The 72089-nt window shown below is 36.6% G+C and overlaps 1 protein-coding gene across 3 annotated transcripts; it reads left to right on the top strand.

The window, feature by feature from the left end:
- The first annotated feature begins 60238 nt into the window (after positions 1-60238).
- On the top strand, positions 60239-64694 carry LOC110791952 (probable protein S-acyltransferase 3). 3 transcript variants are annotated; one of them, XM_021996724.2, is made up of 6 exons: positions 60239-60739; positions 61673-61852; positions 61945-62244; positions 62909-63130; positions 63253-63716; positions 64311-64694. In XM_021996724.2, exons 1-5 carry the CDS (start codon positions 60602-60604, stop codon positions 63688-63690), a joined length of 1278 nt encoding a protein of 425 aa, XP_021852416.1. In that variant the 5' UTR covers positions 60239-60601; the 3' UTR covers positions 63691-63716; positions 64311-64694. The 3 variants fall into 3 exon arrangements, with proteins under 3 accessions (XP_021852416.1, XP_056691113.1, XP_056691115.1); XM_056835135.1 differs by lacking the exon at positions 60239-60739 and adding an exon at positions 60995-61277; XM_056835137.1 differs by lacking the exon at positions 60239-60739 and adding an exon at positions 61286-61547.
- Positions 64695-72089: the final 7395 nt, after the last annotated feature.

Here is a 72089-nt window from a genome sequence, read left to right as displayed (position 1 = left end):
TGTAGGATTCTAATTTCAATTAATTCGTATCCTACTAGGATTACGATTCCTTTTCCATAACTCTATAAATAAAGGCCTAGGGGTCATTATTTATACACAAGTTTTAAGTATTCAAAACTAAGATTTTTAAGCAGAAAAATCAGCCAATATTCTTGCCTACCTAACCGAAAATATTAGAACCTTAAGGGCGATTCTAGTTGGTCAATCTTAAGGCGGATCCGGACGTGCTGTGGACTATCTACGGAGGGACGACACTTGGAGTCCTAAAGACTTGTTCTTGTTCGGTTCGGGCGCAGCTAGGGAAGGCACGCAACAAAGAGTATGCATCTAAATTATGCTATATGATTATGTGTAAATAATATGTTGTCCTGGGTTAATGGTTGTTTCCGCATGATCTATGTAATGTCATATGTATCATAACCTAACACTTATTATTTGTCGTTGCCCTCTGGGCTAGTTTTGGAACTAGAAGAGTGTTTCCATGTTCCAAGTTTTACTAAAAACATCATTTCTGTTTCTTGCTTAGATGCTAAGGGATTTTCCTTTTTAATAAAAGACAATAGTTGTTCATTTTATTTTAAAGAGATGTTTTATGGATCTGCTAGATTAGTGAATGAACTTTATTTATTAGATCACGACAAACAAGTTTATAACATAAATACCAAAAAAAGGCCAAAAATGATGATTCAGATCTCACCTGTCTGTGGCATTGTCGATTAGGCCATATTAACTTGAAATGCATGGAAAGACTTCAAAAGGAAGGAATTCTAGAACCATTTGACTTAGAGGATTATGGTAAGTGCGAATCATGTTTACTTGGCAAAATGACAAAGCAACCTTTCTCTAAAGTTGGAGAAAGAGCAACTGAACTATTGGGTTTAATCCATACAGATGTATGTGGACCAATGAGTATAAATGCTAGGGGTGGTTTCAGCTACTTTATCACTTTCACTGATGACTTCAGTAGATATGGTTATGTCTACCTAATGAAGCATAAGTCTGAATAATTTGACAAATTCAAGGAATTTCAGAGTGAAGTAGAGAATCAATTAGGCAAGAAGATTAAGGCACTGCGGTCTGATAGAGGCGGTGAATATCTGAGCTATGAATTCGATGACCATCTGAAAGAATTTGGAATTCTATCAGAATTGACTCCTCCTGGAACACCACAATGGAACGGTGTGTCGGAACGGAGGAACAGAACCTTGCTAGACATGGTTAGATCAATGATGGGTCAGGCCGAACTTCCAATAGAATTTTGGGGACATGCACTAAATACAGCCGCACTCACCATAAATAGAGCTCCATCTAAAGCTGTTGAAAAGACTCCATATGAGTTATGGTTTGGAAAGCCTCCAAAAGTGTTTTCTTAAGATTTGGGGATGTGAAGTATACGTCAAACGATTAATTTCAGACAAACTTCATCCAAAATCTGACAAATGTATCCTTGTGGGCTATCCAAAGGAAACAAAGGGGTATTAGTTCTACAATACATCTGAGAACAAGGTGTTTTTTGCTCGAGATGGTATCTTTTTGGAAAAGAATCACATTTCCAAAATAACAAGTGGGAGAAAAGTAGACCTCGAAGAAATTCGAGTCGAACAACAAACTCTAGAGAATGCTCAAGATGACATTCAGGATGAAACTCAAAGATCTTTAGAAGTTTCTAGTGAGAATCATGGACAATCTAGAGATGTAACCCCGCGTAGATCGCAGAGATATAGATCTCAACCGGAAAGGTACTTAGGTATTTTGACGAACGAGAGCTATGATGTTCTATTACTTGAAAGTGATGAACATGCAACTTACAAACAAGCTATGACGAGCCCTAGCTCCAAGCAATGGCAAGAAGCCATGCAATCTAAATTAGAATCCATGTCTGAAAACCAAGTTTGGGATTTGGTCGATTTGCCAGATGGCTACCAAGCCATTGGAAGCAAATGGGTTTTCAAATTGAAAAAGGACAAGGATGGGAAACTACAACTTTTCAAAGCTAGATTGGTTGCAAAAGGTTACAGGCAAGTCCACAGTGTGGATTACGATGAAACCTTTTCACCAGTTGCAATGCTAAAGTCTATTCGGATAATGTTAGCAATCGCTGCATATTACGATTACGAAATATGGCAGATGGATGTCAAAACCGCTTTCTTAAACGGCGTTTTAACAGAAAATGTGTTTATGACACAACCTGAGGGTTTTGAGGATCCAAAGAATGCTAAAAAGGTATGCAAGCTAAAGAAATCAATCTACGGATTGAAGCAGGCATCCAGGAGCTGGAATATACGTTTTGATGAAGCAGTCAGTAACTTTGGTTTCATCAAGAACGCAGACGAATCTTGTGTATACAAGAAGGTCAGTGGGAGAAAAATTGCTTTTCTAGTATTATATGTCGACGACATATTACCTATCGGAAATGACATTCCTATGTTGAACTCTGTCAAGATTTGGCTTGGGAAATGTTTTTCGATGAAGGATCTAGGAGAAGCACAGTACATATTGGGCATCAAGATTTACAGAGATGGATCTAAAAGGATGATTGGACTTAGTCAAAGCACTTATCTCAATAAGGTGCTTGATAGGTTCAAGATGGCAGACTCCAAGCGAGGCTACCTACTCATGTCTCATGGAATGACTCTAGGCAAGACTCAGTGCCCAAAAACACTTGATGAGCGTAGACGAATGAATGGGATTCCATATGCATCATTGATTGGTTCAATAATGTATGCTATGATATGTACACGCCCGGATGTTGCGTATGCACTCAGTGCTACGAGCAGATACCAGTCAGACCTAGGAGAGGCACATTGGACTGCTGCCAAGAATATTCTGAAGTACCTGAAAAGGCACAAAGATGACTTCCTGGTCTATGGTGGAGATGATGAATTAATTGTTAAAGGCTATACGGACGCAAGTTTCCAAACCGACAAAGATGATTTCAGATCACAGTCTGGGTTTGTCTTCTGCCTCAATGGAGGAGCAGTAAGCTGGAAAAGTGCTAAGCAAAGCACCATTGCGGATTCTACAATTGAAGCGGAGTACATTGATGCACATGAAGCAGCAAAGGAAGCTATATGGCTAAGGAAGTTCATAGGTGAACTTGGTGTAGTCCCCTCAATTAAAGGACCAATAGCCCTGTATTGTGATAATAACGGAGCTATTGCACAGGCAAAGGAGCCTAGACACCACCAAAGAGTCAAGCATGTACTTCGTAGATTTCACCTTCTACGAGAGTTCGTTGAAAGAAAAGAAGTCGAGATAAGCAAGATTGGAACTCGCATTGACTAAACCTCTGCCGCAGGCGAAGCACAACTCGCACACTGCAGCTATGAGAATCTAACATATTGGAGAATGGCTTTGATGTCCTTGTTTAATGTTTTAAAGTTTTAGAGTTTAATTCTTTGTAAAACATTATTGGTTAATTATTCACAATAAATGAATAGAATTCATTTTCCATTTAATTTGTGGTTTATTAAATGATGAGTCCCTTCAATTTGACGAAATATTCAAGATAGACTGTTAGGACCAGTCCTGTGACTAAGAAATGTCTATCAAGTGAACTTGAATGTCAAAAGTTGAAAATGGTCCCTGGTCGGATATTTCTATAAAATTGGACGCATAGAAAACGTTAGACGACTAGAATGCAAGATGACTAGTAGTTCTGTTTCTTGAACTATGGTGACCGGCAATGTCATAATCATTTGCATAGATACTTACTTTGGGAAGACTAGTATCGGACAGACCTATCAAACTTTACTGTAAGAGATGAAAATCTGTCATAAGTAAATTTCATTAAAATTATTAAACACTAAATCCTCAATACCTGAGTGATTTGAGATTACTTGTTTGAGAACTGCATACTTTGACGTTGACCAACCGTTGCACCGTAAAAGGAGGCTATAAAGGCAACGCTCAGGTAATCACCTATCAAACAAAGTCTAGTCTCATGATCGCAAGATTGGGATTGTCCTCCCATAAATCAGGATGAGATGCTTAAAGTTGTACAAGGCCACTCGGAGAGCTAGAAACTGTAAAATGCATGGTCGTGCTCGGATGAATCATAGGCTATGATTATCTGTTTATTTGATCAGTTGAACTATGAAACCGAGAAACACCTCTGGACGTAATAAGGATGACAACTCTTACCTTATGTTCAAGAGCAAGCATCGAGCGACAAAGGAATTAGGAAATGCACACTTGTCCCTAAGAACAAGTGGGAGACTGAAGGAAATAATGCCCTTGGTCCAAGTATGCATATAATGTTAAGTCTAATAAATGCGGTTCAGTATTAATTAACAAGTTAATAATTCAGTGAGATAAAGTGAGCTGAATGCCTAGCTAGAGGCCGCTTCAGTTCAAGTGGAATTAATGATATTAATCCACAGCTTACTCTTGACTGAACCCGTAGGGTCACACAAATAGTACGTAAACGGATCAAGTATTTAATGGCATTAAATACTCCATCTATGGATATTCGGAACCGACGGATCTTGGTTTCAGTGGGAGCTGAGATCGTCAAAGGCAAGCAAGTGAATACTCCGGAAACGATGATATTGCCGGAAACGGAAATATGGATTGTATCGGAAATATAAATATTATCCAAGTCGTAGATGTTGCCGGAAACGGAAACATGGTACGTTTCGGAAAATATTATCGGAAATGGAAATATTGCCGGAATCGGAAATATTGCCGGAAACGGAAATATTGTCAGAATCGGAAATATTATCGGAATCGGAAAATAATTCCGGAAACGGAAATATTAAATATTTGTTCGAAACGGAAATCAATTCCGAAATCGGAAATATTAAATATTGTTCGTATCGGAAATGAATTCCGGAATCGGGAATTTAATCGAAAAGTGTATAGCATCGGACGAGGCTTGCTAGACGAAGGCCCAGCACGAGGCCAGGCCAACGCCAAGCAAGCCGCACGCCAAGTGCTCGACCAGGCCCAGCGCAAGGCCAGGCCCAGCCAAGCAATGGCGGGCGCGCACGAAGCCCATGGGCTGCGAGGCCGCATGCGATGTGCGCTCGGCGTGGGCCGCAAGGCCTACGTGCGGGCTTGCATGCGTGTGCGTGTGCTCGTGTTCGTAACGAATCCTAATCCTATCGGAATTCGTGCATTGATTAAATCCTAATCCTAAAAGATTAAATTTATTATTTAGAGTTCTAATAGGATTCTAATTAATAAATCCATATCCTAGTAGGATTATAATTCCTTTCCATAAACTATATAAATAGGTGCCTAGGGTCACATATTTAGATCGAGAATTGAAGTATTCAAAGGTAAGATTTTGGAACAAAATCAGCCAAACACTTGTAGCCTATTAGCCGAAATTCTTAGAACCTTAAGGGCGATTCTAGTTGGTCAAGTTTAAGGCGGATCCGGACGTGCTGTGGACTATCTACGGAGGGACGACACTTGGAGTCCTAAAGACTTGTTCTTGTTCGGTTCGGGCGCAGCTAGGGAGGGCACGCTACAATGTGTATGCATCTGAATTATGCTAAATGATTATGTGTAAATAATATGTTTCCTGGCTTTATGGTTTTTCCGCATGATTTATGTTTATTCATATGTATCATAACCTAACAAATACTCCATAGCTAGAATATAATCATACAAAAAAGGTAACAATATCAAATGTGATACTAACCATTTATGGAGTATGCAACAAACCATGAAATAAAATCATACGAAGTAGAAATTAAAAAGTCAAAGAATCAAATGTGATAGCGCCATTATTTAACACATTTACACCAATAACTAGATTAGGTCCCGTGCACGTACGGTTATTTGAAAATTATTAATTGACCATCTTTTTTAACTGAAATATTTATCCCTTAAATCTATTGCGTAATTAATAAATCTCGAACATACTCATTTTATCATGTAATATACAATTTTCGCTCTATTACGTACTATATATTTTATATGTTTAATATGATGATTTGACCAAATTAAATATTTGATATGCTTAATATGAACAAATTATTGAGTAAGAATGTTTTTTATTATTGATATGACTATATGACTAAATATTACCAAAATTGTCTAATAATGTCATACTTAATAATCCTATAATTTTTTCTGTTTATAAACATTTATACAAAAGGAGAGAAAATAAATATAGAATAAAGTAAATATTTTTTTTAGGAAAGGGTTTTTGGAGGGAAAAAATCGCACCAGAAATTGACATGTGTCATTCCTGGTGTCTCTTTTAGTATATAGTAAAGTAATAGATTTCTGTAATTGAATGTAAGAAAGCATGAGACCCTAACTTTTTAGTAGTGAAAAGATAGAGGTAATAACATAATCGTGGGGTCTTCTATGGAATAGAAGGTAATATAATAGATTTCTAAAACAAACATAGCCCATACTCAAATCAGGTTTTTTTATCCGTTTTTATTTTTATTTGTTATTTTGCTACAATTTACGTTACAAATAATACTCCATAGCTAGAATATAATCATACAAAAAAGGTAACAATATCAAATGTGATACTAACCATTTATGGAGTATGCAACAAACCATGGAATAAAATCATACGAAGTAGAAATTAAAAAGTCAAAGAATCAAATGTGATAGCGCCATTATTTAACACATTTACACCAATAACTAGATTAGGTCCCGTGCATGTACGATTATTTGAAAATTATTAATTGACCATCTTTTTTAACTGAAATATTTATCTCTTAAATTTATTGCGTAATTAATAAATCTCGAACATACTCATTTTATCATGTAATATACAATTTTCGCTCTATTACGTACTATATATTTTATATGTTTAATATGATGATTTGACCAAATTAAATATTTGATATGCTTAATATGAACAAATTATTGAGTAAGAATGTTTTTTTATTATTGATATGACTATATGACTAAATATTACCAAAATTGTCTAATAATGTCATACTTAATAATCCTATAATTTTTTTTATTTATAAACATTTATACAAAATGAGAGAAAATAAATATAGAATAAAGTAAATATTTTTTTAGGAAATGGTTTTTGTCGGGAAAAAATCGCCCTAGGAATTGACACGTGTCATTCCTGGTGTCTCTTTTAATATATAGTAATAGATGTCTGGATTTAGTGATTAAATTAGTATAGTACCCGTGCTATACACGGTTATAATCTAAATATTAAATTTGCATGACATCTAACTATATTTATAAACAATTATCATCTAAATATAACTAATAGTTCTGTTACGTTACTGCCCCCACCGCATCTTATTTTTAAAAAAAAAATAAAAAAAATTAAGAGTACTTAGATAAATATATTTTCTTCTCCTTTCATCACTCGTGTCAAACATAAAAGTATTCTTATCCTTCCTTTACTTTGATAGTCATACCCACATAATCTCAACATCTACATCATTATCCGATCACTTACACTTACTCTTATTTACTTTATTCAGCTAGATATGACTTCGAGTCAGGGTGGGGCTTGTATGGAGGATGGTCCCTCCACACCCGTATCTGCCTGAAATTCTCATCTTCATCCCAAGCCTCCACAATAGGTACGCTACTCATTATCATCTCACTCCCCATCTGATAAAACTTATTACCTCTCCATCACACCCCACCTCAAATTAACCTAGCCCTAAAACTCCTTTTTTTGGTAGGAGAGTTTTGAAGTTTAAAACTTTATTCTGGAGTATTACACAATACGGTTGCCTGAGTAAAGTAATCGTATAAATAAACAAAAATTATAATATGTAGGTTAGTAGTGAGAAACGAATATTGATGTGTTCATAATTAATTAGATGAAGGATAAACGATGGCAGACATGTCCTGTCTAAAATCCGTCATAGTCATCTTGTCACCAGGGGTGGAAATATCGAATAGGGTTAACTCCGTCCCCACCACTTTCCTCCATCCTCGCCCACTTTGGAGCGGAGGGAGGGGGTGTTGTCTCCCAAAAAATTATGTCCCATTGAGTCATTGACAATATGATATCCATACTTTTGGTCAAAATCTACCGTACTATTCAACTAACTTTTGAATATATTGACATAAATTTATTATAATATTGATTTTATTATTAAACATGATATTGATTAAAAAAAAATGTTAAATGTGACTCTAGATGGGGCGAGTGTTCCCAAGTCCAATAAATCCAAATCCTCCACATCACCAAGGTGGGCATATGCTATTATTATACACCGCCCGCCAACACCAATCATCTGTATTTAACTTTGTTGTTAGCCCAATCTAAAATTCAAATTAACTTCCCCCCCCCCCTCACCAAGGTGCTATGCACGATTTATATATTAAAACATTAATTTTGCAAGCACATTTATGTATAAGTGATATTGCAATCTTTTACATGGTGTGTGTAACACAGCCCAACCCATGCCCTCCTTACCATGGTACGTGAAACAAATATTATCTTGATTCCACCAACTTATTATGGATTACTATTTTTCATTATCATTGTTATGTAATGTAAATCTTTGCTTAGTTAAGTTTTCGTTGAAATTAAGAATTTTTGTATACTAATATGTTCCCTTTTAAAAAAAAGCACATAAAAGAAAATTTATAACAATACATTGTTTTAAGTATGAAATAATTAATCAGATCTTGAATCATACTGAAAAACTATTTTTTAGTAACATGCATAACTATATGCATGCGTTGAGAATCTTGTCTTGCATATAAAACATTTTTCAATGGGCTATGAATTTTGTTTTTATAACTATAAATCTATAATTATATCTATTATAGAAGTCAACTCTTAAAATGAAGTAAAAAATAATAATTTTTATTGAATAAAGTTATTACAATTTTCAAGTTTGGCATTTAGTAAGGAAGAAAATTTTAAATCTAAAACATATTAATAATAACTTGCTCTCAATAATCAATTACCATGTTATATATTTAATAAATTACACATAAAAATATGTCGTCTTCTCTTCTTGAATTTAAAGCCCAGAGTTACATCATACAAATAAAATATACTAAGATAATATTATGATAGATAGTCTAAGATATTAGTCTTGAGATATTGGGTATGAGATATTAGGCGTTAAGTATCAACCATGGTATTGTATTCCATATTATTGTTAGGGCACATGGAGTATTTTAACATGAAAATAATTTTTACAATATCTTTTTGCTAAATTTTAATTAGTGTGTAATTCGTATTCTTAGTAATAAAGTCCAAGATATTATTTTATTTTAAGTTTTTAAATTTAATTTTTTATACTTCCTCCGTTCCGGAAATATCGCACCATTTTTTTTACACCATTCACACTACAACTTTGGCCATTTTTTGTGATTTGTACGTAAACGAAATTTTAGTCATGTGGGGTCATATTAGATTCGTATCGATATATATTTTCTAAATATTAATTTTTTATAATTTTTCCTTGGACACCATTCGAGATATTAAGAGTCAAAGTAATGTTTAGAGGAGCAAAAGTCAATCATGGTGTGATATTTCCGGAACGGAGAAAGTATTAAAACAGAGGTCAATCAATGAATGACATTTGTCATCACGATATTGGTTTACTCTTTCTGAGTATAGTACATAGATAGATTAATAGACTGAGTACGTTAGATCACATAATGGGTTCGAATCCCATCCCCGATAATAATTTGTATTGCCTTTGTGGCTTGTTCGCTAGAAGAAAAAAGAAGAATTAATTCAACACATTTATTACAATAAAATTAAAGGACAAATTTTGAATTTGCTCTTGCCTATATTTATAAACTAAAACATTTATAAATCTCGTATCCAGAACTTGTGAAAGAGAGATGATCTAAACGACCTCACGGTTAAATTCTAAAAAGTTTTCTTACGATCAAGAAATTAAATTGTTCAATTCGTTTGCTTCATCAAAAGTATCCATGGCTAAGGGAACTTTTCTTGTGTTCTTCATGTTGTCACTCTTCATGCTCCAACACGGTAATTATTACTCCCCCATATTTTAATTTGGTTGTTCAATTTTACAAAAGGTAATCCTCGGTCAATTGTAGATACACAAAATGTGGAAGATATGATAAAGTGTGATATGCGGATTTATGTGCTAAATTATTAATTGATAAATTAAATCCATAGAATGATAGAAGGCAACACATTTGCATTGTGATAAGAAAAGTATGAGGAATTGCATAAGAGGTGTTATCCCAAATAAAAAGTTAATTATACAAGGAAAAAAAAAAAGAGTAAAATCAACGAAAAAAACGACAACATCATTATTCTTGATAATTGGCCACTTACAATTAAAGTACGTAGTATATCATTATTGCTTCTTTTATTTTGATAATTGTATATCATGATTGCTTAATTTCCTATTTATATCAGAATTTATTTATCTTTCCCCAGTAAATATATAAGCATTTCCCTAATCTCACACAATACCATATTAAGAAATAATATTTAGTGGGATCAAAATAAATTTGATGATTTTATGGTGTAAAATGGTTAATTATGGAAAAACCCTTGAAAATCTAAAATTCTAACAAAATTTACAAATCCAAGTGTGACCACTTTACTAAGAAGTTCCGCCATTGATCTCACATATTTTCATGGCCGGAAAAATATTTCAGGTGGGGTATTCGCACGTGATCGAGGACCATGTTCTGACTATCCGATTGTTGTCGAAAATTGCACTGATAAGTTGTGTGGTGAAGCTTGCATCAAAGCAAGAAGGAAGTATGATAATGGTGGTTGCATGAACAAAAACTCTTGTTGTTGTCATTTTTGGCGATAGTATTACAAATTGGTGGAATTGGATATTTGAGTTGGTATAACAATATCACATCATTAATAAAAGAAATCGCTTTTCTCATTCTTTTCTCGATTTGTTCCTTTTAGGACTATTAAATAATTTATCTGTTAGTTGTCCTATTTAATATGAAACCATTTTATTAAGAACTGTTTTTTTAGTTGTCTTATTTCTACATGACTCCATTTGATTAAGAACACAAAGAGAAATTCACTACAAAAAATCACCAAGTTAACCGTTTAACATTTGTATATACTACTAATAGCTTGAGTTATAGAAAAGCTACTTATTATATACTACCTCCGTTTCAGAAAGTTCTTTACGAGTTGGAACATGTGTCCAAAGTATAAAAACTTTGACCTTAAATTCTCACCATTATATACATCAAAACGTTACATTTAAGATCATGTTAGATTGGTCTCGTAATGTATTTTCATAATATCAAATTTTTATAATTTTTTCACATACGAAATTGGATATATTAGTAGTTAAATATTGCATTGGAGTTCGTGCAAATAGTAACTGTAAAAATCTTTTTGGAACGGAGGTAGTATAATAGTATATGATGTAATTATTTAATCCAACACTTCCCCTAATCCAACACTTCCCCTAGTCCTAGTATAAGTTATTTTTTTCATACCTTATACTCCAGTTTTTTTTTTTTAATTCAACACTATTATTGCTTTATTAATATGCATATTACGGTTAATTACAATGTTACATTTGTATCCTTTACAACAACACTCCAATCACGATTTAGGAGCTTTATTTCAAATCCGCAACACAAATTCTTATATACAAATGGTGTTACAACGGAGTAAGAGTTAACTCAACATGATTAAAATTTACCCTAATATTTGTAAAAGTTATCTATTTTTTAGTGATATTTTTTATTTTCATTTCAATAAAAATTATTCCTTACAAATCACTAATAATGTATAAAGTTGATAAAAAACCTAATATGAAAAACTTGGTAAAAGTTACAAAAAGTTGCGAAATGTTATCCAGATGTACAATAAATTTGTGTGTAGGGATGACAATATAATTTGATATCCATATACCCGATCTATACGCAATTATTAAACAGATAGATATCCGAGCAAAACGGATGAGATGCGGGTTGTCACGGTCAAAGTGTTTTGACAACGTATCGTGCGGCGCGCTCTTGCCTATAAGACGACAAGGACGCAAGTCTTGTACGAAATTAAAAGTGTATTTCAAGGCTCTAGGGGCACGAGCAGGGTGCTTGATTCAGAATAGACACTCTTACCTATTGGCGACAAGAGCTAGTGTAGATGCCCGATCGGGGCGCTTGTGTGCGCACATCAGGCACAAGTGGGACCAATGACAAGAATGTATCTGTTTTGGAAAGACTTTGTTAAGTCTTGAAAAGATTAAAAATATGCGACAACATAAAGGCTAACAACAACGCAAGTGATTAAATAAAGGCAAGTGATGATGAGGGGTAGTGGTACATACACCTCATAGAGGTTTATTTTGAATTAACTTTAAACTTCCAGTGAAAGGTGGATTGACAAAAATATAATAATTCTATCTAAAGCCTAGAAGACTATTAGAAAGATTATAGAAAGCAATAGATAAGAAAAATACGAGTGGAGGAAGGTTGGTTTTAACATCCTCCCCCACTTAAGATGTCGACGACCTTGTCAACTTAAAAGAATTACAATAGATAAAAATGAAAAGCTCTTATCCTAAATTGTGTAGTCTCTTTTGCGTCGTTCGTTGATGGCGGTTGTTGGATTCTTCTTAAATCTTATTGTGTCTAGGTTGTTGGTTGAGCTTATGGGGGGAGTCTTGTGTAGTGTTACTTTTGGAGTTGATGTATCTTGTGAATCCACTGAGTCAAATATGCTCTTGGACCAAGTTTGCATTTAAGCAAAGTCTAATAAATGAGTTTCAGTATTACTTAAACAAGTTAATTATTCAGTGAGATCAAGTGATCTGGATGCCTATCTAGAGGCCGCTTCAGTTCAAGTGGAATTAATATTATTAATGTCATAGCTTACTCTTGACTGAACCCATACGGTCACACAAATAGTATGTGAACAGATTAAATATTTAGGTGAATATTATATTCAATAAATATTCTAATAATGGATATTCGAAAATGATGGATGTTAGTTTTAGTGGGAGCTAAACAAATCATCAAAAGGCAAATACGAGAATATTTGTCCAAAGCGAATATATTGGCGGAAGCGAAAATATGGGTTTAGTATTAAATGATGAAGTCCAAGTGATTCAAAATCATTCAAATGGGATATCAAGGATGGATTCCTAGATAAAGAAACTCCCATAAGTGAACTTGAATATTGTATCACAAAAGGATCCCTAATCTATGTCATTGAATGGTTGGACGAACAATGACTAATGAAGATTAGATTGCAAGTTGATTTATAGTTTAGTTTCTTGAACCAGATGGGACATGGATGTCAGAAATTATTTGCATAGATACTTATTGGAATTCGTATCGGATTGACCATGAGAACACTTTAAGAAATTAAAGTCATGTCATAAGTCGTTCTCATTAATGGTGATTGGAACCTATTCCTCAAAACCTAGGTAGTTATGGCTGCTTGTTTGAGAATTAATTCACTTTGATGCTCGCTAAACGTCGCACCGTAAAAGGTGAAGGAAATAATGCCCTTGGTCCAAGTATGCATTCTATGTTAAGTCTAATAAGTGCGGTTCAGTATTAATTAACAAGTTAATAATTCAGTGAGATCAAGTGAGCTGAATGCCTAGCTAGAGGCCGCTTCAGTTCAAGTGGAATTAATGATATTAATCAACAGCTTACTCTTGACTGAACCCGTAGGGTCACACAAATATTACGTAAACGGATGAAGTATTTAATGGCATTAAATACTCTATCTATGGATATTCGGAATCGACGGATCTTGGTTTCAGTGGGAGCTGAGATCGTCACAAGCAAGAAATGAATACTCCGGAAACGATGATATTGCCGGAAACGGAAATATGGATCGTATCGGAAATATAAATATTATCCAAGTCGTAGATGTTCCCGGAAACGGAAACATGGTACGTATCGGAAAATATTATCGGAAATGGAAATATTGCCGGAATCGGAAATATTGCCGGAAACGGAAATATTTTTAGAATCGGAAATATTATCGGAATCGGAAAATAATTCCGGTAACGGAAATATTAAATATTTGTTCGAAACGGAAATTAATTCCGGAATCGGAAATATTAAATATTGTTCGTATCGGAAATGAATTCCGGAACCGGGAATTTAATCGGAAGCGTATCGTACGAATAAGCATCGGACGAGGCCTGCCGGACGAGGGCCCAGCACGAAGCCAGGCCATCGCCCAGCAAGCAAAGCGCGCCACACGAACAGCCAAGGCCACGCCAGGCCCGGCGCAAGGCCAGGTCCAGCAGGCCGTGGCAGCGCGCGCAGCGCGCGCAGCAATGGGCTGCGAGCTGTGCTGCTGCTCGCATGGGCTTGCGGCTCGCGTGGGCTGTGCGCGGGCATGGCCTGCACGCTCGTGGGTCATGCTCGTGTAGAGTTTGTGTTCACATACGAAACCTAAATTGTATAGGATTTGTTTAATGATTAAATTCCTAATCTTAAAAGGATAAAATTAATTAGTTAGAGTCCTACTAGGATTCTAGTTTAACTAATTAGTATCCTAATAGGATTCCAGTTCCTTTTCCATACCTTTATAAATAAGGGCCTAGGGTCATTATTTGCAGGTACGATTGAAGTATTCAAAGGGTAAATCAGCCATACACTTGCAAACACATAGCCGAAATTCCTAGTAACCTTAAGGGCGATTCTAGTTGGTCTAACTTGAGGCGGATCCGGACGTACTGTGGACTATCTACGGAGGGACGACATTTGGAGTCCTAAAGACTTGTTCTTGTTCGGTTCGGGCGCAGCTAGGGAATGCACGCTACAACATGTATGCATCAATTCTATGCTAAATGATTATGTGTAAATAATATGCTTTCCTGCTTTATGGTTTTTTCCGCATGATTTATGAATTGTCATATGTATCATAACTTAACAGTGGTATCACGAGCCTCTTATTATTTTCATAATCTAAATTGCATAAACATGGTTAAATATTACAAATTTGCATGAATTAAAAGGGGTGATTAATTTTCGTAATTGTTAATTAATTGCAAAATTGCGTTTATTTAATTATACGTACGCAGTTTTTCGGCAGTTTCTTCGTTACTCATCCAAATCGAGTGATTTTTGTATCGATTCCGCATGTAAAAGGCATTCTAAAATTTTGACAAAAACATTTTTTTTCGGCCGAACCCAGAATTCTCAAATTCGAAGCTTAACTATGACTTTTCGGAGGTTTTAGTTTTTCGAATGCAAAATTTCGTAAATTTAAGATGTTAAATTAAATATTTGCTATTCTTGTTGATAAATCTTGTATTTTTGATTGACCTACTGTATATGTTTAACAAGTTTGAATGCCTAGCCTTGTTAATTATGCAATTTAATTTGTAATTATGATTAATTTGTTGAAAATTGAAAGAATTTAGAATTAATTTGATTTTCATAATTAGTTATAATTTAATTAGATACCTATGATTAAAAACCACCATAAAAATTGTAAATTTATGTTAAATTTTAAATTTTTAAGACCTAGACTTGAATCCATGTTAATCGGAAATCAATAAATTAATAAATTTTCGATTTTTCGCCCTAAAATTATGAAATTAATATGATTTATTAATTTGTCATTAATTTTGAAAATAAAATTTTAATTTTTATGCGATTCGCTCATATAACTTGCACGCACAAAGCAATGGACGCTACGTGTTATCCTTAAGGGGTGTTGTATAGTGCGGGCATGCGACGACGAGCAAGGGAGCTCGTCGCCCATGCGGTACGAATGCAGCGAGCAAGGGCATGGTGCACGAGCACAAGGCAGCAGCCCTGCCTTGTGTCGTGGGCTGTGTGCAATGGGCGCGTGGGCAAGGGCGAAAGCAAGGCACGAGCAGTCGCGTGTGGGCAGCAAGCGAGCAGCTCCACGGCGCGCACTGCCTCGCGCAAGCGTGCGGAGCCTCGCGCGCAGCGAGCGCAAGCTCGCGTGCCACGAGCTCTACGCCCAGCGTCGATCGCTCGCGCGCAGCGAGCGCCAGCTCGCATGCCGCTGCCTCGTGCGATGAGCGCAAGCTCGCGTGCGAGAAAGGCAGGCGCGCAGCGAGCGATGGCTCGCATGAATCGAGCGCTGGGGCGCGCAGCGAGCGATGGCTCGCGTGCATCGAGCGCTGGTGTGCGCAGCGAGCACTAGCTCGCGTGTTCGATTAATGCCTTGCGATGGTGAGCAGCAGCGATGCGACGCAGCGCATGGGCTGCGCGCACATGGTCAGCGATGGTTGTGTGCGTGTGGCCCATGGCTATGCGTTGCGTGGGGTTGTTGCGTTACGATTAGATCGTTTTAAAATTTTAATTTGAAATTTTCAGTTTACGTAATTTGAATTAATTTTAAAATTAATAATTTAAATTAGTTTTTTGGATTTTAATTTTGAATATTGTAATTATAATAAATTTTATTTATTCTAATTATTTTAGTAAAATTAAAATCATGAATTAATTTAAATACGACTGAAATTAAATTAAATTTATGGATTCAATTATAAATTTATATGAGCTTGAAATTTTAATTAAATTTGTATGTTTCTGGTTAGACTAGAAATACATTTTTATGTTTAAAATTAGTAAAGCATATGAATTTATTGGTTTAAGTGGGAGCCCTTTTAGTCATAAACTCTTGATTAGGTCTACAAATCCTTAAGGTTAAAACAACTTGATTAGAATTAATAAGGACTGAATAATTTGTAGATTATTGGTGCCCTTGATTAATTGCTGCAAATGTTTATGTGATGCATAATGTGTTTTACTAACCAGCTATGTGGGCCATTCATGATAATGAATGGGTGAATGGTATATATTTTATATGTACTGTTATGCAGGTTATGAAGTGACTAGTATGGCCCAAATAGGATAGAAAATATGGTCTGCGTACCATTAATTTGAATGTAATTGGTCTAAAGTACCAAAATTGTTTTTCAATTCAAATATGGTCTGCGTACCATCAAATAGTTGTAATTAGTTTAATTATAGCTTATCCTATTTGAAGAAAATGGTGCCTCCCACGGAGATTTTCGAGACGGACTTTGAAGTTGAAGCTTCAAGATGAAGTCGGGCCATACTAGATCACATTTATCTTATGCATGCTTTAAGTTATTTATTGCTTTAAATATGTCTTAATTATGCATGAGATTGCGGCTTGATTATGTTGCATGATTAAGGATTTTAGTTCACTTAAAATCTAACCAACATAGTAAGAGCCTTAAGTTCCAAACTTAAAAATTGAGTTAAAAGGTGCCATGCCAAAATATACACTTGCTTGGATATCCTTTACATCAATCTAGTAATAGTTTTCGCTCAGCGAGGTGTTACTTATTGGTCCTAAAGGGGCAAGGTACACAAATAATTGTGAGTACATGTTAGTTTTGGTGAAACTCAAGGATATAAGTAAGGAGTCCTTTTATGTCGTGGCAAAATCGATAGGTTTTCCTAATAAGTTCTTAGACGTGCCTATCAACCAAGAATAGTTTCTAGACTATTAGCAAAAGGCTTTTGCTTACCTAAAATGTTTTAGAATTGAGTCGACAAACTGTGCTTAATTCTTCGATGGTTTTAGGATCTTGGAATCATTTTATTCACACCTGCCGGAACAATAAATTCGAATAAAATGCTAATAACTTGTTGAAATTGCATGATTGCTTTAATTTTCAAGTTATTACTCATGATAAATGTTTAGACTTTGCATGCTTCAATGAATGTTTTAATTATTGTTTATAATTAAATATCTTGCACTGCGGTAAATCCTTTTAGAAAGGTAACAGTAAATTTCCTCGATTGGTAATGAATCCAAGAACGATTCACGGAAATGAGAGAAAGTGAGCAATTTAAAATGTACGTTTCTTATATCGACTTTTATGGTTGTTTTCGAGTATCAAAGTCGAATGGCAAACCGATTGGTGCTTGTGAATTCAAAATACAATGTAGTTTTGAGATCATAAAGCATTGAGTTTAAACGCTCAGCTTTACCAATGGTTAAGAACCTAAAATCTTTTTCCCATTTAATTCTCGAATGAGTCTAGTTCCTAGACATTCGAATAGATCGATGCTTAGAGAACTTTAGAAGCTTCTGGTAAGATCATCTAGTTGAAACTTAATATTCAACATAAAATGGTAAGAACCTTGTTGGAGTGACATTGGACATGTCTAACAAAGTATAAAAGTCAACACTAGATAATTCAATTCTTGAGACTATAAGAAAGGGTACAAGAAATAGGAAAACAAAGGAACAAATGAAAGGAATTTACAATTCCGTTTCTACCTATAAGTTTATGTTTAAAGAGAAGCGACCTAGCAATCAAACTTCCTTGGTATCATATACCGCTTGAGGTTCTTACTTCGGTAATAACTCAAACAATGGAAGCTAGGATACACTAATGACCTACAAGTGGGAAATGAAGCATGGCAATGCTACATTAGTTGTAGGGTCATCTAGTTTGTTTTAAGTCCTTTCAAAGGCTGGAACTTAATGGCTAATTTGTTCCATAATCAGCATACCTAAATTTCTGTTTTCAAACACAGAAAGACTCACATTCAAGAAAAACAAAAACAATGTTTGTTTGTTTATTTGAATGAAATGGTCAATTACGGGTTGAGTCAATATGCTTGATTAAAACAAACAACTCTTTAAAGAACTTTACTAGGTTCAAATCAACCCCTTGATTTGAGTTCCACTAATCTTTGGCATTGTTGCTTAGACCATATCAACAAGTTAACATTCAAAAGCTCTATTTTGATGGACTTTTGAAAGTTGATTGATTTCTAGATCAATTTAAGACAACTAGTATTACTTGTTGAAAGTAACAAAAGATATGAACTATTGTTAGAACGCCTAGACAATAGAGTTCAAAGCTAAAAAAAGATTTTATGACTTTATTATTTCACATGGATTTGAATGAATATAGGTTTATTTACTCAATTGTGATATAAGTTGAATCTGTTTGGCTAGTTCAAAGATTCAGAAGTATAAAATCCACTTGGCAAGAAATCATAAAGATCTAGGTTAGATCATGTTGATGATTACTTGAGACCAAATATGATCATCAATGATTGTGTGTTGTAATTTCATGATCTAACTCCATGAGATATGGCATATCTAAGTGGAATGATCGAAGTCAATTAGTACTTGATTCGATTAATGATGAATCATAAAGACTTTTTCCTATAATTTCTAAAACAAAATGCTCAACTACCACCAAACTAAACCAAATTCGTAAAAGCTATTGAAAAGTAATTTCAGAATATCTTTTCATAAATATATATCTAAAGAGTTGCTAAACTCAGTGGGAGCTTAGTGTTTGTTATTCAACAAACTAAGGCCCATGTCTAGATATATGTTTCATTGTGATTTATTCAAATGAGACACAAGGGTATTGTTTCTACCACGAATTTTTGAGAACATAATGTTTGTTTGCTCGAAATAATGTCCTTTTGGAGATTCGTTTTCAAAATGACAAGTGGGAGAAAATAGACCTCGAAAGTCTTCGAGGAAAACAACAAACATAAACGGACATTCCTGAGGCTTTTCGAAGTGCTTCAGAAAATCCGAACTTATTCTTTAAGGACTTTAGAAGTGGCTTTTAAAGAATAGACATCTCTTAGAAGACTTTACAAGAGCTTCAAGGAGAACAGAATATTCAAAGGACTTTCAAGTGGCTATTGATATTCTATTGTTTGATGTTCTATACCCAAGTAGGCATAGAGTTCAAATCACTAAAACTATGCAATTCTTCTATTAGATAGTGAAGAAACCTACAACTTGCAGTCAAACTATTATCATGTAGATTAATGAGTTTGTGACCTGTAAGAAAGCTATGACGAAACCCAGATTCCCTAAAATGGTTAGAAGCCATATATAGACTCAAATGTTTTAAATGGTTAGAGGCCATAAAACATACTCAATGTTTTGATGACAAAATTGAAATTTTGTTGATTTGCAAGAATAGTTTCACACCTATTGGTTGCAAGTTTGTTTTAAAGGATAAAAACCATCAAACATTGAATTGTGTTCACACACAAAGCTAGATTAGTTGCTAAAAGTTACAAGCAAATTCACGGTGTGGATTGTGTTGAAACCTCATGCATAATCGTAATGCTCAAGTCTATATTCAAGCAATGATTGCATATTGGTACATATAGCAATTGGATGACAAAACGTATTCCTCAATCAAATGTTGGAAGAAAACTATGTACATAGCATGTCATAGGATTTGTGGATCCAAATAATGCTTGAAATGAATGCTAGCTTATGAAATCTAAGTACAGATTTAAGCAAGCAATTGGGAATTGGAACTGTATTTTAAGTGAAGCTAATAAGCATTTTCGTTTCATAAAATATAAATGATTCTTATAGATATATAAGAAATTTAGTGATAGTACATAAAACTTAATTGGTCCTATGTGTATCACACACATATCTCTCTATTGTGAAATAACATTCAAATGCTAATGACTTAGATTTGAAATTATTCATCAATGACGGACCATGGCGAAACTTAGTACATACTGGGTATTAAGATCTGGTTACAAAGATCTTATAATATTGTTTTAGATTAAGTAATGGAATTTACTAAATCAAACACAAAAGACTCCATTGGAGATATTCGACCCATATGAATAAATCTAAGTAAAGGATGTTTGAACTATGTATAAGCATTTACTAAGTTAAACATCAAAGAGTCTAAATGAGATTCTTAAACCTATATTATATGTCAAAGAATTTAGCTGGATTCAGTATCTGCTGAAATTGAATGAGCTAAAGTTACATGAATAGAATTCAATTGGGAATTATTCTGCAAAAGGATTTATCATGTATGATATAATCTGAGTATCGCCAAAACGTATCGTATTGCTTTAGGCATAACGAACATATACCAATCTCTATTGATCTAAGTGAAGATCAACTAGATTGAGATCAAGAATACTTATGGTACTTGTAAAGGTACATAGGAATAGTTCTTGATTCAAGGAAATAAAGATATGCTAAAAATTGATGCTACACGCATAAACACTGGTAAAGGATCAAGCAAGATCCTTTTGGAGTTAACCATTGGCAAGGACGAGCTATAGAGCATCGTGTTTTGAAATGGCAACATGGATTGGAGACCATGAGTTGTTGCGTGGGAAATTAAATATTAATTTCTATGTTCTAAGATATAGTTGGATAGTCTTCCACATATATGTGAACTGCCTGGATAAGGAAATCCAAACAAAGCATCACTAGCAACCTATATAGTTGAAGTATAAGTACTCATTGCCTAAGAAGCAATAAAACAGAGTTGTTTATATTAATGAGTTCTTCATTGAACTTGGGAAGATCACATGTCTGTTGACTTAATGGTTCTTCATTGCAAAATGCGTAGAACCACTAATGTAGCAAGAAAGACTGGATCACAAAATAAACATACTCAAAAGATCTTATCATCTATCTCGAAGAACATTCGATGAAAAGGATATTAAGATTGGCAAAGCATGATAACTAAACCTATGCAACAAGTGAGAAGCAACACTCACATTGTAGCACTGGAAATCAAGCATAGCTTTGAATTCCATGAACTGTTTTAAAGATGGGTTTGAGGCCCATGGTTGTAAAACATTGGGGTTGAACATTTATCATATATGAAATGTATTTTCATATTCCATTTAATCTTGGTTTAGTATTAAATGATGAGTCCCTTCAATTTGACGAAATATTCAAGATAGACTGTCAGGACCAGTCCTGTGACTAAGAAATGTCTATCAAGTGAACTTGAATGTCAAAGGTTGAGAATGGTCCCTGGTCGGAGTTTTCTATAAAATTGGACGCATAGAAAACGTTAGACGACTAGAATGCAAGATGACTAGTAGTTCTGTTTCTTGAACTATGTGGACATGGCAATGTCATAATCATTTGCATAGGTACTTACATTGGGAAGACTAGTATCGGACAGACCTATGAAACTTTACTGTAAGAGATGAAAATATGTCATAAGTAAATTTCATTAAAATTATTAGACACTAAATCCTCAATACCTGAGTGATTTGAGATTACTTGTTTGAGAACTGGTTGCTTTGACGTTGACCAACCGTCGCACCGTAAAAGGAGGCTATAAAGGCAACGCTCAGGTAATCACCTATCAAATGAAGTCTAATCTCAAGATCGCAAGATTGGGATTGTCCTCCCATAAATCGGGATGAGATGCTTAAAAGTTGTACAAGGCCACTCGGAGAGCTAGAAACTGTGAAATGCATGGCCGTGCTCGGATGAATCATAGGCTATGATTATCTGTTTATTTGATCAGTTGAACTCTGAAACCGAGAAACACCTCTGGACATAATAAGGATGACAACTCTTACCTTATGTTCAAGAGCAAGCATCGAGCGACAAAGGAATTAGGAAATGCACACTTGTCCCTAAGGACAAGTGGGAGACTGAAGGAAATAATGCCCTTGGTCCAAGTATGCATTCTATGTTAAGTCTAATAAGTGCGGTTCAGTATTAATTAACAAGTTAATAATTCAGTGACATCAAGTGAGCTGAATGCCTAGCTAGAGGCCGCTTTAGGTCAAGTGAAATTAATTATATTAATCCACAGCTTACTCTTGACTGAACCCGTAGAGTCACACAAATAGTACGTAAACGGATCAAGTATTTAATGGCATTAAATACTCTATCTATGGATATTCGGAATCGACGGATATTGGTTTCAGTGGGAGCTGAGATCGTCACAAGCAAGAAATGAATACTCCGGAAACGATGATATTGCCGGAAACGGAAATATGGATCGTATCGGAAATATAAATATTATCCAAGTCGTAGATGTTCCCGGAAACGAAAACATGGTACGTATCGGAAAATATTATCGGAAATGGAAATATTGCCGGAATCGGAAATATTGTCGGAAACGGAAATATTGTCAGAATCGGAAATATTATCGGAATCGGAAAATAATTCCGGAAACGGAAATATTAAATATTTGTTCGAAACGGAAATTAATTCCGGAATCGAAAATATTAAATATTGTTCGTATCGGAAATGAATTCCGGAATCGGGAATTTATTCGGAAGCGTATCGTACGAATAAGCATCAGACGAGGCCTGCCGGACGAGGGCCCAGCACGAAGCCAGGCCATCGCCCAGCAAGCCAAGCGCGCCACACGAACAGCCAAGGCCACGCCAGGCCCGACGCAAGGCCAGGCCGTGGCAGCGCGCGCAGCGCGCGCAGCAATGGGCTGCGAGCTGTGCTGCTGCTCGCATGGGCTTGCGGCTCGCGTGGGTCGAGCGGCCGTGTGGGCTGTGCGCGGGCATGGCCTGCACGCTCGTGGGTCATGCTCGTGTAGAGTTTGTGTTCACATACGAAACCTAAATTGTATAGGATTTGTTTAATGATTAAATTCCTAATCTTAAAAGGATAAAATTAATTTGTTAGAGTCCTACTAGGATTCTAGTTTAACTAATTAGTATCCTAATAGGATTCCAGTTCCTTTTCCATACCTCTATAAATAAGGGCCTAGGGTCATTATTTGCAGGTACGATTGAAGTATTCAAAGGGTAAGTTTTTGAAAGAAAAATCAGCCATACACTTGCAAACACATAGCCGAAATTCCTAGTAACCTTAAGGGCGATTCTAGTTGGCCTAACTTGAGGCGGATCCGGACGTACTGTGGACTATCTACGGAGGGACGGCATTTGGAGTCCTAAAGACTTGTTCTTGTTCGGTTCGGGCGCAGCTAGGGAAGGCACGCTACAACATGTATGCATCTATTCTATGCTAAATGATTATGTGTAAATAATATGCTTTCCTGGCTTTATGGTTTTTTCCGCATGATTTATGAATTGTCATATGTATCATAACCTAACAAAAGGAGACCAGAAAAGCAGTATCCAGGCTAGCTATGAATCAAAGTAAGTTGTTGATAAGTTACAAGAAGGGATTGTCCTCCTGTCTTTGATAGGATATGGTGTTGTTTTTATACAAGGTCTCTTGAAGAGTTAGATACTGTTAAAATGCATGACCATGCTCAGAATGGTTAAGGCTTAACCTTCTGTAAAAGTTTAACAATTGAACTCAGTAATTCGAGAAACACTTCTGGACCTAATAAGGATGGTTTGGATCTTACCTTATGCATGTTCAGTAAGTAACACTAAGATACAATGGAATTGGCTTGCAGACTTATCTAAAGGAAAAGTGAGAGACTGAAGGAAATATGTTCTTCACCCAAGGTGCATTGGTCCAATATCTGAAGGAAATAGTGCCCTTGGTCCAAGTATGCATTCAATGTTAAGTCTAATAAATGCGGTTCAGTATTAATTAACAAGTTAATAATTCAGTGAGATCAAGTGAGCTGAATGCCTAGCTAGAGGCCGCTTCAGTTCAAGCGGAATTAATGATATTAATCCACAACTTACTCTTGACTGAACCCGTAGGGTCACACAAATAGTACGTAAACGGATCAAGTATTTAATGGCATTAAATACTCCATCTATGGATATTCGGAATCGACGGATCTTGGTTTCAGTGGGAGCTGAGATCGTCACAAGCAAGAAATGAATACTCCGGAAACGATGATATTGCCGGAAACGGAAATATGGATCGTATCGGAAATATAAATGTTATCCAAGTCGTAGATGTTGCCGGAAACGGAAACATGGTACGTATCGGAAAATATTAACGGAAATGGAAATATTGCCGGAATCGGAAATATTGCCGGAAACGGAAATATTGTCAGAATCGGAAATATTATCGGAATCGGAAAATAATTGCGGAAACGGAAATTAATTTCGGAATCTGAAATATTAAATATTGTTCGTATCGGAAATGAATTCCGGAACCGGGAATTTATCGGAAGCGTATCGTACGAATAAGCATCGGACGAGGCCTGCCGGACGAAGGCCCAGGACGAAGCCGGGCCATCGCCCAGCAAGCCAAACGCGCGCCACACGCCAAGCCAAGGCAGCGCCCAGGCCCACCGCAAGGCAGGCCCAGCGCGCGCCAAGGCCATGGCTGCGTTGCGGGCCTCGTGGCGTGGGCTGAGCGCGCGCACGCATAGGCGCCCCTCGTGGGCTGCCGTGCGTGTGTGTGTTTGTGTTCATGCACGATTCCTAAAGCTATTAGGATTTGGTATATGATTAAATTCCTAATCCTAAAAGGATAAATTAATTAATTAGAGTTCTTGTAGGATTCTAGTTTAATTAATTCGTATCCTAGTAGGATTCCAATTCCCTTTCCATACCTCTATAAATAAGAGCCTAGGGTCATAATTTATAGACACAATTGAAGTATTCAAAAGGTAAGTTTTTGAAAGAAAATTTAGCCATACACTTGCACTAACCTAGCCGAAAATCCTAGTACCTTAAGGGCGATTCTAGTTGGTCAATCTTAAGGCGGATCCGGACGTACTGTGGACTATCTACGGAGGGACGACACTTGGAGTCCTAAAGACTTGTTCTTGTTCGGTTCGGGCGCAGCTAGGGAGGGCACGCAACAAAGTGTATGCATCTAAACTATGCTAAATGATTATGTGTAAATAATATGCTTTCCTGGCTTTATGGTTTTTCCGCATGATTTATGTTTTGTCATATGAATCATAACCTAACAGTGGTATCACGAGCCTCTCATTATTTTCATAATCTAAATTGCATAAACATGGTTAAATATTACAAATTTGCAAGGAATTAAAAGGGGTGATTAATTTTCGTAATTTTTAATTAATTGCAAATTGCGTTTATTAATTATATGTACGTAGTTTTTCGGCAGAATGTTCGTTACTCAACCAAATCGAGTGATTTTTGTGTCAATTCCGCATGTAAAAGGCATTATAAAATTTTGACAAAAAAAAGTATTTTTCGGCCGAACCCAGAATTCCCAAATTCGAAGCCTAACGATGAATTTTCGGAGGTTTTAGTTTTTCGAACGCAAAAGTTTGTAAATTTAAGATGTTAAATTAAGTATTTGCGATTCTTGTTGATAAATCTTGAATTTTAATTGACCTACAGTATATGTTTAACAAGTTTGAATGCCTAGCCTTGTTGATTATACAACCTAATTCGTAATTATGATTAATTTGTTGAAATTCGAATAATTTTGAATTAATTTGATTTTCATAATTAATTAATAGTTTAATTAGGTATCTATGATTAAAATCCACCATAAAAATTGTTAATTTATGTTAAATTTTTAATTTTTATGACCTAGATTTGAATCCATGTTAATCGGAAATTAATTGATTAATAAATTTTCGATTTTTCGCCCTAAAATTATGAAATTAATATGTTTTATTAATTTGTCATTAATTTTTGAATTAAAAATTTTAAATTTTTATGAAAACGCTCATTAATGTTGCACGCACAAAGCAATGGAAGCTATGTGTTACCCTTAAGGGGTGTTGTATAGTGCGGGCACGCGACAAAGAGCAAGGGAGCTCGTCGCCCGTGCGATACGAATGCAGCGAGCAACATAGCGCATGGCGCGCGCACGAGGCAACGCAGCCATGTGTGTGTGCGTGTGTGCTATGCGATGGGCGAGGGCGATGATGCAATGCATGAGCGACGAGCAAGACGCATGTGGGCAGCGATGCTGCCGCGCCACAGCGCGCCTGGCTCGCCCAGCCAGCAAGCAGAACGCGCGAGCAGGGAGTGATCCCTCGCTCGGCGCGCGCTGGCCTGCGCACCAACACGCGACACAGCACAAGGCTGCGCGCAGCGTGGCCAGCTGTGGCGTGTCGCTGTGTGTGCTTTGTGCTACGATCAATCGAACGGGGCGCGAGCCTCGTAGCTTGATGGGGCTTGGGCGCAAGCCCAATTGCCTCGTCTCGCGACGATTGGTACGTTTTGATTTTAATTTTAATTTTCAGTTCGGAAACGATTTTAATTAATTTTAAAATTCGAAATTTAAATTGTTTTCTTGGATTTTAATTTTCAATATTATAATTATTATAAATTTTATTTATACTAATTATTTTACTAAAATTAAATCTTGAATTAATTTAAATTCGTTTAATTCAACTGAAATAAATTAAATTAATGGATTCGATTATAAATTTATATGAGCTTTAAATTTTAATTAAATTTGTATGTTTCCGGTTAGACTAGAAATACATTTTTATGTTTAAAATTAGTAAAGCATATGAATTTATTGGTTTAAGTGGGAGCATTTTTAGTCATAAACTCTTGATTAAGTCTACAAATCCCTTCAGGTTAAACAACTTGATTAGAATTAATAAGGACTGAATAATTGGTAGATTATTGGTGCCCTTGATTAATTGCTGCAAATATTTATGTGATGCATAACGTGTTTTACTAACCAGCTATGTGGGCCATTCATGATAATGAATGGGTGAATGGTATATATTGTATATGTACTGTTTTGCAGGTTATGAAGTGACTAGTATGGCCCAAATAGGATAGAAAATATGGTCTGCGTACCATTAATTTGAATGTAATTGGTCTAAAGTACCAAAATTGTTTTTCAATTCAAATATGGTCTGCGTACCATCAAATAGTTGTAATTAGTTTAATTATAGCTTATCCTATTTGAAGAAAATGGCGCCTCCCACGGAGATTTTCAAGACGGACTTTGAAGTTGAAGCTTCAAGATGAAGTCGGGCCATACTAGATCACATTTATCTTATGCATGTTTTAAGTTATTTATTGTTTTTAAATATGTCTTAAATATGCATGAGATCAAAGCTTGATTATGTTGCATGATGAAGGATTTTAATTCACTTAAATCTAACCAACATAGTAAGAGCCTTAAGTTCCAAACTTAAAAATTGAGTTAAAAGGTGCCATGCCAAAATAACACTTACTTGGATATCCTTTCTTCATCGATCTTAGTAACAGTTTTCCGCCATAGCGAGGTGTTACTTATCGATACTAAAGGGGGTAAGGTAGACAAATAATTGTGAGTACATGTTAGTTTTGGTGAAACTCAACGATATAAGTAAGGAGTCCTTTTATGTCGTGGCAAAATCGATAGGTTTACCTAAAAAGTTCTTAGACGTGCCTATCAACCAAGAGTAGTTTCTAGACTATTAGCAAAAGGCTTTTGCTTACCTAAAATGTTTTAGAATTGAGTCAAACATAATGTGCTTAATTCTTCAATGATTTAGGGACTTGGAATCATTTTATTCACACCTGCCGGAACAATAAATTCGAATAAAATGCTAATAACTTGTTTGAATTGCATGATTGCTTTAATTTTCAAGTTATTATTCATGATCAATGTTTAGACTTTGCATGCTTCAATGTATGTTTTAATTATTGTTTATAATTAAATATCTTGCACTGCGGTAAATCCTTTTAGAAAGGTAACAGTAAATTTCCTCGATTGGTAATGAATCCAAGAACGATTCACGGAAATGAGAGAAAGTGAGCAATTTAAAATGTACGTTTCTTATATCGACTTTTATGGTTGTTTTCGAGTATCAAAGTCGAATGGCAAACCTATTGGTGCTTGTGAATTCAAAATACAATGTAGTTTTGAGATCATAAAGCATTGAGTTTAAACGCTCAGCTTTACCAATGGTTAACAACCTAAAATCTTTGTCTATTTAATTCTCGAATGAGTCTAGTCCCTAGACATTCGAATAGATCGATGCTTAGAGAACTTTAGAAGCTTCTGGTAAGATCATCTAGTTGTAACAAAATATTCAACATAAATTAAAATGGTAAGAAATTTGTTGGAGTGACATTGGACATGTCTAAACAATGTATAAAAGTCAACACTAAAGAATTCAATTCTTAAGACTGTAAGAAAGGGTACAAGAAATAGGAAAACAAAGGAACAAATGAAAGGAACTTACAATTCCGTTTCTACCTATAAGTTTATGTTTAAAGAGCAGTGACCTAGCAATCAAACTTCCTTGGTATCATATACCGCTTGAGGTTCTTACTTCGGTAATAACTCAAACAAGGGAAGCTAGGCTACACTAATGACCTACAAGTGGGAAATGAAGCATGGCAATGCTACATTAGTTGTAGGGCCATCTAGTTTGTTTTAAGTCCTTTCAAGGCTGGAACTTATGGCTATTTTGTTCCACAATCAGCTTACCTATATTTCTGTTTTCAAACACAGAAAGACTCACATTCAAGGAAGACAAAAACAATGTTAGTTTGTTATTTGAATGAAATGGTCATTTATGGGTTGAGTCAATATGCTTGATTAAAACAAACAACTCTTTAACAATAAGAACTTTACTAGGTTCAAATCAACCCCTTGATTTGAGTTCCACTAACCTTTAGCATTGTTGCTTAGACCATATCAACAAGTTAACATTCAAAAGCTCTATTTTGATGGACTTTTGAAAGTTCATTGATTTCTAAATCAATTTAAGACAACTAGTCTTACTTGTTGAAAGTAACAAAAGATATGAACTATTGTTAGAACGCCTAGACAATAGAGTTCAAAGCTAAAGAAAGGATTTATGACTTTATTATTTCACACAGATTTGAGTGAATATAGGTTTATTTACTCAATGTGATATAAGTTTGAATCTGTTTGGTTAGTTCAAAGATTCAGAAGTATAAATCCCACTTGGCAAGAAATCATAAAGATCTAGGTTAGATCATGTTAATGATTACTTGAGACCAAATATGATCATCAATGATTGTGTAATGTAATTTCACGATCTAGCTCCATAAGATATGGCATATTTAAGTTGGAATGATCGAAGTCAAATAGTACTTGATTCGATCAATGATGAATCATAAAGAATTTTCCTATAATTTCTAAAGCAAAATGCTCAACTACCACCAAACTAAACCAAATTCGTCAAAGCTATTGAAAAGTAATTTCAGAATATCTTTTCATAATATATCTAAAGAGTTCCTAAACTCAATGGGAGCTTAGTCTTTGTTATTCAACAAACTAAGGCCCAAGTATAGATATATGTTTCATTGTGATTTATTCAAATGAGACACAAGGGTATTGTTTCTACCACGAATTTTTGAGAACATAATGTTTGTTTGCTCGAAATGATGTCCTTTTGGAGATTCGTTTCCAAAATGACAAGTGGGAGAAAATAGACCTCGAAAGTCTTCGAGGCGAACAACAAACATAAACGGACATTCCGGAGGCTTTTCGAAGTTCTTTAGAAAATCCGAACACGTATTCTTTAAGGACTTTAGAAGTGACTTTAAAGAATAGACATCTCTTCAAGGAGAACAGAATATTCAAAGGACTTTCAAGTGGCTGTTGATATTCTATTGTTTGATCGATGTTCTATACCCTAGTAGGCATAGAGTTCAAGTCACTGAAACTATGAGATTCTTCTATTAGATAGGGAAGACACATGGAGTTCAGGTCACTATGCAATTCTTCTATTTGATAGTGAAGAAACCTACAACTTACAATCAAACTATTATCATGTAGATTAATGAGTTTGTGACTTGTAAGAAAGCTATGACGAAACCCAGATTCCCTAAAATGGTTAGAGGCCATATATAGACTGAAATGTTTTAAATGGTTAGAGGCCATAAAACATACTCAATGTTTTGATGACAAAATTGAAATTTTATTTGCAAGAATAGTTTCACACCTATTGGTTGCAAGTTTGTTTTAAGGATAAAAACCATCAAACATGAAATTGTGTTCACACACAAAGCTAGATTAGTTGTTAAAGGTTACAAGCAAATTCACGGTGTGGATTGTGTTGAAACCTCATGCATAATCGTAAGCAATTGGGAATTGGAAATGTATCTTAGTGAAGCTAATAAGTATTTTAGTTTCATAAAATGTACATAATTCTTATAGATATATAAGAAGTTTAGTGGGAGTACGTAAAACTTAATTGGTCATATGTGTATCACACACATATCTCTCTATTAAGAAAGAACATTCAAATGCTAATGACTTAGATTTGAAATTATTCTTCAATGATGGACCATGGCGAAACTTAGTACATACTGGGTATTAAGATCTATTTACAAAGATCTTATTTTAGATTAAGTAATGGCATTTACTAAATAAAACACGAAAGACTCCATTGGAGATATTCGACCCATATGAATAAATCTAAGTAAAAGATGTTTGAACTATGTATAAGCATTTACTGAGTTAAACATCAAAGGATCTAAGTAAGATTCTTAACCTATATTATATGTCAAAGAATTTAGCTGGATTTAGTATCTACTGAAACTAGATGAGCTAAAGTTACATGAATAGAATTCAATTGAGAATTATTCTGCAAAAGAATTTATCATGTATGATATAATATGAGGATCGCCAAAAACGTATCGTATAACTTTAGGCATGACGAACACATACCACTTTAGCTTGGTCTAAGTAAAGATCAACTAGATTGAGATCAAGAAAAACTTATGGTACTTGAAAAGGTACATAGGAATAGTTCTTGATTCAAGGAAATAAAGATATGCTAAATATTGATGCTACACGCATAAACACTAGCAAATGATCAAGAAAGATCCCTTTGGAGTTAACCATTGGCAAGGACGAGCTATAGAGCATCGTGTTTTGAAATGGCAACATGGATTAGAGACCATGAGTTGTTGCGTGGGAAATTAAATATTAATTTCTAAGTTCTAAGATACAGCTGAAAAGTCTTCCACATATCTGTGAACTACTTGGATAAATAAATCCAACCAAAGCATCACTAGCAACCTATACAGTTGAAGTAAAAGTACTTATTGCCTAAGAAGCAATAATATAGGGTTGTTTATGTTAAAGAGTTCTTCACTGAACTTGGGTAGATCACATGTCTGTAGACTTAATGGTTCTTCATTGCAAAATGCGTAGAACCACTATTGAAGTAAGAGAGACTAGATCACATAATAAACAAACTCAAAAGATCTTATCATCATATCTTGAAGAACATTCGATGAAAAGGATATTAAGATTGGCAAAGCATGATAACTAAACCTATGCAACAAGTGAGAAGCAACACTCACGTTGTAGCACTGGAAATCAAGCATAGCTTTAAATTCCATGAACTGTTTTAAAGATGGGTTTGAGGCCCATGGTTGTAAAACAATGGGGTTGAACATTTATCATATATGAAATGTATTTTCATATTCCATTTAATCTTGGTTTAGTATTAAATGATGAGTCCCTTCAATTTGACGATATATTCAAGATAGACTGTCAGGACCAGTCCTGTGACTAAGAAATGTCTATCAAGTGAACTTGAATGTCAAAGGTTGAAAATGGTCCCTGGTCGGAGTTTTCTATAAAATTGGACGCATAGAAAACGTTAGACGACTAGAATGCAAGATGACTAGTAGTTCTGTTTCTTGAACTATGTGGACATGGCAATGTCATAATCATTTGCATAGATACTTACTTTGGGAAGACTAGTATCGGACAGACCTATGAAAATTTACTGTAAGAGATGAAAAAAAGGTCATAAGTAAATTTCATTAAAATTATTAGACACTAAATCCTCAATACCTGAGTGATTTGAGATTACTTGTTTGAGAACTGGTTGCTTTGACGTTGACCAACCGTCGCACCGTAAAAGGAGGCTATAAAGGCAAGGCTCAGGTAATCACCTATAAAACGAAGTCTAATCTCAAGATCGCAAGATTGAGATTGTCCTCCCATAAATCGGGATGAGATTCTTAAAAGTTGTACAAGGCCACTCGGAGAGCTAGAAACTGTAAAATGCATGGCCGTGCTCGGATGAATCATAGGCTATGATTATCTGTTTATTTGATCAGTTGAACTCTGAAACCGAGAAACACCTCTGGACATAATAAGGATGACAACTCTTAACTTATGTTCAAGAGCAAGCATCGAGCGACAAAGGAATTAGGTAAATGCACATTTGTCCCTAAGGACAAGTGGGAGACTGAAGGAAATAGTGCCCTTGGTCCAAGTATGAATTCAATGTTAAGTCTAATAAATGCGGTTCAGTATTAATTAACAAGTTAATAATTCAGTGAGATCAAGTGAGCTGAATGCCTAGCTAAAGGCCGCTTCAGTTCAAGTGGAATTAATGATATTAATCCACAGCTTACTCTTGACTAAACCCGTAGGGTCACACAAATAGTACGTAAATGGATCAAGTATTTAATGGCATTAAATACTCCATCTATGGATATTCGGAATCGACGGATCTTGGTTTCAGTGGGAGCTGAGATCGTCACAAGCAAGAAATGAATACTCCGGAAACGATGATATTGCCGGAAACGGAAATATGGATCGTATCGGAAATATAAATGTTATCCAAGTCGTAGATGTTGCCGGAAACGGAAACATGGTACGTATCGGAAAATATTAACGGAAATGGAAATATTGCCGGAATCGGAAATATTGCCGGAAACGGAAATATTGTCAGAATCGGAAATATTACCGGAATCGGAAAATAATTCCGGAAACGGAAATATTAAATATTTGTTCGAAACGGAAATTAATTCCGGAATCGGAAATATTAAATATTGTTCGTATCGGAAGCGTATCGTACGAATAAGCATCGGACGAGGCCTGCCGGACGAAGGCCCAGCACGAAGTCGGGCCATCGCCCAGCAAGCCAAACGCGCGCCACACGCCAAGCCAAGGCAGCGCCCAGGCCCACCGCAAGGCAGGCCCAGCGCGCGCCAAGGCCATGGCTGCGTTGCGGGCCTCGTGGCGTGGGCTGAGCGCGCGCGCGCATAGGCGCCCCTCGTGGGCTGCCGTGCGTGTGTGTGTTTGTGTTCATGCACGATTCCTAAAGCTATTAGGATTTGGTATATGATTAAATTCCTAATCCTAAAAGGATAAATTAATTAATTAGAGTTCTTGTAGGATTCTAGTTTAATTAATTCGTATCCTAGTAGGATTCCAATTCCCTTTCCATACCTCTATAAATAAGAGCCTAGGGTCATAATTTATAGACACAATTGAAGTATTCAAAAGGTATGTTTTTGAAAGAAAATTTAGCCATACACTTGCACTAACCTAGCCGAAAATCCTAGTACCTTAAGGGCGATTCTAGTTGGTCAATCTTAAGGCGGATCCGGACGTACTGTGGACTATCTACGGAGGGACGACACTTGGAGTCCTAAAGACTTGTTCTTGTTCGGTTCGGGCGCAGCTAGGGAGGGCACGCAACAAAGTGTATGCATCTAAACTATGCTAAATGATTATGTGTAAATAATATGCTTACCTGGCTTTATGGTTTTTCCGCATGATTTATGTTTTGTCATATGAATCATAACCTAACAATATCAAGGTTCAGATTAATTACGAATAAATAATTCAGTAAGATCAAGTAATCGGAACAGCTAGCTGAGTAATACTTCCGATCAGTGAGTTCTAATCCTTATTAGGCTCACAACTTACTCTTGACTGAACCTACAAGGTCACACCAATGACAAGAAATAGGTCGTCGGATTAAATGAATCGGAAATTCATTTAATGGATTTTCGGGAAATTAGTTGGGAAAACATATATATAAGATTTAACATTGGATCGTGAAATCGTATATTGTATTGCGTATATTCGTAATCTAGGTGAAACGAATAAATTGTATCGTACGACATTGGAACGTCAAATACGTAACAATAAATAAATAATCGAAAGATAATTTATACGCAAAACGAATTGCAGCCCACGAGCCGAATGCACGAAGCATTCATGGCCCATGGGCGCAAGGATACAAGGAAGCAAGCCACACCTTGCGTGTAGGCTTGCGCGCAAGCAACAAGCACAACAGCAACAGCAATGCTGTGGCCTGCGGCCCAGCTGCCTGCTGGCTGCGTGTATGGGTAAGCGCGCCCCTTCGTGGGCCTTGCTGGCCAGCCGTGGCCTTGTGCTTGTAGTTGGCTAGCTTGTGCAACAAGGGTTGTTTTATCCTTGCATTGCCTAACTAAGTTAAGGTTATTATTTAATTTTATGGCATATTTTCCTAAAAACTAATTCAGATTATTCACAACCCTAAGAAAAGAGAAAAACCCTAATTTCTCTTTTGCCTCCATTGTTGACTATTTTCCCAAAAGCTTCAAACTTTGATCAAGATCGAAGCTATCAACAATCAAGGCGGATCTGCACTGTTGGTGAACCAAGTAGAGGAACTACGATTGGAGTTCTTGTTCATGTTCGTTGACATAAGTGGAAAACACGCTACAAACGTATGTTTTGCTTAATATGTGCTTTATACATGTTTCCTGACTTTGGGGTTATTCCGCTATCATGTTATGTATTTAACTGTAAACCCCTACAAGAAACTGTTCTCTCAATTCTCTCTCTCTCAAACACACTTCTGTTCTGGGCATATATTTTGGTCTCCAGTCGAGGCTTGTGAGTGCACACAATCCTTGGTGTCGTGTTAACCCTGGAGGGCAACCGCAAGCGTTCTACTGCACCGGGGTAGCGCGTAATTGTCTTTTAGAGCAGTGATTCGGCCACGGCGCGACAAGTTGTTCAGTTCGTATTTCGTAACATCCAGATAAGTTGTTCTCATTTTATAGTTAACACCTTTTGGTTCATATAAGATGTTTTGTTCTGTTTCATTTCTTTAATCGCATGATGACCGTGATGCTTTTCTAATTGTATAGGTTTGTAGGTAGTGCTTGATTGATTTTGTGGTGAACTAACTGTATATGTTTATAGGTAGTATTCGATTGATTGTGGTGAATTAACTGTGATATTTGTGATTTAGATTGCATCTGAGGGACTTAAGCATAGAGATTTTGAGATCTCGTTTGCTGGTCTTCAAAATGACGAGGATCAATTATTCAGGAAGATCCAGTAGAGGATGTTCAGGGTCGTAATGTGATCACTGACTTATGGGTATGTTTATACCATGTAATTTTGTAAATTTTTAGTTTAATTGTAGCTGATGCTAATGTGAAATGATTGTTTGGTGGGTTAATTAAGTGTGCAGATTGATACAAGAAGTTGTGTTTGGTGGGTTGGATTTGAAATGTTCGAAACTCGGTTTTGACTCATTTATAAATTTCTAAGATAAGTGATATTTCAAGCTGAATTTTTGTTTTGTGCTCCTTAAGGTTCGGTGATGATGTATGGATTACTAATTTGTTATTCATTAAAATAATTCATTATTTTGCTTGCTTTTAATTGTTCTGGAAAATATCTGATTCCATACGTATAAATTTCACAAGGAAGAACGACCAGCAAAAGTAATGTCAATACAAAGTCTTCTTCAAAATCGTCCACTACGGCAAGTCGTACCTCGAACACAATAGTGGATACTGGTAATGAAAATGGGGCTAAAGAAGAAATCGAAGAGAGAAAAATTATTATTTGTCGTGTTAATGTAATGTAATAATTTAATTTAGAACGCTCTTAAAGTACTCTTTTATTTTTTTGTTTGAGAACTATGAGAACATTAGAAAATATGTTGCACTTTGGATCTGTATAACTGTATTAAATGCAGGAAATGTGATAACATGATAGGTATTAAAATATGCTGTTAAAAATAACAATATTATATTAGGTACAGGCGGGTACATACCATAGTATATGAATTTTGACAGGGGTTATCTGAAAACTATTGTACTTCCCTTTAATAGACTCTACTAGATAAAAGGCAGCTTTTAAAATGTTGACGAGGGTTTGAACGGTTATGTTACTGGCCTTACTGCTGGCGAGCTTTGTTATCATCGGCTTTGATCGATGAATGATAGATCAATCCTCTGGGGTGGAGGGAGAATCAGTATCGTGTTGCTTAATAAAAACACACTTCAAAAATCGATTTGTCTTTGTTTCTTCAGCCGACTTGTTTCTTTCTCTTTTATAGATTGGTGGACAGAGTATCATGTTGCTAGATGCTTTTACTTGCCGTTGAGAATGTTAGTAGATTTACTGCTAAAAGTATGTTAATTCAATGCCTTTAAGTTTCCAAGTGAAGGAAATAATGCCCTTGGTCCAAGTATGCATTCAATGATAAGTCTAATAAATGCGGTTCAGTATTAATTAACAAGTTAATAATTCAGTGAGATCAAGTGAGCTGAATGCCTAGCTAGAGGCCGCTTCAGTTCAAGTGGAATTAATGATATTAATCCACAGCTTACTCTTGACTGAACCCGTAGGGTCACACAAATAGTACGTAAACGGATCAAGTATTTAATGGCATTAAATACTCCAACTATGGATATTCGGAATCGACGGATCTTGGTTTCAGTGGGAGCTGAGATCGTCACAGGCAAGAAATGAATACTCCGGAAACGATGATATTGCCGGAAACGGAAATATGGATCGTATCGGAAATATAAATATTATCCAAGTCGTAGATGTTGCCGGAAACGGAAACATGGTACGTATCGGAAAATATTATCGGAAATGGAAATATTGCCGGAATCGGAAATATTGTCGGAAACGGAAATATTGTCTGAATCGGAAATATTATCGGAATCGGAAAATAATTCCGGAAACGGAAATATTAAATATTTGTTCGAAACGGAAATTAATTCCGGAATCGGAAATGTTAAATATTGTTCGTATCGGAAATGAATTCCGGAATCGGAAAATTAATCGGAAGCGCGTCGTACGAATTAGCATCGGACGAGCTTGCTAGACGAAGGCCCAACACGAAGCCAGGCCCACGCCCAGCAAGGGAAACGCGCGCCACAACACGCCAACCCAAGGCTGCGCCAGGCCCACCGCAAGGCAGGCCCAGCGCGCGCCCAAGGCTGCGGCAGTCGTGGGCTGCGATGCTCGGGCTGTGCGCGCGCGCGCATGGCGCCCCTCGTGGGCTGTTGTGCGTGCGTGGGTGTTTGTGTTCACATACGAAACCTAAAACATACAGGATTCGTTTAATGATTAAATTCCTAATTCTATTTGATAAATTAATTAAATAAGAGTTTTATTGTGATTCTAATTCGTATCCTAATTCGATTCCAATTCTCTTTCCATACCCCTATAAATATGTGGCCTGGGTTCACAATTTATATCAAGTTTTTCAAGTATTCAAAAAGTGAGTTTTTGAGAGAAAAATTCAGACACATTCCTTGCTCAAAAGTGCCGAAATTTTTAGTACCTTAAGGGCGATTCTAGTTGGTCAATCTTAAGGCGGATCCGGACGTACTGTGGACTATCTACGGAGGGACGACACTTGGAGTCCTAAAGACTTGTTCTTGTTCGGTTCGGGCGCAGCTAGGGAAGGCACGCAACAAAGAGTATGCATCTAAACTATGCTATATGATTATGTGTAAATAATATGTATTCCTGGCTAAATGGTTTTTCCGCATGATTTATGAATTGTCATATGTATCATAACCCAACAGTGGTATCAAGAGCCTCTTATTATTTTCATAATCTAAATTGCATGAACATGGTTAAATATTACAAATTTGCAAGAATTAAAAGGGGTGATTAATTTTCGTAATTGTTAATTAATTGCAAATTGCGTTTATTTAATTATACGTACGCAGTTTTTCGGCAGTTTCTTCGTTACTCATCCAAATCGAGTGATTTTTGTGTCAATTCCGCATGTAAAAGGCATTCTAAAATTTTGACAAAACTAGTATTTTTCTGCCGAACCCAGAATTCTCAAATTCGAAGCCTAACTATGACTTTTTGAAGGTTTTAGTTTTTCGAATGCAAAATTTCGTAAATTTAAGATGTTAAATTAAATATTTGCGATTCTTGTTGATAAATCTTGAATTTTTGATTGACCTACTGTATATGTTTAACAAGTTTGAATGCCTAGCCTTGTTAATTATGCAATCTAATTTGTAATTATGATTAATTTGTTGAAAATTAGAATAATTTAGAATTAATTTGATTTTCATAATTATTTATAATTTAATTAGATACCTATGATTAAAAACCACCATAAAAATTGTAAATTTATGATAAATTTTAAATTTTTATGACCTAAACTTGAATCCATGTTAATCGGAAATCAATTGAATAATAAATTTTCGATTTTTCGCCCTAAAATTATGAAATTAATATTAATTTATTAATTTGTCATTAATTTTAAATATAAATTTTTAAATTTTATGCGATTCGTTCATATAACTTGCACGCACAAAGCAATGGACGCTACGTGTTACCCTTAAGGGGTGTTGTATAGTGCGGGCATGCGACGACGAGCAAGGGAGCTCGTCGCCCGTGCGGCACGAATGCAATGAGCAAGGGCATGGTGCACGAGCACAAGGCAGCAGCCCTGCCTTGTGTCGTGGGCTACGAGCACTGGACGAATGGGCATGGGCGAAGGCAAGGCACGACAGTCGCGTGTGGGCAGCAAGCGAGCTGCGCCACAACGCGCAGTGCCTCGCGCAAGCGCGCGCAGCCTCGCGCGCAGCGAGCGCAAGCTCGCGTGCCACGAGTGCTGCGCCCAGCGTCGATGCCTCGCGCAGCGAGCGTTGGCTCGCACAAGCGAGCGCTGGCGAGCGCGCGCAGCGAGCGCTGGCTCGCATCAAGCGAGCGCGGGCGAGCTCGCACAAGCAAGCGCTGGCGAGCGCGCGCAGCGAGCGCTGGGGAGCGCACACAGCGAGCGATGGCTCGCGTGCATCGAGCGCTGGCGAGCGCGCACAGCGAGCGATGGCTCGCGTGCATCGAGCGCTGGCGCGCGCGCAGCGAGCACCAACTCGCGCGATTGCTTGCGAAGGGTAGAAGCAGCAGCTATGCGACACAGCGCATGGGCTGCGCGCACATGGCCAGCGATGGCTGTGTGCGTGTGGCCCATGGGCGTGCGATGCGTAGGGTGTTTGCGTTGCGATTAGATCGTTTTGAATGTTTAATTTGAAATTTTCAGTTTACGTAATTTTAATTAATTTTAAAATTAATAATTTAAATTATTTTCTTGGATTTTAATTTTGAAAATTATAATTATAATAAATGTTATTTATTCTAATTATTTTACTAAAATTAAAATCATGAATTAATTTAAATACGACTGAAATTAAATTAAACTTTTTGGATTCAATTATAAATTTATATGAGCTTTAAATTTTAATTAAATTTGTATGTTTCCGGTTAGACTAGAAATACATTTTTATGTTTAAAATTAGTAAAGCATATGAATTTATTGGTTTGAGTGGGAGCCCCTTTTAGTCATAAACTCTTGATTAGGTCTACAAATCCTTAAGGTTAAAACAACTTGATTAGAATTAATAAGGACTGAATAATTGGTAGATTATTGGTGCCCTTGATTAATTGCTGCAAATGTTTACGTGATGCATATTGTGTTTTACTAACCAGCTATGTGGGCCATTCATGATAATGAATGGGTGAATGGTATATATTGTATATGTACTGTTTTGCAGGATATGAAGTGACTAGTATGGCCCAAATAGGATAGAAAATATGGTCTGCGTACCATTAATTTGAATGTAATTGGTCTAAAGTACCAAAGTTGTTTTTCAATTCAAAAATGGTCTGCGTACCATCAAATAGTTGTAATTAGTTTTAATTATAGCTTATCCTATTTGAAGAAAATGGTGCCTCCCACGGAGATTTTCAAGACGGACTTTGAAGTTAAAGCTTCAAGATGAAGTCGGGCCATACTAGATCACATTTATCTTATGCATGTTTTAAGTTATTTATTGCTTTTAAATATGTCTTAAAATGCATGAGATCATAAGCTTGATTATGTTGCATGATTAAGGATTTTAGTTCACTTAAAATCTAACCAACATAGTAAGAGCCTTAAGTTCCAAACTTAAAAATTGAGTTAAAAGGTGCCATGCCAAAATATACACTTGCTTGGATATCCTTTACATCAATCTAGTAATAGTTTTCGCTCAGCGAGGTGTTACTTATTGGTCCTAAAGGGGCAAGGTACACAAATAATTGTGAGTACATGTTAGTTTTGGTGAAACTCAACGATATAAGTAAGGAGTCCTTTTATGTCATGGCAAAATCGATAGGTTTACCTAATAAGTTCTTAGACGTACCTATCAACCAAGAATAGTTTCTAGACTATTAGCAAAAGGCTTTTGCTTACCTAAGATGCTTTAGGATTAAGTCGACAAACTGTGCTTAGTTCTTCAATGATTTTAGGATCTTGGAATCATTTTATTCACACCTGCCGGAACACATAACTTGAATAAAATGCTTAATAAACATTGAATTATGCATGTATGCTAGAATTTAAGTTTATTAAGAGAAACTGTGAATGGTTATTTATTTGTTTATTCTTTTCAATTGTAGTTTTTAATATGGCAAACAACAATTCATTCAACATTCGATTAATTCTCGAAAAGGAGAAGTTGAACGGGAAAAACTTCCTTGACTGGCAAAGGAACTTGCAAATAGTTCTTATACAGGAAGAAAAGGAGTATGTCCTAGAAGAGGCGATGCCCAAAGCCGCAGGCGAAGGGGTCACTCAGGCAGCCCTCAATCGTTGGATTGATGCCAACAAGGATGTGAAATGTCTAATGCTCGCCACCAAGAGTGCGGATCTGCAGAAAACGTTCATCAACTCAGATGCTTTCACAATCATCAGTGAGTTGAAGAACATGTTCCAAGATCTGGCTCGAGTCGAAAGATTCGAGACTCATAGGCAAATTCTTGAGACTAAGCTTAAGAAAGGCGAGCCCGTAAGTCCACATGTTCTCAAAATGATTGGACTCATTAAGAATATGAGTCGGCTGGATCAGCAATTTTCTCAGGAAATGGCTATAGACACCATCCTCCATTCTCTTCATAGCGGGTATGATCAGTTCAAACTGAACTACAGTATGAATAGTCTGGACAAAACGCTCACTGAGCTTCACGGTATGCTGAAGACCGCTGAAAAGACGCTCAAAAGTGATAAGCAGGATGTGCTTATGGTGCGTGGGGGCAAGTTCAAGAAATCTGGAAAGAAGAGGAATGCTAAGAAAGGTGGCAACAAGGCCAGCCCAACTAAGCAAACTGGCGCCAAATCTGTAAAGAGGAAGGTCAGTCAACCCACTTCTGAATCCGAATGCTTCTACTGCAAGAAGAAGGGGCATTGGAAGAGAGATTGCTTGAAGCTAAAGGAAGATCAGAAGAACGGAACAGTCGTTCCATCTTCAGGTATTTTCGTTATAGACTGTATACTTGCTAATTCAACTTCTTGGGTATTAGATACAGGTTGTGGCTCACACTTATGTTCCAATCCACAGGGACTAAGAAGAAGTAGAAAGTTAAGCAAGGGTGAAGTCGACCTACGAGTGGGAAATGGAGCACGGATTGCTGCATTAGCTGTAGGAACTTACTATTTGTCGTTGCCCTCCGGGCTAGTTTTGGAACTGGAAGAATGTTTCCATGTTCCAAGTCTTACTAAAAACATCATTTCAGTTTCTTGCTTAGATGCTAAGGGATTTTCCTTTTTAATAAAAGACAATAGTTGTTCGTTTTATTTTAAAGAGATGTTTTATGGATCTGCTAGATTAGTCAATGGACTTTATTTATTAGATCACGACAAACAAGTATATAACATAAATACCAAAAAGGCCAAAAAGGATGATTCTGATCTCACCTATCTGTGGCATTGTCGATTAGGCCATATAAACTTGAAACGCTTAGAAAGACTTCAAAAGGAAGGAATTCTAGAACCATTTGACTTAGAGGATTATGGTAAATGCGAATCATGTTTACTTGGAAAAATGACAAAGCAACCTTTCTCTAAAGTTGGAGAAAGAACAAATGAACTATTGGGTTTAATACATACAGATGTATGTGGACCAATGAGTACAAATGCTAGAGGTGGTTTCAGCTATTTTATCACTTTCACTGATGACTTCAGTAGATATGGTTATGTCTACCTAATGAAGCATAAGTCTGAATCCTTTGACAAATTCAAGGAATTTCAGAGTGAAGTAGAGAATCAATTAGGCAAGAAGATTAAGACACTGCGGTCTGATAGAGGCGGTGAATATCTGAGCTATGAATTTGATGACCATCTGAAAGAATGTGGAATTCTATCAGAATTGACTCCTCCTGGAACACCACAATGGAACGGTGTGTCGGAACGGAGGAACAGAACCTTGCTAGACATGGTCAGGTCAATGATGGGTCAGGCCAAACTTCCATTAGAATTTTAGGGACATGCACTAAATACAGCTGCACTCACTATAAATAGAGCTCCGTCTAAAGCTGTCGAAAAGACTCCATATGAATTATGGTTTGGAAAGCCTCCAAATGTGTCTTTTCTTAAGATTTGGGGATGTGAAGTATACGTCAAACGATTAATTTCAGACAAACTTCATCCAAAATCTGACAAATGTATCCTTGTGGGCTATCCAAAGGAAACAAAGGGGTATTACTTCTACAATACATCTGAGAACAAGGTGTTTGTTGCTCGAGATGGTGTCTTTTTGGAGAAAGATCACATTTCCAAAATGACAAGTGGGAGAAAAGTAGACCTCGAAGAAATTCGAGTCGAACAACAAACTCTAGAGAATGCTCAAGATGACATTCAGGATGAAACTCAGAGATCTTTAGAAGAATCTGGTGAGAATCATGGTCAATCTAGAAATGTTACCCCGCGTAGATCGCAAAGATATAGATCTCAACCGGAAAGGTACTTAGGTATTTTGACGAACGAGAGCTATGACGTTCTATTACTTGAAAGTGATGAACCTGCGACTTACAAACAAGCTATGACGAGCCCTAGCTCCAAGCAATGGCAAGAAGCCATGCAATCTGAATTAGACTCCATGTCTGAAAACCAAGTATAGGATTTGGTCGATTTGCCAGATGGCTACCAAGCCATTGGAAGCAAATGGGTTTTCAAACTGAAAAAGGACAAGGATGGGAAACTTGAAGTTTTCAAAGCTAGATTGGTTGCAAAAGGTTACAGGCAAGTCCACGGTGTGGATTACGATGAAACCTTTTCACCAGTTGCAATGCTAAAGTCTATTCGGATAATGTTAGCAATCGCTGCATATTACGATTACGAAATATGGCAGATGGATGTCAAAACTGCTTTCTTAAACGGCGTTTTAACAGAAACTGTGTTTATGACACAGCCTGAAGGTTTTGAGGATCCAAAGAATGCTAAAAAGGTATGCAAGCTAAAGAAGTCAATCTACGGATTGAAGCAGGCATCCAGGAGCTGGAATATACGTTTTGATGAAGCAGTCAGTGACTTTGGTTTCATCAAGAACGCAGACGAATCTTGTGTATACAAGAAGGTCAGTGGGAGCAAAATTGCTTTCCTAGTATTATATGTCGACGACATATTACTTATCGGAAATGACATTCCTATGTTGAACTCTGTCAAGATTTGGCTTGGGAAATGTTTTTCGATGAAAGATCTAGGAGAAGCACAGTACATATTGGGCATCAAGATTTACAGAGATAGATCTAAAAAGATGATTGGACTTAGTCAAAGCACTTATATTAATAAGGTGCTTGATAGGTTCAAGATGGCGGACTCCAAGCGAGGCTACCTACCCATGTCTCATGGAATGACTCTAAGCAAGACTCAGTGCCCAAAAACACTTGATGAGCGTAGACGAATGAATGGGATTCCATATGCATCATTGATTGGTTCAATAATGTATGCTATGATATGTACACGCCCGGATGTTGCGTACGCACTCAGTGCTACGAGCAGATACCAGTCAGACCCAGGAGAGGCACATTGGACTGCTGCCAAGAATATTCTGAAGTACCTGAAAAGGCACAAAGATGACTTCCTGGTCTATGGTGGAGATGATGAATTAATTGTTAAAGGCTATACGGACGCAAGTTTCCAAACCGACAAAGATGATTTCAGATCACAATCTGGGTTTGTCTTCTGTCTCAACGGAGGAGCAGTAAGCTGGAAAAGTGCTAAGCAAAGCACCATTGCAGATTCTACAACTGAAGCGGAGTACATTGCTGCACATGAAGCAGCAAAAGAAGCTATATGGCTAAGGAAGTTCATAGGTGAACTTGGTGTAGTCCCCTCCATTAAAGGACCAATAGCCCTGTATTGTGATAATAACGGAGCTATTGCATAGGCAAAGGAGCCTAGACACCACCAGAGAGTCAAGCATGTACTTCGTAGATTTCACCTTCTACGAGAGTTCGTTGAAAGAAAAGAAGTCGAGATAAGCAAAATTGGAACTGATGACAACATATCAGATCCATTGACTAAACCTCTGCCGCAGGCAAAGCACAACTCGCACACTGCAGCTATGGGAATCAAGCATATTGGAGAATGGCTTTGATGTCTCTGTTTAATGTTTTAAAGTTTTAGAGTTTAAATCTTTGTAAAACATTATTGGTTAATCATTCACAATAAATGAAAAGAATTCATTTTTCCATTTAATTTGTGGTTTGTTAAATGATGAGTCCCTTCAATTTGACGATATATTCAAGATAGACTGTCAGGACCAGTCCTGTGACTAAAAAATGTCTATCAAGTGAACTTTAATGTCAAAGGTTGAAAATGGTCCCTAGTCGGAGTTTTCAATAAAATTGGACGCATAGAAAACGTTAGACGATTAGAATGCAAGATGACTAGTAGTTCTGTTTCTTGAACTATGTGGACATGGCAATGTCATAATCATTTGCATAGATACTTACTTTGGGAAGACTAGTATCGGACAAGACCTATGAAACTTTACTGTAAGAGATGAAGATCTGTCATAAGTAAATTTCATTAAAATTATTAGACACTAAATCCTCAATACCTGAGTGATTTGAGATTACTTGTTTGAGAACTGGTTACTTTGACGTTGACCAACCGTCGCACCGTAAAAGGAGGCTATAAAGGCAACGCTCAGGTAATCACCTATCAAACGAAGTCTAATCTCAAGATCGCAAGATTGGATTGTCCTCCCATAAATCGGGATGAGATGCTTAAAAGTTGTACAAGGCCACTCGGAGAGCTAGAAACTGTGAAATGCATGGCCGTGCTCGTATGAATCATAGGCTATGATTATATGTTTATTTGATCAGTTGAACTCTGAAACCGAGAAACACCTCTGGACATAATAAGGATGACAACTCTTACCTTATGTTCAAGAGCAAGCATCGAGCGACAAAGGAATTAGGAAATGCACACTTGTCCCTAAGGACAAGTGGGAGACTGAAGGAAATAATGCCCTTGGTCCAAGTATGCATTCAATGATAAGTCTAATAAATGCGGTTCAGTATTAATTAACAAGTTAATAATTCAGTGAGATCAAGTGAGCTGAATGCCTAGCTAGAGGCCGCTTCAGTTCAAGTGGAATTAATGATATTAATCCACAGCTTACTCTTGACTGAACCCGTAGGGTCACACAAATAGTACGTAAACGGATCAAGTATTTAATGGCATTAAATACTCCAACTATGTATATTCGGAATCGACGGATCTTGGTTTCAGTGGGAGCTGAGATCGTCACAGGCAAGAAATGAATACTCCGGAAACGATGATATTGCCAGAAACGGAAATATGGATCGTATCGGAAATATAAATATTATCCAAGTCGTAGATGTTGCCGGAAACGGAAACATGGTACGTATCGGAAAATATTATCGGAAATGGAAATATTGCCGGAATCGGAAATATTGCCGGAAACGGAAATATTGTCTGAATCGGAAATATTATCGGAATCGGAAAATAATTCCGGAAACGGAAATATTAAATATTTGTTCGAAATGGAAATTAATTCTGGAATCGGAAATGTTAAATATTGTTCGTATCGGAAATGAATTCCGGAATCGGAAAATTAATCGGAAGCGCGTCGTACGAATTAGCATCGGACGAGCTTGCTAGACGAAGGCCCAGCACGATGCCAGGCCCACGTCCAGCAAGGGAAACGCGCGCCACAACACGCCAGCCCAAGGCTGCGCCAGGCCCACCGCAAGGCAGGCCCAGCGCGCGCCCAAGGCTGCGGCAGTCGTGGGCTGCGATGCTCGGGCTGTGCGCGCGCGCGCATGGCGCCCCTTGTGGGCTGCTGTGCGTGCGTGGGTGTTTGTGTTCACATACGAAACCTAAAACATACAGGATTCGTTTAATGATTAAATTCCTAATTCTATTTGATAAATTAATTAAATAAGAGTTTTATTGTGATTCTAATTCGTATCCTAATTCGATTCCAATTCTCTTTCCATACCCCTATAAATATGTGGCCTGGGTTCACAATTTATAACAAGTTTTTCAAGTATTCAAAAAGTGAGTTTTTGAGAGAAAAATTCAGACACATTCCTTGCTCAAAAGTGCCGAAATTTTTAGTACCTTAAGGGCGATTCTAGTTGGTCAATCTTAAGGCGGATTCGGACGTACTGTGGACTATCTACGGAGGGACGACACTTGGAGTCCTAAAGACTTGTTCTTGTTCGGTTCAGGCGCAGCTAGGGAAGGCACGCAACAAAGAGTATGCATCTAAACTATGCTATATGATTATGTGTAAATAATATGTATTCCTGGCTAAATGGTTTTTCCGCATGATTTATGAATTGTCATATGTATCATAACCCAACACCAAGGCCCAAGGGTAAGCTATCTTTTTTCTTCTTCTCCTGAAACCCCATATTATGCATGAATGTTGTTTGTATGTTTGATTAGATTTAGTTCACTAAATAATCAATCCAACATAGAAACAACTAGGTCCAAAGTAATATTGAGTTTATAATTGCCTTCCAAATCAAGCACTTAGTAAAATCTAAGGATCTAAGATAGTAGGTTTCCGCCAAAGCGAGGTTCTATTTTAGTAGACTTAGATGGTAAGGTATCCCAAAGGAACACGTTGATTGTGGTTTTAACTCAAACAATATTGGCATATATTGTGGCAATGAGATAAATTATGATATTAGTTTATTAACCAAGAGTAATTTAGATATTAATAGCAATCGGTTTTGCTTACCTAGAATCTTAAAAGACTTAAGTTAAACCAAAGCATTCTTAAGAATTTACGACTTTTAAGGTCTTGTAATCGTTTCATTCATTATGGACCATGTTTATTTTGCATGAATGAAATGTTTAATAGCTTTAATGATTGCATGATTGCTTTTATTTCAAAGTCATTAAAGGATTATGAATGGTTACTTATATCAAATTCTTTTCAATTGTAGAATGTCTAAAACAACACTCAAAGTAACATAAATTATGGATGTTAAGTTGAACCTGTCAAATTTTCTTGATTGGGAGAGGAAAATTCGACAAGTCCTCATATGGAACAACATTGAATATGTTGTTGATAATCCCATCCCCAGCTATTACTCAAAGGATATGACTCCTGAAAAGCACTATGCGTGGGCGAATACCACATGTCGCTAGTGATGGATCTTATTCTTGGCTCAATCCCCAAAGATTGGAGTGCAAGGTTTATTGCATATGAACCATCGGCACTTCTAAGGCATCTTAGGGATACATTTTTTGGTAGATTCCAACATGGTGGTCAACATGTTGACCAAAATGTCTTTGAATTGGTACATTCATTTAGGGATCTTAAGCTTAATGCTTCACTAGGTTGTTGCTTTTGAAGGAAATAATGCCCTTGGTCCAAGTATGCATTCTATGTTAAGTCTAATAAATGCGGTTCAGTATTAATTAACAAGTTAATAATTCAGTGAGATCAAGTGAGCTGAATGCCTAGCTAGAGGCCGCTTCAGTTCAAGTGGAATTAATGATATTAATCCACATCTTACTCTTGACTGAACCCGTAGGGTCACACAAATAGTACGTAAACGGATCAAGTATTTAATGGCATTAAATACTCTATCTATGAATATTCGGAACCGACGGATCTTGGTTTCAGTGGGAGCTAAGATCGTCACAGGCAAGAAATGAATACTCCGGAAACGATGATATTGCCAGAAATGGAAATATGGATCGTATCGGAAATATGAATATTATCCAAGTCGTAGATGTTGCCGGAAACAGAAACATGGTACGTATCGGAAAATATTATTGGAAATGGAAATATTACCAGAATCGGAAATATTGCCGGAAACGGAAATATTGTCAGAATCGGAAATATTGCCGGAATCGGAAAATAATTCCGGGAACGGAAATATTAAATATTTGTTCGAAACGGAAATTAATTCCGGAATCGGAAATGTTAAATATTGTTCGTATCGGAAATAGATTCCGGAAATGGAAATTTAATCGGAAGCGTATCGTACGAATTAGCATCGGACGAGGCCTGCCGGACGAAGGCCCAGCACGAAGCCAGGCCATCGCCCAGCAAGCACGCACGCCACAAGCCCAGCGCGCGCCAAGGCCACGGATGCGTGGGCCTTGCTGCGTGGGCTGCAGCTCGCACGCATGGGCAGTCCTTGTGGCTGCCGTGTGTGTGTGAGTTTGTGCTCATGCATGATTCCTGAATCTGCAAGAGTCAGTGTATGATTAAATGTCTATTCCTAATTGGATAAATTAATTAAATAGAATTCATGTAGGATTCTAATTCCAATTAATTCGCATCCTACTAGGATTACGATTCCTTTTCCATAACTCTATAAATAAAGGCCTAGGGGTCATAATTTATATACAAGTTTCAAAGTATTCAAAAGTGAGTTTTTTTGAGAGAAAATTAAAACACATCTTGCTCATAAAAGTGCCGAATTTTCTAAGTACCTTAAGGGCGATTCTAGTTGGTCAATCTTAAGGCGGATCCGGACGTGCTGTGGACTATCTACGGAGGGACGACACTTGGAGTCCTAAAAGACTTGTTCTTGTTCGGTTCGGGCGCAGCTAGGGAAGGCACGCAACAAAGAGTATGCATCTAATTATGCTATATGATTATGTGTAAATAATATGTTTCCTGGGTTAATGGTTGTTTCCGCATGATTTATGTAAATGTCATATGTATCATAACCTAACAGTGGTATCACGAGCCCCTTATTATTTTCATAATCTAAATTGCATGAACATGGTTAAATATTACAAATTTGCAAGAATTAAAAGGGGTGATTAATTTTCGTAATTGTTAATTAATTGCAAATTGCGTTTATTTAATTATACGTACGCAGTTTTTCGGCAGTTTCTTCATTACTCATCCGATTTGAGTGATTTTTGTGTCAATTCCGCATGTAAAAGGCATTCTAAAATTTTGACAAAAATAGTATTTTTCTGCCGAACCCAGAATTCTCAAATTCGAAGCCTAACTATGACTTTTCGAAGGTTTTAGTTTTTCGAATGCAAAATTTCGTAAATTTAAGATGTTAAATTAAATATTTGCGATTCCTGTTGATAAATCTTGAATTTTTGATTGACCTACTGCATATGTTTAACAAGTTTGAATGCCTAGTCTTGTTAATTATGCAATCTAATTTGTAATTATGATTAATTCGTTGAAAATTAGAATAATTTAGAATTAATTTGATTTTCATAATTAATTGTAATTTAATTAGAAACCTATGATTAAAAACCACCATAAAAATTGTAAATTTACGATAAATTTTAAATTTTTATGACCTAGACTTGAATCCATATCAATCGGAAATCAATTGGATAATAAATTTTCGATTTTTTCGCCCTAAAATTATGAAATTAATAATATTTATTAATTTGTCATTAATTTTAAAAATAAATTTTAAATTTTTATGCGATTCGTTCAAATAACTTGCACGCACGAAGCAATGGACGCTTCGTGTTACCCTTAAGGGGTGTTGTATAATGCGGGCATGCGACGACGAGCAAGGGAGCTCGTCGCCCGTGCGGCACGAATGCAATGAGCAAGGGCGTAGTGCACGAGCACAAGGCAGCAGCCCTGCCTTGTGTCGTGTGCCACGAGCAATGAACGAATGGGCATGGGCGAAGGGCGAGCCAAGGCAGTCGCGTGTGGGCAGCAAGCGAGCTGCGCCACAACGCGCGCTGCCTCGCACAATTGCGCGCAGCCTCGCGCGCAGCGAGCGCAAGCTCGCGTGCCACGAGCGCTGCGCCCAGCACTGCTCGCGCGCGCAGCGCGCGATGTCGCTCGCCCAGCGAGCGATCTCGCGCACCAGCGAGCGATGGCTCGCGCGCGCCAGCGAGCGATCGCGCGCGCCAGCGAGCGATCGCGCGCACCAGCGAGCGATCTCGCGCGCCAGCGAGCGATCTCGCGCCAGCGAGCGATGTCGCGCCCCAGCGAGCGATGGCTCGCGCGCGCAGCGAGCGAGCCAGCGCGCCCTGCGAGCGATCTCGCGCGCGCGCACTGCGAGCGATGGCTCGCGTGCGATGGGGCGCTGTGCGGAGGCTTGCGATGAGACAGCAGCAGCTATGCGACGAGCGCATGGGCTGCGCGCACATGGCCAGCAATGGCTGTGTGCGTACGGCCCATGGGCGTGCAACGCGTAGGGTGTTTGCGTTACGATTAGATCGTTTTGATGTTTAATTTAAAAATTTCAGTTCGAGTAATTTTGATTAATTTTAAAATTAATAAATTGAATTAATTTCTTGGATTTTAATTTTGAATATTATAATTATAATAAATAGAATTTATTCTAATTATTTTACTAAAATTAAAATCATGAATTAATTTAAATGCGACTGAAATTAAATTAAATTTTGGATTCAATTATAAATTTATATGAGCTTTAAATTTTAATTAAATTTGTATGTTTCCGGTTAGACTAGAAATACAATTTTATGTTTAAAATTAGTAAAGCATATGAATTTATTGGTTTGAGTGGGAGCGCTTTTTAGTCATAAACTCTTGATTAGGTCTACAAATCCTTAAGGTTAAAACAACTCGATTAGAATTAATAAGGACTGAATAATTGGTAGATTATTGGTGCCCTTGATTAATTGCTGCAAATGTTTACGTGATGCATAATGTGTTTTACTAACCAGCTATGTGGGCCATTCATGATAATGAATGGGTGAATGGTATATATTGTATATGTACTGTTTTGCAGGTTATGAAGTGACTAGTATGGCCCAAATAGGATAGAAAATATGGTCTGCGTACCATTAATTTGAATGTAATTGGTCTAAAGCACCAAAGTTATTTTTCAATTCAAAATGGTCTGCGTACCATCAAATAGTTGTAATTAGTTATAGCTTATCCTATTTGAAGAAAATGGTGCCTCCCACGGAGATTTTCAAGACGGACTTTGAAGTCAAAGCTTCAAGATGAAGTCGGGCCATACTAGATCACAAATATCTTATGCATGTTTTAAGTTATTTATTGCTTTAAATATGTCTTAAAATGCATGGGATCAAAAGCTTGATTATGTTGCATGATTAAGGATTTTAGTTCACTTAAAATCTAACCAACATAGTAAGAGCCTTAAGTTCCAAACTTAAAAATTGAGTTAAAAGGTGCCATGCCAAAATATACACTTGCTTGGATATCCTTTACATCAATCTAGTAATAGTTTTCGCTCAGCGAGGTGTTACTTATTGGTCCTAAAGGGGCAAGGTACACAAATAATTGTGAGTACATGTTAGTTTTGGTGAAACTCAACGATATAAGTAAGGAGTCCTTTTATGTCGTGGCAAATTCGATAGGTTTACCTAATAAGTTCTTAGACGTACCTATCAACCAAGAATAGTTTCTAGACTATTAGCAAAAGGCTTTTGCTTACCTAAGATGTTCTAGGATTAAGTCGACAAACTGTGCTTAGTTCTTCAATGATTTTAGGATCTTGGAATCATTTTATTCACACCTGCCGGAACACATAACTTGAATAAAATGCTTAATAAACATTGAATTATGCATGTATGCTAGAATTTAAGTTTATTAAGAGAAACTGTGAATGGTTATTTATTTGTTTATTCTTTTCAATTGTAGTTTTTAATATGGCAAACAACAATTCATTCAACATTCGATCAATTCTCGAAAAGGAGAAGTTGAACGGGAAAAACTTCCTTGACTGGCAAAGGAACTTGCAAATAGTTCTTATGCAGGAAGAAAAGGAGTATGTCCTAGATGAGGCGATGCCCGAAGCTCCAGGCGACGGGATCACTCAGGCAGCCCTCAATCGTTGGATTGATGCCAACAAGGATGTGAAATGTCTAATGCTCGCCACTATGAGTGCGGATCTGCAGAAAACGTTCATCAACTCAGATGCTTTCACAATCATCAGTGAGTTGAAGAACATGTTCCAAGATCTGGCTCGAGTCGAAAGATTCGAGACTCATAGACAAATTCTTGAGACCAAGCTTAAGAAAGGCGAGCCCGTAAGTCCACATGTTCTCAAAATGATTGGACTCATTGAGAATATGAGTCGGCTGGATCAGCAATTTTCTCAGGAAATGGCTATAGACACCATCCTCCATTCTCTTCATAGCGGGTATGATCAGTTCAAACTGAACTACAGTATGAATAGTCTGGACAAAACGCTCACTGAGCTTCACGGTATGCTGAAGACCGCTGAAAAGACGCTCAAAAGTGATAAGCAGGATGTGCTTATGGTGCGTGGGGGCAAGTTCAAGAAATCTGGAAAGAAGAGGAATGCTAAGAAAGGTGGCAACAAGGCCAGCCCAACTAAGCAAACTGGCGCCAAATCTGCAAAGAGGAAGGTCAGTCAACCCACTTCTGAATCCGAATGCTTCTACTGCAAGAAGAAGGGGCATTGGAAGAGAGATTGCTTGAAGCTAAAGGAAGATCAGAAGAACGGAACAGTCGTTCCATCTTCAGGTATTTTCGTTATAGACTGTATACTTGCTAATTCAACTTCTTGGGTATTAGATACTGGTTGTGGCTCACACTTATGTTCCAATCCACAGGGACTAAGAAGAAGTAGAAAGTTAAGCAAGGGAGAAGTCGACCTACGAGTGGGAAATGGAGCACGGATTGCTGCATTAGCCGTAGGAACTTACTATTTGTCGTTGCCCTCCGGGCTAGTTTTGGAACTGGAAGAATGTTTCCATGTTCCAAGTCTTACTAAAAACATCATTTCAGTTTCTTGCTTAGATGCTAAGGGATTTTCCTTTATAATAAAAGACAATAGTTGTTCGTTTTATTTTAAAGAGATGTTTTATGGATCTGCTAGATTAGTCAATGGACTTTATTTATTAGATCACGACAAACAAGTATATAACATAAATACCAAAAAGGCCAAAAAGGATGATTCAGATCTCACCTATCTGTGGCATTGTCGATTAGGCCATATAAACTTGAAACGCTTAGAAAGACTTCAAAGGGAAGGAATTCTAGAACCATTTGACTTAGAGGATTATGGTAAATGCGAATCATGTTTACTTGGCAAAATGACAAAGCAACCTTTCTCTAAAGTTGGAGAAAGAGCAAATGAACTATTGGGTTTAATCCATACAGATGTATGTGGACCAATGAGTACAAATGCTAGAGGTGGTTTCAGCTACTTTATCACTTTCACTGATGACTTCAGTAGGTATGGTTATGTCTACCTAATGAAGCATAAGTCTGAATCCTTTGACAAATTCAAGGAATTTCAGAGTGAAGTAGAGAATCAATTAGGCAAGAAGATCAAGGCACTGCGGTCTGATAGAGGCGGTGAATATCTGAGCTATGAATTTGATGACCATCTGAAAGAATGTGGAATTCTATCAGAATTGACTCCTCCTGGAACACCACAATGGAACGGTGTGTCAGAACGGAGGAACAGAACCTTGCTAGACATGGTCAGGTCAATGATGGGTCAGGCCGAACTTCCATTAGAATTTTGGGGACATGCACTAAATACAGCTGCACTCACTATAAATAGAGCTCCGTCTAAAGCTGTCGAAAAGACTCCATACGAATTATGGTTTGGAAAACCTCCAAATGTGTCTTTTCTTAAGATTTGGGGATGTCAAGTATACGTCAAACGATTAATTTCAGACAAACTTCATCCAAAATCTGACAAATGTATCCTTGTGGGCTATCCAAAGGAAACAAAGGGGTATTACTTCTACAATACATCTGAGAACAAAGTGTTTGTTGCTCGAGATGGTGTCTTTTTGGAGAAGGATCACATTTCCAAAATGACAAGTGGGAGAAAAGTAGACCTCAAAGAAATTCGAGTCGAACAACAAACTCTAGAGAATGCTCAAGATGACATTCAGGATGAAACTCAGAGATCTTTAGAAGAATCTGGTGAGAATCATGGTCAATCTAGAAATGTTACCCCGCGTAGATCGCAAAGATATAGATCTCAACCGGAAAGGTACTTGGGTATTTTGACGAACGAGAGCTATGACGTTCTATTACTTGAAAGTGATGAACCTGCGACTTACAAGCAAGCTATGACGAGCCCTAGCTCCAAGCAATGGCAAGAAGCCATGCAATCTGAATTAGACTCCATGTCTGAAAACCAAGTATGGGATTTGGTCGATTTGCCAGATGGCTACCAAGCCATTGGAAGCAAATGGGTTTTCAAACTGAAAAAGGACAAGGATGGGAAACTTGAAGTTTTCAAAGCTAGATTGGTTGCAAAAGGTTACAGGCAAGTCCACGGTGTGGATTACGATGAAACCTTTTCACCAGTTGCAATGCTAAAGTCTATTCGAATAATGTTAGCAATCGCTGCATATTACGATTACGAAATATGGCAGATGGATGTCAAAACTGCTTTCTTAAACGGCGTTTTAACAGAAACTGTGTTTATGACACAGCCTGAAGGTTTTGAGGATCCAAAGAATGCTAAAAAGGTATGCAAGCTAAAGAAGTCAATCTACGGATTGAAGCAGGCATCCAGGAGCTGGAATATACGTTTTGATGAAGCAGTCAGTGACTTTGGTTTCATCAAGAACGCGGACGAATCTTGTGTATACAAGAAGGTCAGTGGGAGCAAAATTGCTTTCCTAGTATTATATGTCGACGACATATTGCTTATCGGAAATGACATTCCTATGTTGAACTCTGTCAAGATTTGGCTTGGGAAATGTTTTTCGATGAAGGATCTAGGAGAAGCACAGTACATATTGGGCATCAAGATTTACAAAGATAGATCTAAAAAGATGATTGGACTTAGTCAAAGCACTTATATCAATAAGGTGCTTGATAGGTCCAAGATGGCGGACTCCAAGCGAGGCTACCTACCCATGTCTCATGGAATGACTCTAAGCAAGACTCAGTGCCCAAAAACACTTGATGAGCGTAGACGAATGAATGGGATTCCATATGCATCATTGATTGGTTCAATAATGTATGCTATGATATGTACACGCCCGGATGTTGCGTACGCACTCAGTGCTACGAGCAGATACCAGTCAGACCAAGGAGAGGCGCATTGGACTGCTGCCAAGAATATTCTGAAGTACCTGAAAAGGCACAAAGATGACTTCCTGGTCTATGGTGGAGATGATGAATTAATTGTTAAAGGCTATACGGACGCAAGTTTCCAAACCGACAAAGATGATATCAGATCACAGTCTGGGTTTGTCTTCTGCCTCAACGGAGGAGCAGTAAGCTGGAAAAGTGCTAAGCAAAGCACCATTGCGGATTCTACAACTGAAGCGGAGTACATTGCTGCACATGAAGCAGCAAAGGAAGCTATATGGCTAAGGAAGTTCATAGGAGAACTTGGTGTAGTCCCCTCCATTAAAGGACCAATAGCCCTGTATTGTGATAATAACGGAGCTATTGCACAGGCAAAAGAGCCTAGACACCACCAGAGAGTCAAGCATGTACTTCGTAGATTTCACCTTCTACGAGAGTTCGTTGAAAGAAAAGAAGTCGAGATAAGCAAAATTGGAACTGATGACAACATATCAGATCCATTAACTAAACCTCTGCCGCAAGCGAAGCACAACTCGCACACTGCAGCTATGGGAATCAAGCATATTGGAGAATGGCTTTGATGTCTCTGTTTAATGTTTTAAAGTTTTAGAGTTTAAATCTTTGTAAAACATTATTGGTTAATCATTCACAATAAATGAAAGAAATTCATTTTTCCATTTAATTTGTGGTTTATTAAATGATGAGTCCCTTCAACTTGACGATATATTCAAGATAGACTGTCAGGACCAGTCCTGTGACTAAGAAATGTCTATCAAGTGAACTTGAATGTCAAAGGTTGAAAATGGTCCCTAATCGGAGTTTTCTATAAAATTGGACGCATAGAAAACGTTAGACGATTAGAGTGCAAGATGACTAGTAGTTCTGTTTCTTGAACTATGTGGACATGGCAATGTCATAATCATTTGCATAGATACTTACTTTGGGAAGACTAGTATCGGACAAGACCTATGAAACTTTACTGTAAGAGATGAAAGTCTGTCATAAGTAAATTTCATTAAATTATTAGACACTAAATCCTCAATACCTGAGTGATTTGAGATTACTTGTTTGAGAACTGGTTGCTTTGACGTTGACCAACCGTCGCACCGTAAAAGGAGGCTATAAAGGCAACGCTCAGGTAATCACCTATCAAACGAAGTCTAATCTCAAGATCACAAGATTGGGATTGTCCTCCCATAAATCGGGATGAGATGCTTAAAAGTTGTACAAGGCCACTCGGAGAGCTAGAAACTGTGAAATGCATGGCCGTGCTCGGATGAATCATAGGCTATGATTATCTGTTTATTTGATCAGTTGAACTCTGAAACCGAGGAACACCTCTGGACATAATAAGGATGACAACTCTTACCTTATGTTCAAGAGCAAGCATCGAGCGACAAAGGAATTAGGAAATGCACACTTGTCCCTAAGGACAAGTGGGAGACTGAAGGAAATAATGCCCTTGGTCCAAGTATGCATTCTATGTTAAGTCTAATAAATGCGGTTCAGTATTAATTAACAAGTTAATAATTCAGTGAGATCAAGTGAGCTGAATGCCTAGCTAGAGGCCGCTTCAGTTCAAGTGGAATTAATGATATTAATCCACAGCTTACTCTTGACTGAACCCGTAGGGTCACACAAATAGTACGTAAACGGATCAAGTATTTAATGGCATTAAATACTCTATCTATGAATATTCGGAACCGACGGATCTTGGTTTCAGTGGGAGCTAAGATCGTCACAGGCAAGAAATGAATACTCCGGAAACGATGATATTGCCAGAAATGGAAATATGGATCGTATCGGAAATATGAATATTATCCAAGTCGTAGATGTTGCCGGAAACAGAAACATGGTACGTATCGGAAAATATTATTGGAAATGGAAATATTACCAGAATCGGAAATATTGCCGGAAACGGAAATATTGTCAGAATCGGAAATATTGCCGGAATCGGAAAATAATTCCGGGAACGGAAATATTAAATATTTGTTCGAAACGGAAATTAATTCCGGAATCGGAAATGTTAAATATTGTTCGTATCGGAAATAGATTCCGGAAATGGAAATTTAATCGGAAGCGTATCGTACGAATTAGCATCGGACGAGGCCTGCCGGACGAAGGCCCAGCACGAAGCCAGGCCATCGCCCAGCAAGCACGCACGCCACAAGCCCAGCGCGCGCCAAGGCCACGGATGCGTGGGCCTTGCTGCGTGGGCTGCAGCTCGCACGCATGGGCAGTCCTTGTGGCTGCCGTGTGTGTGTGAGTTTGTGCTCATGCATGATTCCTGAATCTGCAAGAGTCAGTGTATGATTAAATGTCTATTCCTAATTGGATAAATTAATTAAATAGAATTCATGTAGGATTCTAATTCCAATTAATTCGCATCCTACTAGGATTACGATTCCTTTTCCATAACTCTATAAATAAAGGCCTAGGGGTCATAATTTATATACAAGTTTCAAAGTATTCAAAAGTGAGTTTTTTTGAGAGAAAATTAAAACACATCTTGCTCATAAAAGTGCCGAATTTTCTAAGTACCTTAAGGGCGATTCTAGTTGGTCAATCTTAAGGCGGATCCGGACGTGCTGTGGACTATCTACGGAGGGACGACACTTGGAGTCCTAAAAGACTTGTTCTTGTTCGGTTCGGGCGCAGCTAGGGAAGGCACGCAACAAAGAGTATGCATCTAATTATGCTATATGATTATGTGTAAATAATATGTTTCCTGGGTTAATGGTTGTTTCCGCATGATTTATGTAAATGTCATATGTATCATAACCTAACAGCTTTAAAGTCGAAAGACAAAACGCAAGGGAAAGGGTCATTGATGTCGAAATGACTGTAGGAACACCAATTAAGACTCATACGAAGAAAATGCTTAGACTGTTTAATCGCCTTGGGTTACTTGGTGATCCATTCCCGGATACCACAGCTGCGGGAATATTATTGAATTCTCTTCACCCTGGATACAAGAAATTCAAGCGACTTTATTTTCTAAAAGAAGAGAAAATACTGTTAGTGAGCTAATCAATATGCTTCATCATTATAAATTGGACTTTGTGAATGATAAGCAATTTTCACCAAAAGTAAAGAGTAAGAAAATCAAGAAAAGGGTTCCGGGGAAGATCCAAAGCAAGGGTGCATCTTCATCTACTCCGGGAGGGCAAGTGGCGCCTTCCAAGAGGCAAATGAAGAGGGATCGTTCTCCATCGACATCGCAATGCTTCTATTGTAATGAAATTAGTCATTACAAAAGAGATTGCCCTAAGATAAACGAAGATGAGAAGGATGGAAACGTCTCTTCTCCTTTAGGTATGTATGTTATACATTGTAATCTTGCAAATTCTACTTCTTGGGTATTAGAAGATCTCTACTTTATTTTATTTTATTTTTTATCCTTTTATATTTACTGTTTATGTACGGAAAAAATATATGTTTGTAGATTACGAAAATAACGTATGTCACATAATAGTAATTTGCTAAAGATAAATTTTGGTAATATTTTAATTAGTCAAATCATTCGTATTAGATGATATAAATGAGTATGCTCAAGATTTATTAATTATACAGTAACTTTAAGTTAAGAACATTTCAGCTAAATAATTTTAGAATATTCGTATATGTACGGGATCTAATCTACTTGATATAAATATAATTAATAACATTTAGTATTAGTCGGGGTCATAAATATGGATATAAATAGGTCGAACGGATCGGGTGGAGCATCACCCGCATCCTATCACCTACGGAGTACATGACTACATCCATTTGCTTCATCCAGTTTACAACTCATCCACATTCCGTCCATCCATCAACCATGGGTGGATCGGGTGAAAAATTTTAACCACTAAAAAATTGCCACCTAATAATATGCATAATTAACAAAAAAAAAAATCATCTTATGTTCACTTCGGGCACATATAACTATTTCTCATGACCAAAATTTTTAACCAAAACAAATTCAACTAACACTACCTTTCAATAATTGGGAAGGGGATTTGGAATCATACAGATTAAGAGTTTATCATCAACTTGTCGATTAGAACAATTCGTGTGCAAATTGCGAAAGACTCTACTTGGAAAGATGCGAAACACATAGAAAATCAATGCTTGCGTTAAGCTAGAAGCGGTGGAGTACGAGATGTGCTTTAAGATACAGAACATTAATTGTTTTGATTGTAACAGTTATATATTTTCTTTGAATCTGTGGTATGCAGATCCATTTTATCATTGTAGATGTCGTATGACTGATTATTAATGAAATTGTTTTTCCCCGTCAAAAAATATAAGTTTATCATGGACTGAGTGATAAATGAATGACGGACTTAAAAATATGACCCGCATCTATCCAATATCCATCACTCGTTTTTTCACCTATTTAATTCAAATTTTCATCCGCTTAGTTATAGCGAGTTAACGGATTATTGAACCATTGACTAGATATTCCCCTAGTTATAAATTACGTGAAAATCCTACACGGCATAGCACCGAAAAATGAAATTAGATGCCTCATGAAATCATTGGTGACATACTCACGTTGACGTACTTTGACAACCTCCTAAATTTGAGGGGCTAGAGAAACCATTAGATCACCCCCTTACAATTCCTTGGATTTTGGGAGATTCGCTGTCGATAGATAGAGACAAAGGAAGGAAGAAAGGGAAAATTCATATAGGATTGTAAAAAATCTGGGTAATAATTAACAAGATCCCACCTCTTGCTGCATTGCCCACCAACTGTTTGATAAAATTCCCCTGTCACTAAATTTCTATCAATCTATCTAATGTGATGAATCATGAATGTTGATGATGGATGTTAGATAAATGCCATGGATGACAAAAGAAAAACTCTTTCGAGACGTAATAGTATGCCCCCTGATGGGGTTTCTTCGTGGAATAAGTATGGGTCACAATCCACACGCTCATCAAAACCCGAGAGGCTATATAGAGTTTGGCCCGGCAACAATGTATGCGTACTACCACCCCTCCTTCCTTTAATACCTAATGTTTCAAAGTTTTTTTTTTCTTGATGTGTTGAATTGCAAATATGGGGTTTTTGTGTTATCAATGTGCCTTGTGTTGGTGGCCATTTAATCTGAATTTTGATTATTGCCTGTTTTTATAGCCATTATAGGTAGTTGACAAAACTCTAAAAGTTTCATGCTTTTGTATTTCTCCAAGGCTAAATCGCGTTGGGGGTAATTAGTTGAGCACTATGTTAGCTAGACATGGGTTTTGTGTATTGATATGAATACGTATCTAAGTGTTCCACATGGTAGGACTCAAAATTCTAGACATGAGATTGTCTTAAACATTGAAAACTGAATTCCTGTTGGTTTGTTTTTATTGCAAAAGTCATTTTCATGTACCTTTCACATTACAAACGCATATGAAAACAATTTTGGTGGATTAAGTTGTTAGCTAGTTCTTGTTGAAACTCTTATCTCAAGTCCATTTAAGATGGCGAGTAAAAACCTCATTTCTATGATGGAGTGTACGGCAGAGGTGCATAAGATTAGAATTAAAATTCTAAGCAACTTAATTCAGGCTGAGCACATACAGAAGTTTTACTTGATTGATGTCATTTTTTCCTAATTCCTATTGAAATATGCTACGATATATGAGTTGTGGAGTTGTTTCATGCGTTTATAATAACCATGGAAGATCAACTCAAGATATTCTTAACATCATACAGTTTGACTAAAATATACTACGTACTAGGGTTGAACTCCTTTTCGATCCTTGCTAGCCACTGTGGATCAATGTTTATACTTCGTATGTGTTTTGTACTTCTTAGTTGAATAAAATTTTAGTTGAGAACCATGGCTGTGATTACTTTTGTACTCTGAAGTAAGCTACATGAGGAATAGCATTGATGAAGTTCCACTTTTTGATGGCAGAGATTTCTTTGTGGTGGGAGATTGGTACTTGGTCCTGATGCGGGATCCTTGTATTTATCTTCATTTTTGATAGGATTTCCAGCTATTACCTTTTGTATAAGGATGCTCGTTAGGATCAAAGAACATGATCCCCTGTATGGATATGGGGTGCTTACTGCAGGTGTCATTCTCACTTTTATGGTACGTCTTTCTTTGATGTGGAAATTGATATGATATCTGTGTTAATTTTTAATATATATAATTGATGTTTTTGTTGTGTTAATACTATGTAGGATTTGTTGTTCCTCTACATGACATCTGTTCGAGATCCAGGAATAATACAAAGAAACTATAATCAAGTGTGTGATGATGTTTCGGAGGCTTCATCAAGGGAATTGGTAGCTGGAAAGTCTGATAGTCTAAAGATTCCTCGCACTAAGGATGTGACTATCAACGGATACACAATTAAAGTCAAGTTTTGTGATACTTGTAAGCTGTACCGCCCACCCCGTGCTTCTCATTGTTCTATATGCAACAACTGTGTGCAGAGATTTGATCATCATTGTCCTTGGGTGGGTCAGTGTATTGGACTAGTAAGTTAATCCTTATCTTTCTTGTTATTACAATTTATCAAGAGTTCGTAGTTTAAATCCTTTGAGTTTATGGGTGTAAACTTACATATAGGTTTCTTATAGTCTCTCTATCTATTCTTCTGTTTGCTATAATCATAATAAGGGTAAAGCTGTTTGTTTAAAAATACTCTAATGCATTTGCAGTTGTCTGCTTAAAAGTTTTCGATTATGAAAATTCATGTAACAATTGGAAAGTTGTTACCAAAATCCTTCCTTGATTGATAAAACATCCCAACTAAAACTTATTTTTCCAGGGACAAGAAAAACACCTGTTTTGTCTTCAACAATCTACTATAATCTGAAGAAAACATGCAGGCACAGAAAAAAATCTTTGGTTGCTCAAATGGATTAATAATCTTACTACTGAACTGGAAATAGAAACCTTTTACAGAATTACAGTAAACCCAAACTACACCCAGTGTCAAACATGTGGTACGCCTATAAATGTTGATACATTGATTTGTTTCTTTCGGTATGAGATTCGAATCTTAACTACCCTTTGTTTGATGTTTTATTTTTTTTTGAAATCGATGCATGTATATCCTACATTTGTCTTTGTAAGATTTTCCTATGTTATTTCTTGCTCTGCCATTTTTACTAACTGGGATTCTCAATTGTCATGCAGCGTAACTACCGTTTCTTCATCTTCTTCATATCTTCATCAACGTTCTTGTGTATATATGTGTTTACATTTTCATTGATCAACCTTCTTCGAAGAAAGAGAAGCCTCGTGCATTCTATGTCGCGTGATATTGTATCAGTCATTCTAGTCATATATTGCTTTATAGCTGTATGGTTTGTTGGTGGGCTTACCCTCTTTCACTTCTACTTGATGTCAACCAACCAGGTGATGATTCTTACACCATGAAATATTCTGCTTTGAAAGTTAAAAGTTAACATAGACTTGGTTTTGTACAGTGCTCATAACATTTTGACTACATTCTGATAAAATATGTTTTTCCAAGGCAGACAACTTATGAGAATTTCCGGTACCGGTATGACAAGGGGAAAAACCCCCATAATTTTGGTGTGTTCTACAACGTAAAACAAATCCTATTCACGAAAACGCCACCTTCAGCAATCAATTTCAGAGAGATGGTTCTTGTAGAAGATGTTATAATACCAACAACTCCAAGTGAGAATGAAAGCTTTAGTGGATTCAGGAAAGATTCAGATGTGGAGATGACACAGAGACTGACACGAAGTGGGCGTTGGGTGGTTCCAAGTAACTTGCAGAACTTGGATTATGCAGATATTGATGACAAGTTGAAGAAAGTAGATAACCAATTAGAAGCTTCAAATGATCAGTTTCTAATGGCCCCACAAGGACAAGCTCCTGCACAACAAAGATATCAAGTCACATCTCGAGATGCTGCTGTTGTCACAATTAATAACAGAGAACGTTGATGTGAATCCCCTGATTGTGAATCAAGGTAATCTCTTCTCTAACATATATTATCCAAGCTTATTCCAAATAATCTGCAACTGTCATATTAGTAAGTTTTACACCCTTGACATATTAATATATTATGCTAGATTTAAGTTCTGAATTTGTTCATTTGTTGTAATATTTGTATTGTTCTCGACTTATCCTTCTGATAACTAAATGAGGTGCTTCAAGGTTTAAACAAAACGTTGATGTGTCGTGAAATATACAATCCCTTGAATCAAAGTCTGTTTTAGGAGGTCTACGGCCATTATGTGGCATAGGGTTACATGCATTCACAACTGTCTAGTTATCCTAGAGGATAGAATATCATATCATATATATGTATATATATATATGAGATAGAGTTATGTTACATGATATGAGATAGAAGTATGCCCACGACTAATATGAGACAAATCAAATAATAAATTCTCCATAATTTAGCAACAACCCTAACATTCTAAGACTGCGATCCAACTTACATGCTATTTGTATTTGTATGTTGGTGGTTTGGTGCTTCACATTACTGCTGAGTTGTGATTTTCATTTGAGGGTATTAGTTCATTGATTAGCCGATATATCCGCATGTTTCTTACAGGTTGAATTAGGTGATTGCAAATTCATGGTTGAATCAAGTGAGAATGCTTCTCATACATGATCCTCTAATGGCAGCAGGCTGGCGAGATACTGTAAAATCAAGAGGGTTTTTAGAGATTTAGACGATGAAGGAAAAGACTTGTCATGTATGTACCAAAAGAAGCTAGAAACAGCTGAATTCCATGTTCTGGTGGCACCAAGAGTGTAATAGGGAAAGATTCAACAAACAGAAAAGGGTAGCCATCTTGTAAAATGCAATTTTATGTCTCCTTTATATTCTTCGAAAATTCTTCTCCTGAAATATTTTCCTACTCTTTTAGAGACCAAATTTGTATATTTTTCATAAACTTAGAACTTTTTGTATAGCTTTTTAGGCAGGGAAACATATGTTCTTTCGTCACGGGGCTGTTATTATCTTATTATTAGGGTGAGTTTATCCCAAGTCTTAAGGTGAGTCTCCAGGTGAGTTTCGTGTATAAGTCTTGAGATAATGTGGTAAAAGACTACAACAGGTCTTGAAGTTAGTTTGAAAATCCAAGATTCACTTAAGACTCATTTAACTTTTTCTCCAACCAAATTAAATTATACCACGTCATCACACTTTGTCCTATTTAATTGTATTTTTTAGGAGTTTGTCGAGTCTGAGGCGAGTTTGGTGATAACGAGGAAAAATAGAGAAAGTCTCGTGTGACTGAATAATGAAAAAGTTAGTAGAAAGCTGATGTGTCAGAGTCTGAAGATTGGGGGTGAGTACTTACGAGTATCATTTTTTCACTGGTGCTGATACTGTTGCTTTAGTATGGTGTTTCGTTACTACAGATTGTCTACACTCTACAGGACAACTTTTTCTATAAGGATTTGAAATTTCCTTTGAACATAGAAATGTAATGAAAATAAGAGCAATGAAAGATCTAAGTTTTTCCAACAATAAACCAGGGATTGGCCATTGTAATTTACAGTCGACTGTACCCAATGCGCGGATGGTGCAGGCGCGTGCGCGCAGAGCAATGTGCACCTGCACCAAAACGTAAAAACACTAAATCAAAACGCAAAAAACAAAAATAACGCAAAAAAACGTAAAAGAACGTAATAAACTAAACAGAAATGACATAATAGACTAAACGAAAAGAACATTAACCAAAACCTGAAAAGAACACTAATATTAAATACCAAAGAAAAGGTACAAAAAAGAAAATAATATATTCTCTCTCCTAATAAACTATAAAAAAAACAACTATTTCTTAAAAATAACATCATGTGAAAAATGCAACAGAAAGCAAAAAAAATTCAAGTACCAATAGTATTAAAAAATTAAAAACGACAAAAAAAGTTTTTTTAAAAAAAATCATTAAAAAAGAACAACAACAACGTTTTTTTAAACTAAAGAGAAAAGAACATAATAGTGTAAACGAACAGAACATTAACCAAAACCCGAAAAACACACTAATGTTTTTTAAAAAAAACAAAGGAAAAAAGAACAAACACTTGAAAGAGAACAACATTTTCTTTTTCCATATCAATCAAAAGAACAAAATGGAAGGGACAAAAAGAATAACCAACACAGAATAAAAGGAAAACAACCGTAAAACAGAAATTGTTTTAAAAATTAAAATTCAAACATTAACAGTTATTTTCTCTCTCCTCAATGTGTTCTATATATATTTTTTATGTTTTTTTGACGGGGAAGAACAATATCATTAATAATCAGTCATACGACATCTACAATGATAAAATAAATCTGCATACCATAGATTCAAAGAAAATACATAACTGTTACAATCAAAACAATTACTATTATGCATCCTAAAGCACATCTCGTACTCCTCCGCCTCTTGCTTGACGCGAGCAGTGATTTTCGTTGTTTTCGCATCTTTCCAAGTAGAGTCCTTCACAATCTGCGCACGAATTATTCCAATCGACGAGTTGATGATAAACGTACCCTAAATCTGTATGAATCTGAATCTCCTTCTCAATTATTGAAACCCTACAAATAAAATTAATTCCCATCCATGGATGAGAATCTAGAACCTGGAAAAATCTAAGAAAATCCCAAATAAATTGGGAACACCCTAAGAATAAATTGGGAACAAAACCAACAGACAATAAACCAAGAAATAGACAAAAAAAATAAAGAGAAAAAACAAGAAGAAGGGTCGGAAATAAACTAATTTTCGAAGAAATTAGACTATTTCCGCCCTAAATAGTTAAGAAAACTGAAACCCTAGAAGATGAGAGAGAAGGGAGAAAAGGAGAGAGAGAGAGAGAGAGAGAGAGAGAGGAGCCTACGTCCTCAATGTCTTCTATATAAATAGTCAATTGAATGAAAAGTTCATTTCACACTCAACTTACATGCAATTGAACCGTCAATTATCATCCAATTGAATAACTTATCAAAAACTTCTCAAATTCTTTTAAAAAAAAAACTAGAAAAAAGATGGAAATTCTACTAAATTTCACTCTTAACTTTCGTCATTTTCTTTTTTGAAGTGATTTTCATCAAAATATGGGTTCAAAAATTGAAACCCTAACTAAAAGGACAAAAACGACGATATTTCAAACCATTTAGTGTTCTAATTAAAAGGACAAAAACGACGATATTTCGATGCACTTAAAACTAGATCTACATTTTTATTCAAAAGTATTTTTGTTCTTATCTCACGCATCAGATTTATGTTCTTTTATTAAGTTTTATTTGTTCTATTCAAACGAATTTATGTTCCAATTAAAAAGAGGAAACATCGATTTTTGGATGCACTTAAAACTAGAACTATATACTTCGTATATTTTTTTAAGTGTTTTTGTTCTTATGCTACGAATTATATCTATGTTTTTTTAATGTCATTTGTTCTTTTCAAACCATTTTATGTTCTAATTAAAATGAAACGAAATTTGTTTTGAAGAACTTTAAACCAGATCTAAGGAATTGTAATTATTACTGTTATTTTCCTATGCTTTATGTTGTTGAACTTTAAACCAGATCTATAATATTGATATGTTCATTTACAAGCGTAGTTTGTGAAGGAAATAATGCCCTTGGTCCAAGTACGCATTTAATGCTAATTCTAATAAATGCGGTTCAATATTAATTAATTATCCAAGTTAATAATTCAGTGAGATCAAGTGAACTGTATGCCTAGCTAGAGACCGCTTCAGTTCAAGTGGAATTAACAATATTAATCCACAGCTTACTCTTGACTGAACCCGTAGGGTCACACAAATAGTACGTGAACGGATCAAGTATTTAAGTGAATTAAATACTCCATTTATGGATATTCCGAATCGACGGATCTCGGTTCCAGTGGGAGCTGAAATCGTCAAAAGGCAAATTATGAATACTCCGGAAACGATGATATTTCCGGAAACGGAAATATGGATCGTATCAGAAATATAAATATTATCCAAGTCGTAGATGTTGCCGGAAACGGAAACATGGTACGTATCGGAAAATATTACCAGAAATGGAAATATTGCCGGAATCGGAAATATTGCCGGAAACGGAAATATTACCGGAATCGGAAACATAAACGGAATCGGAAATAAATTCCGGAAACGGAAATATTAATTATTTGTTCGAAACAGAAATTAATTCCGGAATCGGAAATATTAAATATTGTTCGAATCGGAAATGAATTCCGGAATCTGAAAACGAATTGGAAGCGCGACGTACGACATGAACATCGGACGAGCTTGCTAGACGCAAGGCCCATCACGAAGCTAGGCCCGCGCCTAGCGAAGCCCACGCAAAGCGAACAACAACAAAGCAGCAGACACGCTCGATGATAGGCCTTTACAAAATAAGTTTTATGTATTAATGTAAATGATTGCAATGTCACTAAATTTTGTGCAAAAAAATATTAATATATGTAAATGGTAAATCACACTTGATGATAGGGCGAGTTTGGATTTTAGATTGGTCGGACGACAAAGTTAAACATAGATTATTGACTAATGTTGACTAACAAAAAAAGATATTTAGTGGATGGGTATAAGAATAACATGTAACCACCTTGGTGATGGGGCGAGTTTGGATTTTAGATTGGTCGGACGACAAAGTTAAACATAGATGATTGACTAATGTTGACTAACAAAAAGAGATATTTAGTTGATGGGTATAAGAATAACATGTAACCACCTTGGTGATTGGGTGAGTTTGAATTGATCGAATTTAAGAACACTCACCAATCCTAATTATGTATGTCACTTTTAAATACAATTTTTTCAATATTATAACTAATACAATTAATTTTAAAACTTCGTAATAAACTTAAGTCAATATATTTAAAATTTAGTTGAAAGGAAATTTGGATTATTTATCGAATATAGGGATGTCAGATTGTCAGTGGGGAGGGTCTTTTGGGAGATCTCTCTGTGCATCCGCCCTAATTGGGCGGCAATGGACGAAAGTTTATGGTTTAATGGGGTCAACAAATGTATTCGTGGCGGACGAAGGGGCGATGATGGATTTTAGATTGTACCCGTCTGAGTCGTTAATCTTTCATCTAACTTACATATTATAATGTTTTGTTTATTTACTCAGTAACTCTAATCAGACAGACGAATCTTCAGAGACTCCATAATAGAGTTTTAAAATTCAAACTCTCTTACCAAAAAAAAGTCGAGTTTAGGGGTGGGTGTGGATACACGGGGATGGGGGTGATGAAAAGGTGATGGATTTTATTTTGTACCTCTCGAGACGGGGGTTGAGAGGGGTGGGTATCCTTCTTATCGTGGATGGGAGGATGAAAATGAGAATTGTAGGTGGGTGCGGGTGTGCAAGTCTTCCCCCGCCTCAAAGGCATCTCTATCTCAATAAAGTACATGGTCTAGATAGATGTTAAGTGATCGGGTAATCAGGTTGACGAGTGACTGTGCGAGTATTAAGTGAGTATTAATAACGAAGTGAAAGACGGGTAAGATAACTTACGCTTGACACAAGTGGTGAATGAGAATGGAAATAATTTCATCTATGTACCTTTATTTGTTTTAATTGTTTTAATAAGCAAGAATGAGCAATAACAATTTATCCATTATTAATCATTTTTTATTTGAGAATATCAATAAACTCTATATTGATCATAATTGTCTACCAGATTTCATAATAATTTATGTTTAGATTATAAATCGTGCATCGCACGGGTATTATACTAGTTAGGTTTCTAAGACTCGTTCTCATCTACTTTGGTCAAGTTATGCACATTTAAGGTCCGTTTGACCGTTATAGGACATATTTTGACTATATTGGTCGTTTTCGGTCCCAACTCTTAACTAATGATCCTAAATAAGTATTCTGAACCTATTACACGTTTAATATACTTAGTATTAGGTAGCTAAGACTCATTCTCATCTTCTTTGGTCAAGTTATGCACATTTAAGGTCCGTTTGACCGTTATAGGACATATTTTGACTATAATGGTCGTTTTCGGTCCCAACTCTTAACTAATGATCCTAAATAGGTATTCTGAACCTTTTACACATTTAATATACTTAGTATTAGGTTTCTAATACTCATTCTCATCTACTTTGGTCAAGTTATGCACATTTAAGGTCCGTTTGACCGTTATAGGAAATAATTTGACTATAATGGTCGTTTTTGGTCCCAACCCTTATCTAATGAACCTAAATAAGTATTTTGAACCTTTTACACGTTTATATACTTAGTATTAGGTTACTAAGACTCATTATCATCTACTTTGGTCAACTTGTGCAAATTTTAGGCTCGTTTGACCCTAATAGGACATATTTTGACTATAATGGTCATTTTCGCTCCCAACTCTCAACTAATGAACCTAAATACGTATTATAAGCCCTTTACATATTAAATGTAGTTAATATTAGGTTGCTAAGACTCATTCTCATCTACATTGGTCAAGTTATGCACATTTAAGGCCCATTTGACCGTTATAGGAACAATTTTGACTTAAATGGCCGTTTTCAGTTCGAACTCTTAACTAATGAACCTAAATAAGTATTTTGAACCTTTTACACGTTTATACACTTAATATTATGTTGCTAAGACTCATTCTCATCTACTTTGGTCAAGTTATGCAAATTTTAGGTTCGTTTGACCATAGTAGGACATAATTTGACTATAATGGTCGTTTTCAGTCCCAACTCTTAATTAATGATCCTAAATAGGTATTCTGAACCTTTTACACGTTTAATATACTTAGTATTAGGTTGCTAAGACTAGATTAGACTATGTGGGTTTGCATTTAGAGCAAATTGAATTTCTAATTGTATGGTGGTCACTTTGCTTTAAAGATTGATTTAAGGAACCTAAGGCCGGTTTGTCCAAAAATATCTTTGTTAAGCGTGATGTAAACTTTATATTTTGTTGTATTTAGCATGTTGGTGATGAAAGCGATAAAGCAAATAAAGCAACATCACAATACTAAATAAAGTGCGGAATTAGTAAATACAAGACCCCCTAGAAAAAGACTAGGGAGTAAGTCCACATTGCCTAGAAATGGACTAGGCAAGTAAAGATGCGGAATTATAAGTGCGGTATTGAAATTGCGGTATTGAAATTGCGGTATTGAAATTGCGGTATTGAAATTGCGGTATTGAAAGTGCAATATTGAAAGTGCGATATTGAAATTGCGGTATTGAAAGGTGCGATGTTGAAATTGCAATATTGAAAGATGCATAATCGAAATTTGTACTTGGGCACATGAGATTCGAACGCCAGGAGGCTCCTTAAATATAAGTGCGCCCGACACGAATTCAAAGCCAAAAATCTCAACTTGGGAGAGGTTGCTCAACCCAAATATCCTAGATTTTGCATGTTAAACTTGAACTTGAAAGCTTGAATATTGAAGTTTTTAACTTGAAATAATTGAAACTTGAACTTGAAATGATACTAGTTTAGGGAAATAACTATGAATAACCCCAAACATGGTAAGATCTTGAAAATTGAAAACTTGAACTTGTATATTGAAAATGAAGTTTTGAATCTCAAAAGACTAAACCTTTAAATGTTAAAAGGTGTTATCTTTGATTACCCTATGTTTGATGGTGATTCTAGTCCAAGAGGTGATTGTAAACAACTTGGACATCCTTGAATCTTTGAAAATTGTATTTTGTATTTTGAAAAAGTTTGTATTTTTGGAAAACATGTGTGATTGTTGCAAGTGGTGTTTTTGAATGATTAAAAACACCAACTTGCTAACCATTTAGAAATCAAAGCAACATAGTTGATTAGAGTGGGATTCGGATTTACCTAGTTAGGTTTAGGCAAGAGCTCCCAATTGCTTTTTTTGAATTTTGGAATTTTGTATGTGTTTTTGAGGAGTTTTTGAGTTGTATTTTAAGGCGTAATGTTGAAATTACGACGTTGTATTGTTGTTCTCCTCCTCATTATGCTGAAAATGAGGGGTATTTATAGAAGGAATGGGTGCAAGGCACCAGCACAAGTCAGCGCAGGGCGCTGGACCAGCGCTGGGCGTTAGTGACGTGGCTTGAATGCCGCCAAAGCAAGGACGGGGAATCGTCCTTGTTTCGTCTTGTAGTGTTGTACCTGTTGTACGAATAGTACTAGGTTTGGCGTTTTGTATTTGCTGGGAGGTTAAGGCATCATTTTAGTGTCTAAAAACAAGCCTTTCTCGGGTTTTGAATTCCGGTTTTACAGGACGGGGCCCGGCATACTCGGTTTTGTGGGTCGGCGCCCGAATTCGACTTGTCTTATATGATTTTGAGTGGAAAAGGCCAAGTAAAACCAATGGGATGGTCTACTTGATGAGTTTGTACTTGGATTTTGAAATTGAATTTGGAAAGTTGTATT

This window comes from Spinacia oleracea, chromosome 1 (assembly GCF_020520425.1).
Source record: "Spinacia oleracea cultivar Varoflay chromosome 1, BTI_SOV_V1, whole genome shotgun sequence".
Classification (NCBI taxonomy): domain Eukaryota; kingdom Viridiplantae; phylum Streptophyta; class Magnoliopsida; order Caryophyllales; family Amaranthaceae; genus Spinacia; species Spinacia oleracea.
Note: the sequence above shows the minus strand (reverse complement) of the source record. Positions and strands in the feature narration are given on the sequence as shown.

Excerpts from the sequence above, each read along its gene's own strand:
- LOC110791952 (XM_021996724.2), top strand. The coding sequence starts at position 60,602 with ATGGATGACAAAAGAAAAACTCTTTCGAGACGTAATAGTATGCCCCCT. Across the intron at positions 60,740-61,672 it reads GAGTTTGGCCCGGCAACAAT|AGATTTCTTTGTGGTGGGAG; the intron begins GTATGCGTACTA and ends TTTTGATGGCAG. Across the intron at positions 62,245-62,908 it reads TGGGTCAGTGTATTGGACTA|CGTAACTACCGTTTCTTCAT; the intron begins GTAAGTTAATCC and ends ATTGTCATGCAG.